The following is a 65,865-nucleotide window of genomic DNA, read 5'->3' as shown; positions in this document are numbered from 1 at the left end:
TTACCTAAAATATGGACTGTGAGGAAAATTTTCCTCATGTAACATACAACGTAAACATCTAGATGTCTCATGTCATATATATGTAATACAAATTATCAAACATGAAAATAAAATGATGAGTAATTAAGAAAAAATATCTTCTTACAAGAAACGAATAGAAATTAGGTAGATCATGGAGAAATTTGAGAACCACATTATACAAAACATGTCATAAAGGTATTGTGTGTTGGTTTGCATATGCACAACAAAAAAGCCACTACACATTCAGGTATCTAACAAGAATCATGAATTCTTACTAAGAAATATAGATTTTATGGATGTATTATGCGAATCTAGATAAAATGTTTACATTAAACATCTTTTACATTTTATCTGATGAATGGTTCAAAATGATGAATACATAAATACAATCCATGAAAACAACAAAGTTTTCCACTTAGTTGGTTTTCTCTTAAAATCAAGTGTATTATGACATAATAGATATTCTAAGATAACATTATTTATGGACAACAAAGTACATGATTGTCAGATTAATTGGTCCCTTTTACCTAAAATATGGACTTTGAGGAAAATTTTCCTCATGTAACATACAACGTAAACATCTAGATGTCTCATGTCATATATATGTAATACAAATTATCAAACATGAAAATTTTATTTACTAGAAACCATTGTTGAATAGCCACATGAGCAAGCAAGTATCTAGTACTTCACCAAAATGTCTCTAAAGTATAATATCCTTATGAAATGTACGAGCTTCATTGGAAGTAGGCATCTAAGAGCTTAAGGTTCTTTTCATATAGGAAGATCAAACTAATTGATCTTGCCTATTTTGAAACATGTAAATTTTGTCTTAGCTTGACTATCACAACTCTTGTTTTTTCCTTCAAACATTGTCTTCTTGAATTCAATAATACTCTTGTCTTGAGACTCGCCTTCAAACTTCCTTTTGTTGCCTTGATTTCCCATCTTTCTTTGTCTCTTTCTCCTATGATCTTTTCAACCTTCCATTATCTTTTCAACTTTCCTTGATTTTCTCATTGCAAGATCCAAGGTTGTGGGTTCTCAAATATTCAATCTGTAACTCCATAGAAACCTACTAACATCTCCCTACCTAATAAAAGAGTAGCAAATTTGTCACGTGTCAATCAACTAGAGCTTAAAATTAATTATTTGCCACTTGTCGATCTTTGGTTTTTTCTCATTAATTACATTTCCACTAATTCAATCTACCATTTTACACATATGAAACACGTCAGCAAAAAACTGATTTGTAATATATGTTGTCTAATTTATTACAATAATCCTTAATCAATAAATGTAATTTCAAACAACCACGCCATATTTATGCAATCCCTTCAAATATACTAAATCCCTGCATAACACCTATTCATTTTTACAATGTAATTGTTAAAATTTCAAATAAAACAATGTAAACAATTGTACAATATACTCAATATATATACGAATATTTACCTCATTTGCAGTGAATATTCACGAATTTAAAAAAGTCAAAAATAAATTGTACTAATCTACTAAATTGAGTGACTGAAAATCGGCTTGATCTAAATTAAGCATAATAATATCCTTTTGATTTCACATTTTCATTTAAAACAACGATTATAATTTTATATAAATACAAAAATATATATCTTAATTAATAATTTATTTACAATAATTGATTAGTAATTATAAGTTTTTTTTATAAATATTTAATTTATTTTATAACCGTGGTTCCCACGGGTTATAACCTAGTAGATTAATATTTATGGATTCATATGGTGCTAATATTTTAGCAAAGCTCAATAGTTTGTGAAACTTGGAATTGCACTCCACAGTGGTCATTTTTCCTTTTCCAAATCTAGAAAAAGTGATATCTTTGGGCCCCTTGGTGTTTTGATGCTGACGTTATAGTGTTGGACCAAGCCATAACTAAATTAATGTGTTCGATTGGTAGTCTGATGACGTCATCATAAAATGAGATTATCGGGAAACAGAATCTTATACAAGAGATTGATTTTAATACATGTCTCATGTTTATTCGATATTAGGAAGAACAAATGAATAATTGATCGCTTATCATAGGACCAACATAGTATGGTAGTGTCTTGAAAACACTATTTACTGGTTATCCGGAGTTATATGTGCAATTATAGTTAGTGATTTATCCATGTGGGAGACTGTTTGAGTAAGATGTCTAAGGTCCTCACTAAATTCGTATAATGTTGATGAATAAAAGTAAAATCTTTTTTAGGTTGCCCTCATAACCAAAAAATTGCTTAGATTGGTTTTTGAGAGTGATAAATGTTTTATTAATATATTATATGACTAATATATTAGTTAGAAATAATTATAATTAATTTAGAATTAATTATAATTAATTTTGGGTTAAGTAAAATTATTAAAAGTTGAAGGACTATAATTGTAATTATTCAAAAGTTGAACAGAGGACATGGTCAAGAACCCTCCTTTGTGGGACGGTTTTAAGGCTCCTTTTGGAGTCTTTTTGAAGCCTTCATGTAGATAATCAAGGAACTACATAATTTCCTTATTTGAAATAATGTTATTTTATGTTCAAAATAGGTTTTCTAGGTGTTTTCTAATCAGCTATAAATACAACCTCACACTTGGAATTTTCGGTCATGCTTTTCTAAGAGACCATAGCCGAAAATTTGATACCTCTCCTCTATCTCCTAAATCTTCTAGAGTTCTTTGTGTTGTGGGTGTGAACCATTAGAGGCTTGCATATAGTTGAAGCTAATTTTCAAGAGATTATTGGATTGGTCAAAGGGTTTGTTTACAATAACAAATCAGAGATATGTAATTATACTTGTGGATTTCGATTTCTATTAGGGTTAGACTTTTATTGTTCAATAGTATGTTGTTTCAATAGAGTTATGACATAGATCCATTTAGGTTACATGTATCCTTAAGAGTTTAAGGTATTTTTTTTCACATTATTACATGTAAAACCCATCATATTTAACATTTTTTAGGATCGTCAGGTACTAATAAGTGAAAAAGACCGGAGTAACTACAAACGACATTCTCTTGAAGACTCTTATGAAAATTACTACGTTATGCCATGTTGCAGATCGGCGATTAATCGTTTGGCGGCCTCGAACCGATTACGATTAGGGTGCTTAGCGGAAATTGGTCAAAATCTGTCAAACTCAGGCTTGGCAGGCCTTGGCGATCCCCGGCGGTCATAAGCTGGAAATATTTAAAAAATTCAAAAAAAATAATTTTCAAATATTACACCAAATTTTTTAAATTTTTAAAATTTTTAAGCTTTCAAATTTTAAAATATTGTACTAAAATTTTTAAAAAATTTTAAATTTTAAATTTTTAAATTTTAGATTTTCAAATAGTTAATTTTTTAGGAAATATTATTTTTTTAAAATAATTATATTAATAATTTAGGATCCTTGATTAATCGTCGATTAATCCCCGCCGAGTCTGATTAATCGTTTATCGTCAGTCGGCCGCTGAGCTACCGTCGGGGGATTTTGTATCATCCGGACTTTCAGATACATTAATGTGTGTTTAGCCTTGAGATTTATAGAGTGACTCGACGAGTTGTGAGTCCGACTCACCGAGTAAGGACGAGTTGCCAGCGTGGAATTAATGAGTGAACTCGACAAGTCAGAGAGCTGACTCGCCGATTAGGTGTTGGGCAAAGAAACCCTAATTTCTCGGGGGTTGGGGCCTATATAAGGGAACTTATAACCTTATTTGTGGCCCACTTTCACTGAGAGTAAACCCTAACGTCCTTTTGAGCTAGAGAGTGAGAAAGGAGCCAATTTTGGGGTCTTGTGGTACATTTCTTTTGAAGAGGATGGAAGGTGTCATCGAGGAACAAGAATGGGGCTAGTGGATCAATGCTATTTTGTCCAAGAGCTTCTGGAGAAGGTAAAAAGTTCCCACCTTTCTCCTTGTGGTGATTAGATCTCATGTTTTGATGAATAGGGCTTTCTATCACCTTTTTGCTGAGATATGAGTACATGGAGTCCCTTTCGAGGTCTAGACTTCAGATATGGACCTTGTGAGGTCCAGAGGGTCCAAAGGCTCAAGCTTTATTCAGTCACTTAAAGAGTTATTGTGTTTTGGTGCCTTGTTGGAGTATGTATTGGCATTATGAGCCTTATATGCCATGTTTGGACGTAAAGCTTACAGCTTTACGTGACAATCGACCCTTAGAATGGTCGATCTAGTGTTTGGAGTGATAGATCTGCCTTAAATCGTCTGAATGAGAAATTTGATCGAAGGGACTCGCCAATTCCATGGCCTGACTCGACGAGTCGGTGAGGGTTTGTCCCGATGGGTTTGATTGTGCGATAACTCGGCGAGTTGGGGGTCAACTCGACGAGTTGAGTCGGACTTTCTTGAGACTTTTGAGGAAACAAGGGGACTCGACGAGTCGCGATAGTGCACTCGACGAGTCAGTTCAACACCTGGACTGTTGACTCGAGTTTGACTTATGTTGACTTTAGGGTTTGGTCAACATAAGTATTGGAGACCATGGAGGGGTAAAATGGTCTTTTACCCAATTTGAGAGTTAAATAGAGAAGAATAACATTTGGTTATTGAGAGTCAAGAATCGAGTATTAATTAGAGATATTTACCCTATATGTTAGGCAGTAGCTAGCTCAAGATTCGAGTTCGAGGATAATTATTTACCGCTTGCAAGGTGAGTCTTCTCACTATACTTTACTAGAGTGGTATTAATGTGTGACCGGAGGGTCTTATGTGCTTATATTGAGTATCATGATATCCTGCCTTATGTTTTGTGAATCATGTTGTGCATTATGTCTTTGTGATTTATGTTATGTGGAGCTTTACAAACCGGACCAAAGGGTCCAACGAACCGTGGGACTAGAGGGTCCCACTAAGACACATTGACCGGAGGGTCTTACAGTATTATATCCACGAGTGGCTAATGAGTTGTGTGTGTGGTATTTTGGGGGACTCACTAAGCTTCGTGCTTAATTACCGTGTTATGTGTTATGTGTTTCAGGTTTTCTCAGAATCGCGGGAAGGCACCGACTTGATTGTACACACCAGTGAAAGAGTTATGCTTTTGAGGATCCTGGATTTTAACCAAACAATTATGCAGTTGTGAATTGTAAATTTAATAAATAAGATTTTTGTGAAATGTGTTATGAGAATTATGTGATTTTAAATGAGAAAATTTGTTTTGAAAATTTTCGGTGTTACAGATTTTTACAACCTTGATGTTATGTTTTTAAACCTGAGATGTTTTCTCCTTCCACAATGTTTTTAAAAATATTATTTTATAAAAGAGGTTGAATGTTTTTTGAAAACTTTAATAATATTTTTAAAAGGGTAATGACTGGTTTTACTTTTTACTTATATTAAAAAAATGGGTTGTTACAGTTTTGTATCAAAAGATTGTATGGTTCTGGTGTTTTAAAAATGAAAATTTTTACCGGTATTTTTTGGGACGTTACATATAAGTGACACTTAAAGCATAGTAAGTGCAACTTAACTTACAAAATTTTCTAGCGAGAAACTGGTAATTGCACAGGCAAAACTCTGAAACTGAAAGCTCTGTTTCTTTGGGCTCTCTGATGCTCCAGAGCTTCGCTGCTAACACTTAAGAATACCTAAAGTCAGGATTCAAGGTTCCAAGAATATTTGGGAGAGTTTTAGAAAGGAATTGGGGTGCAAATGACCAAAAACTCGGACGTATTTATAGGCTAGAAAAGGGAGCACACTGCAAACTAAGCCAGAGTCGCATCACGCCTCATCGACGCAACTCTTCCCATTTTTTCTACAATGTGTCGTCATTCTAGTGGTCCACATCGCTTAGTCTGCTAAAGGATGCGCTCGCCCGACAAGGCCACATGGCACCCTCCAGGCGGTGACACATCATTGCATTCGCAGGTAAAGTTTTCAATCTTCTAATATTCGTAACTTTTGCATACAACTTCTGTTTTCAATGTTATTTATATCCACACGTACGTATTTCCTAGTACTACAACTTTCATTTAGACTCTGTTGGCTAATTTTTATTTCATTTTAAATTCACTATCTATGAAGATTATACGGCAAAAGACCGTATAAAACTCATAACATCTTCATATGATCTTTGTTTTCGACGTTCTTTACATAAAAGGTTTCGTATTTATAAGAACTTTGAATTTCGTTTAGATTGTTTTGGATAACAACCAATCAATTTTCATTTCGATTTTTGTGTAGGACATTGTTATATCATGTCACACCGAAACTTTAAAAAATCATAACTTCCTCATACAAAGTCAGATTTTGGTGTTATTTATATTGAAAACTTTGTATTGACGAATACTGCGACTTTTGTTTATATCATTTATCCTTAATATGCTTTTATTTTTAATTGTTTTTTTTAGATTCTTCGTTATGTTTTTAACCATATTTTTATACAAACATCATGTTGTTATATTATTTTTTTCGTATAACAAAAATATAGTATTATATACATAGAACACGTTGTAAACACATAACATATAAGAAATTTTCTCATTTATTAATTTATTTATAATACAATTTACATTAATTTGATAATGTAGGCGAGGGTCTATCCGCGATTTGTCTAACGAAAAATGTGGACATTAGACTACATCCCGTCAAAAGTACAAATGTTTGTTAAACAAACAAACCTAGTTCATAACATTATACATTGAAAAATAAATTCATAACATCATACATCCAAACATAAATCCAAACAGAGCAAGTACTTCATAACATAACATCAAAGACATATCCTAGTCAATTTCCATTGGGTTTTGCACCACTATTTTCTTCCCTATCCTTACCTTCAACCCTCTTATCTAGTTCCATCTTCATAGTTCATTCATATTTTTTTCCATTTTACCTTTACCTTCTTTCCCTTTGTTTTCTTTCATCCCTAGCTCCATTGGTTTTGATCCACTTTTCCTTCATCGTTTGTAATGTCCCAAAAACCATAGTAAAATTTTTCATTTTTAAAAGACATGTCTATGGAATCCATAAAGTATTCAAAACATTGTTTCAAATCAAGACCATGAAAATCAAAGTATCAATCCCATCTCTCAAACATAAATCAACAGGATAATGTGTATGATCATGCATTCGCCTTTCCTTGATCCTCTAAAGTACCTGGAACATTTAATTCCACAACTGTAAGCAAAATTTTAGTAAGTTCCCACAAACTATTCCACACATACAATGCATGCACACATGAGCCTTTAGTCTGCCTGGACCGCCTTGCAAGGCCTACAGGATACTTGGACCGCTCTACCAAGCCTACAATCTAACTGGACCACCTCGTAAGTCCTACAATATAGTCGGACCACCCCCTTGGGCCTACAGTCTGACCGGACCTCCTAGGTATCTTGGCCTACAACACGAAGCAGGACCGCCTCAGCCCAACCACAATATATCGACATATGCAACAAAGAAACTATTAGATTAGGTGTCTAAGCTCATAACTATAATTGGTATGTACTTGACCCGATAGTAGCATGGTCCTGTTGGGTTGCCTTCACCATAACAACTTGACAGGATGAATTATGAGAAAAGAGGTTGATGAATGATTTATTAATATATTATAAGAATAAAATATTAATTGAGAAATCATATTATTTAATTAGTATTGATCAGAAATTAATTTGGAATTAATTTAGTGATCAAAAGAGACTGATTAAAAGAACGAGATGAAATTAGGGTTTTCAATTGAAAACCCTAGCAACCTTAACTATAAAAGGAACCCCAAGGCTCTTGAAATAGGCAATTGATTCCCTAGAAGAAACCATGGTTGAATTCTTGTAGCCTCCACCTCTCTCTCTTGTTCATCCATTGCTAAGTGATGTTTGCGACTCCATTAGAGGTGTCACACTTGAGGCACTAAGCTCTTGAATGTCAAGATCAAGGAAAGGATTACTTGTTACTACTAGCTAACAAGAAATGTATTCTTATATCTCTTGTTTAATTATTAAATCTGAAAATTGTATGCTAGATTAGGGTTATTGATTTGGAAAATTAATTTTCATGTATAACTTGATAAAAACCTAGATCCAAAGCAAATAGGGTTGCATGTGCACCATATGACTGTTATAATGCTCAAAACCCATCAGTGGTATCAGAGCTTAGGGTGTTTTTCTGTTATATTTGATGTTATTGTGTTTTGCCAAAGCTGGAACAAAATCGATTTTGGCTCTCTGACAGCAGAACTCGATGAATCGTAAGATTGACTCGACGAGTTGGACCAACTAAACGGGTCCATGCCCTGACTCGACGAGTTGGTTCATTTGATGGCAGTTTTTCGGCCTTCAGCCCAAAAATTAGATAATGATCATTACCTTAAATTGTTTTAACTATTTAAATTCGAATTTTATGATTTGGTAATGAATATCCTCATCTAATTAAAAGATAATCACTACTAGAAAAATAGCCTTTTACGACGCGCAAATTACGACACTCATTAATTTATGTTACGCAAACGAGAGTGACATTAAAAAACTGTCATCTCTTCAGAAAATTTAAGGATTTAGGTCACGCATTATTGTGTGCCTTTAAATTAGTGTCAAAAGAAAAAAAAAGTTAAAAATGCGGAGGGCGTTGTACCTTAAATGCGCGCCCTCTATATGTGTCGCTTTATAATTTTAATGAACGCGCGTTCCTTAGTTATAAGCAGGAAAAGAAAAGCCAAAAAATTAGAAAAGCCCGCTACCCTCCCTGCCCTAAGCATTTTCACGCATCTTTCATTCTCCTCACACTGTTGTGCAACTTCTCAATCAAAGATCGAAGGTTACGATTTCATCTCCATCTCTTGACTTCATCATCTCAATCAAGAAAAAGGGCTTCTGATTTCCATTCATCTACTTCATCATTGTTGTAATTTCACCTTCTTCATCTCTCTGTTGTTTTTGAGAATACTCGCCAACAGTTTTCTTGCACTATTCCTTGACCTGCTTCCTTCTAGATACGCTTCTTCAAATAACTCCAACAACAACAAACCCCAACCCTACACCCCTCATCCTCTTCCATGGCGTCGTCAATTACCGGAGATGTCATATACCACCATATCTCCGATGAATTCCAATTTTGCGGCTTTAATTTGTAAATATATCCCGCGTACGATCTTCGAAAAGATTCCGGTGGTAGATCTAACATGGTCAGCGTGTGTGTGCAGGTTGTGGAGTTCAGTAGCTTCTGATCGAGAGATTCAGGTTAGGGCTTTCAAGGCGCCGTGGAAACTGTAATGGTGTTCATTGTGGCAGAGGGATTAGGGTTTCTAGAGTGAGAGACGAAAGGGGAAATTGGTGTAAATGTCTGCAGAAGGAAGCATGTAATGTTGTTCTCTATTAACCGACGACTTAGGGTTTTAACTTTCACCACTGCTGCTGCTTCGCCACCTAAGCGAATCGACACTCATAACGCACCTTCCACTGCAACAAAGCACTAGGATGCTTTATGATTGGCCTCGCATCAAGGTTCCACAGAGCCCAAATCATTCGAACTAGAAACCTTTAGGTACTATCACTACAAGATCTCACCTCATCTCCCCTTGCCGGCAACATCAGGTCCGACGACCTTAGGATTACTTCTTCTATTGCTCTAATTTACAAGCCCTATGTCTTATTAAGGTGTGTTTCGGTTGATTTTTTTCCCTATGTTTTCATTCTTCTACCATAACCCTATCTTGCTAAATCCTTTTGTTTTCGCAGCTAAATTTTTGTAGACCAAGATTTTGTAGACAAGAAGCAGGTGGCAGATAAGCCCTAGACCAAGATTTTGTAGAAAATTTTGGTGTTGAATCAACAATTGTTTGTTAACAGGTTTTCCATTTTTAATCATTCATATGTTCTTCCCACCATTTTTATTAGGTTCTCAATTTACTTAACAAACTTTAGTTCAGTTCTTCTCAGGCACCCATGCCATTACATGTGCCCTGTTTGCTTTCTTGAGGCCTGGTGATAAGGCACTTAATCTACTCATTTAGAAAGCATAAAATTTATTCATTAATTTTTATTAGCTTTTGGCAGTTGGGTCATCACTGACCAGCTGTATAGTTTTACAATGACAAAAACAAGTATAGGTAAAACAAAACACCAGTTCTACAGTTTTACAATGACAAAATCAAATATGCCATTGGAATATTCTGAATCCATACACCTATGTGATCTAATTTCAGCAAAGTTGTATCTAATTAATAGAAAGGGTTTTTCCTATATGTTCCTATACAGATTAAGCATAACAATATGGAAAAAGACTAAAAAATATGTATGAAAGATGTATGTATGTATTTTTTTTTACTGTTTACATCATGACCAATCAGCAGAGGTGGTAGCAATAGCATAACATAACCAAATAAAATATTGATTCATGCCACTCCTTCCTAGATCACCTTTTTTTCTTTTTGTATTTAATAAAATAATATAATATATATTTAACTGATTATTGATATCATCATCTACTATGGTGAAAATGGTTGATGCAGTTTGATCGTCAAACCTTATCCATTGCAATGCGTTTCTTGATGGCCAAAACTCCAGAGCAAAGGGCAGTTGTTGATCTGGACACTCATTACACACAACTTAGGTTTCATTCTTTTATACCATATCATATGATGATGATGCTTATATTATCCATTATCCATTATCCAATCCTACATACAGTTTGAACCTCACCCCATGTATCTATGCAGGAATATCTTGAACAACATATTGGAGTTAAAACAAGAAGACAAGTATTATATCAGGGATATATGGAAGGGATATCAGCTACTGGGATGCAGTCAAATCATGGGTTTGATGGCCAGGTCAATGCCTGCTGCTTTTTTACTGGTGTATCCTTTATGGAAAGAGAATGAAAACAAATGGGATGAAGTTTTCAGTGTTATTTTTGTATATTACTAGCTTTGTTAAAGCAAAAAGGAGTTGGGCTCAAAGGGTTGGCTAAAAGTTCTACTGCAACTGAAGAAGTCCCACCTTTGCTTGAAGAAAATGGGAAAAATTGAGGTGTGGAGGATTAATGGCAATGCTAAAACCACGGTACCCAAAGAAGATATTGGTAAATTCTACAGTGGAGATTGCTACATTGTTCTTTACGCTTACCATTCTAATGAAAAGAAAGAAGATTACTATTTGTGTTGTTGGATTGGCAAAGATAGCATCGAGATAACATTGTTGCTCAATTGGCTACTACAATGTTCAATTCACTCAAGGGAAGACCAATTCAGGGTTGTGTATTTCAAGGGAAAGAGCCTCCACAGTTTGTCGCCATTTTTCAGCCTATGGTTGTGTTAAAGGTAGGTACTTGCGTCACATTTTTAGTTTTTTCAAATATTTTGCTGTGATATTAGATTCAGATGGAAAATGTTGTGTTATTAGGGTGGATTGAGCTCTGGATACAAGAACTCCATTGCAAATAAAGAATTGAATGATGAAACCTACACTTTAGATCGTGTAGCCCTAATTCAGATATCTGGCACTTCACCCCATAATAATAAAGTCGTTCAAGTATATGTCGTATGATTATAAGCCCCTTCTAAGTTATTCCTTAGAATTGTTAAAATTAGGGCTAATGAAATTTGTTTGTTTCAGGTGGCAACCTCATTGAATACGTATGAATGCTTTCTTCTTCAGTCTGGTTCTTCATTGTTCACCTGGCATGGAAACCAGAGTAGTGTTGAACAGCACAGCATAGCTGCAAAAATCGCCGAATTTTTGAAGGTATGGGATGCCCTGATTGGTTTAAAAATAATTTTTTAAATACCAAAAGAAATATTGATTGTATTTTAGAAATTGGTAAAGACTAATGACATCATGATTAATTAAACCTTTCAGGAGAGTTTAATATCTCATAGTAGAAAAATGAGAAATTCAAAGCCAAACCAAGTCTAATTGGATGAGTAGGTGCCAGGTCAGATGCAACAATAGCTGTTGCAACCTTCAAGAAATAGCATCGTACTTTCATTAATTTATTTATTATAGCATTTTATTTTTAAAGTAAAATGAATAAAAAGAAAGAAACTGAATGTAGAATGGTGTAATGGGAAGAAATGAAATAACCCATCGGTCAAAGTCAAGTCAAGTCATAGAAAGTTTGATCAGTCTAGTCTAGTCTACTCCTGCACAGTGTAATAGATGCAGCCTAAAAGTTGAATACCTGACAATGCTCTTTCCAAAGCCAAACACCTCTACCTCTAGTAAGTATTACTACAGATAGGTTGTTGTTTTTATTCTCAGGCTCAGGCTGTTGGACATCATCATCTAGCACTAGCAGCAAATTAAATTCAGAGACAGAAAGCACCAATTCTGGGATTGCAGAAACCAATTAAGGTATTATGTAAACAAGAAACAACACTTCAGAATAGTTATACTATACAGATTTATGGAAAAAGAGATATATCCAAACCAAACCTACTTGTTGAGATTAACTTTGTAGGGAAAGCAGGGTAGTAGACACTGAATCACTTTGTGTTATTTCAAGGAAATTAGTATGGTTTATTTAATTTTATTTTTTCTATTGTTTTTATTTAATATGTTAAGAGTTAATATATTATTAAACAAATCTTTTTCGAATGGATCTTCAGGAGCAATAAAAAATGTCCCGAGCTACATGGACACATGTTTGTTTGTTTAGAGTTATAGTGCTAATTTATGTACCTTTTATCTGAAATAATTACAATTTCTTTCAGACACGCATGGGTGACTATCTTAAAGATGTGGCATCCAGTCATATCCAAAAGATTACAGATACAACAGCTGAATCAGGACTTAAAGTTGCACTCTATCCTCGAGAAACAAGTTAGAATGTCAATTCACTTCATTTTCATTTTCATTTTGTTATTGATTTTCCCTTATTTGGATGAATGGGATCAAAATGAAAAGGATCACTCCATCTCCTTAGGTGGGGCTGTTAAGGATATGGAGTCTAGCTCTCTCCATCTTCTAGTTTTATGTGGTGCAAAGGTATGATCTAGTTTTATGTGGTGCAAAGATATGTGGAAGGATATCAGCAACTGGGATGCAACCAATGCACAACTGCTTATCCATATAATCAGCTGTTTGGAGCATTAGTCTTAAAGAATTATAAAAGGCAAGATGCAACATTACTTAGTTGGAATTTGATGTACATAGTACATTAGATGGAAATTTATATATTATAAGAAATAGAATTGTATGACATTAAATTTATGCAATGGATTCTATTTTTTGTATATGATATTTTATTTTCTATTCAGAAACATTAAATACAAATTTAATTTGAAAATAAGTAAATCTATAAATAATATTTTTTTTAAACATTTAAAATTATGATACGCAAAAATGTGTGTCATCTTCATTTATGACATGGCCTTTCTTGACAGGGTCTTTCTTGATACGCGTTGCGTGTCACTAACACGCGCGTCGTAAGGTTACGACACGCGAATGCATGTCGTCTTCCTTTATGACAGGGCCTTCCTTCATACGCATTGCGTGTCGTAAACACGCGTCGTAATTGCGCATCGTAAATGAGCGTCGTCTATAGACGACGCGCAAAAGCGTGTCGTCTCTCTTTATGATAGGGCCTTCCTTGACGCGCATTTGAGCGTCGTCTGAGCCTTTTACGACGCGTAATGAGCGTCGTAAAAGGCTGTTTTTCTAATAGTGAATGGTCAAAATTTAAGATAATGTGCAAAATTATGTGATTAGTTTTATTATTTGAAATTTAATCTAGAAGTTTTGAAAAGTTTCAAAATTTTCCCTCAAGTTTTGGAATTTAAAATTTGATTGAAAAGTTTTTATTTTGAAATATTAAATTCTAAAACTCTAGTGTTTTAAAAGTTTAAAATACAACCCTTATACTATTATAATATTAAAAGATTAATATGTATATATGTATAAAGATGAGTCAGTCTTACCGTTTGTAGGCCTCATTCACGAAGTTGATCTATAGGGGGGTATAAGGAAACAACCTATAAAATGGCGGTTGAATGGGTATCCACTCTCACCCACCACTTCCTTGATTAGTGGAGGGTCGTTAGCCGAACGGGTTGGATAGGACATTAATTCCTCATTAATAAGTATAATGAACGTTATTGTAACATCCCGTTTATTAATAAATAAATAGATAAAGATTAATAAATGAATAGTAGTCGTAAAATCCATAATATTTATCGGAGTGTTGGTTTCGGGGAGTCAAATGACATGATTTGGAGTTTCAGGGGTTAAAGTATAATTTTAGGACTTATTTTGTAAAGATTGTCAGTAGTCAAGGGGCGTTTGATATCATTTGGACTTATATTGAATAGACTCTTGGGGGCAGGGGCCGAAAGGTAAATTCTGGACCTAAGTTGAGAAGATTTTGTAGAGGAGGGGCCATTTGGTAGCTTTTGGATTAATTTGAAAGAAAAGGGAGAAGTTAAATTATTATTTCCTACTTGTTTACACACATTGCACAATATTTTTTTACCTACCTTAGACACAACGTGTCTTGCAGTCCTTTCAAATGCATCATTTCTTTTGTTGATTGTTGGTTTGGCTGACATTATTCTCTTTAATTGTGGAAAAAGTGGTATGTAGTCCATAGTTGGCTACATATTGCTACCATCCATCCCATGCAATGGATACTTATACGTGCTCCTGTAAAAGGTTTCGTAGTACATTGGATCCACATACGAAGCAACATTTCTATTCAAATATGAGATCGTTGCTACTGAATGTACACATCCATTGTCATTAAGTTACAGGTGCTACAAGTATAATTTTTCTTATTTAGATCCATAACACATGACTTTTCTAGGTTTTTTTTTCAAAATGGTTTAGACCACCTGGTAAAACATGCCATTACTTATTTAACAATGTACAAAAACTAGTATACACATTTACAATAAGGACATTGAAGTATAAAATCTACCTTTGTGCTTTTTGTAACTCATTGAGTAGGAGTATAATTGTTGGAAAAGGTTTATAGCCAGGCCATGAACTACCTTTGATAATCAAATTCAATAGTCTCTCCATAATATACAATCTAATTTCCTCCAACATTATGATGGTTGGATTTTTCCTTGCATTCCTGATCACACTATTAAAGGTCTCAGTTTATCCATTTCCAACAACATCACACATCCATCCCTTAACAAGGAATGTTCTACTCCATGATTTGGGGTTCTTATCTAAAAGGTATGCAAATGTTGCAAGATTAAGCAGTTGGATTTCCTTCATGGTTGTATTAAATATAGTTTCAATGGAGGCCTTTCTTGCCATCTAAAACAATTTCTTATAGTGTACACCAGTGAATAAAAATGAAACATATAGCTAGTATAAATGAAATTGGATAGTATATGACATACCATATATGACAACAATGTATACCAAAACCATTTGCCAATCCTAGGTCATCTTTAAGCTTTTCCAAAAACCATTTCTAATTTTCTTTATTTTCCACACACACACACACACAATGCCCTTGCAATTAGGAAAATATGATTATTATTATTCCTTCCTACAACACATATTAACTCTCCCCTACATAAACCCTTTAAGAAAAAACATCCGGATTTATTACTCTTCTACAACTCCCTCTCCAACCTTGTTTTATGTCCTCAAAAAGTATGTAAAACTTGCTAAAATAAGTCTTACCATCTAGCATATAATTGACATCCATTTTGATTGTTGACCTTGGATTTTATATTCTTATGTCCTTACCATAAGACCAAAGCTTTGCATAATGTTCCACAAGTATTCCTCCACACAGACAAATTGCATGTTTCTTTGCCCTCTTACACCGTCATATACTCACTTTTATACCAAATTTCTTTTTAACCTCAACCTAAGTAGCCTAACACTTAGTTTTTGTTTGTATAAGAATTGTGTAGTGTAATGGCTATCAATCCAAGCATGACTAACAACTAATCATGATTTGAAATTTATTGCACATTTATGCCCATCTATGTAACGCCTGTGTTTCTGGGCTAGGCATTAATGTTGATGTAATAGTCTAGGTTAACCTTTGTAACTCAATTTGAAATAATAAGAATGTATTATTTGAATGTTATGTGTTTTATGCTTAATTGCTTAATTGTGTGGCTTCAATGAATTAAGAATAAAAATATGAGTTAAAATGAAATGTTAGATAAGCCTGATATCGATACATGAAGACGTAGTGGTCGTGACGAGATTTCCGAATATATAAATGCTAAAATCCGAGTTATAACGAAGAAGTTATGACCTGTCGAAGTCTCGCGACAGAACCAGTACGGCACAACGCGACGTAAATATTGAATTTACGATAGAGCGATATCTAGCCTTAGAGATCTAAACGAAAGTCGTATAATATGTTAAACCGAGAGCGTGCATGAAAAGAACGTCTAAATCTGACTTATTATGGGGAAGTTACGATTTTCCAAAGTTTCGACTTAGCAGTATGCAGTCCGAAACTCGAATTTGATATCGAGTGATTTCTAGCCAAACTTTCTAAATAAGAATCAAAGATCTCGTCGATAGTAGTGCAACGGTAAAAAGGCAGACAAAACGGACGTCGGATGAAGAAGTTATGAGTTTATAACGGAGTTTTCCTATCCCGGCTTACTAAAAATAATATAATAAAAATAAATCAAAACTAGTCGACGAAGTCTAAAAGAAAGTTGTAGATCTTGTTTTTACCTACGCGTGGAAAAAAACAACGTCGAAAACGGAGTTCGTATGCCAAAGTTATGAATTTATGAAGTTCGGGGCGCGAACCCCAAAGCTATGTCAGAGTTCACGACGTGAATACATTGTTCACGACGTGAACTCAGTATTTATGACTTCTAGAGCCTAACAGACCCAACTTGCGATGACGCATGCAATGCCGATCAAATTCACGACGTGAAATAAGGGTTTACGATGTGAATTTCAAGAAATCGGCCCTATAAATAGAATTGAAGGGGCAGTCGGCCAAGGTTGCTAATTCACTCTTCTCTCACCCATGTTACCTCGATTTACGTGCAAATAAGTACCCTCAAATCCTCGGTATCATCCCGAGACCCGAAGCAAGTCCCGAAGCCCAAAGATCCCGATAAGAAAAGAGTTTCCGAGCCGATCCTCTGCTTGCGAGAAGCCCGGTGTGTGAAGATCTGCCAGTTTCACCGAAGAACACTACTTCTACAAGCCGTAGTGCTACCCGATCATCTTGTGATTAAGTGAGTGCATAGTCCCTTTCAAATACATGATTTTATACAAGTAATCGATTGAATGTATTGAGTATATGATTTATGTGGGTGTATTATTGTTACCTTCTAACACATAGATCTACATGATTCTCTATGAAATACGTGTTATGTGTATATGTATCATCTGTTATTTGGATTGAGTATTGAAAGAACATGCTATACACGTATTAAGTTATGTATAAAAATATGTAACGCCCGTAGATCAGGGCTAATCAATTAAGAGACGATAAGCGTCAAAAAAAGACTTTTTGATAGAAGATTATTTAGAATGAATAACCTTAACTAAGTTGTAGTATATGTCACAAGGTTTCCGTGCATATAAAGAACGCCAAAATCCGAGTTATAACGAAGAAGTTATGACCTGTCGAAGTTTCATGACAGAACCGACACGACGCTGAATGACGTAAAAAGTAAACTTACGTTAGATTGATATTTAGCCTTAGCGATCTAAAAAAAAGTTGTAGAGTTCGTTAAACCATGAGCGTGCATAGAAAGAACGTCTGAATCTGACTTCGTATGAGGAAGTTATGATTTTTCTAAGTTTCGACTTAGCGGTATGCAGCCCGAATACTCGATTTGAGATCGAGCCGTTTTTAGCCGAAACAATTTAAACGAGAACCGAAGATGTTGTTAATAGTAGTTCAATGGTAAAAAGACAGACGAAAACGGACGTCGGATGAAGAAATTATGAATTTATAACGGAGTTTTCCTGTCCCGATCTACTAAAAATAAATAATAAAAAAATAAAGTCGAAATTAGACAACGGAGTCTAAATGAAAGTTGTAGAGCATAATCTCACCTACGCGTGGATATAAAGATCATCGAAAACGGAACTCGTATGCAAAATTTATGAATTTTTGAATATCGTGGCACACATACCAAAGCTTATTCGAAGCGTACGCCCAACGTAACAAAGATTACGCCCAGGGTACTGAGTACGCCCAGCATACTTGGAAATTACGCCCAGCGTAATCCCAGACCCAGCAGCCTATAAATAGAAACTGAGATCAGCCATTTTCTTTGCTCATTTTCTTTCTTCTCTCTAGTTCTTGCCTCGATTTGCGTGCCAATTATATCCCTAAGCCCCGGTATCATTCTCGAACCTCGAAGCAAGTTCCGAAGCCCCGAGGATCCCGAGAAATGAGATTCCCGAGCCGAAGCTCTGCCCGCGAGAAGCCCGTTTTTTGTGAAGATCTTCCGGATCTACCGAACAATACTACTTCTACAAGTTGTAGTGTTGTCCGATCATCTTCTGATCAAGTGAGTGTATAGTTACTTTCTTCTACCGCATTGACATGAAGTATTTGCTATGAAATACGTGTTATGTGTTTATACGTTGTTTGTTTACTTGAGATAGATGTTGAACAAATGTTTTATACAGGTTTTTAAATAATTTAAATTATATATATGTAATTTATATCTACAAATATGTTGGGTAGAACATGGGTAGATGAAATAGTTGGTGTGTGATGAAAGATGAGTTTGGGGATGATACGAAAGATGATATAGATCGTGAGATGAGGGTGACAGGTAAAAAAAATGAGTGAACCCTTTACCCAAACGATGACCCCCGTCATTCAGCAGAGTAGGGATGACAACCACGGACTATTCTAGACAGTCCAGTGGAACACTAGCAAGCTCGCAACTTGTAGGTGTCGTGGACTTGATGTTCACCGGTGTACTCTAAAAACCCTAGAAACTATAGATTTAGTGCCTCATAATAAAATGATGGTAGCTATGGATTTAGTACATTGTAGATGAACCATGGTAGCTATGGATTTAGTACTGTGTAAATGAACGATGGTAACTATGGATTTAGTATTATGTAAATGAACCTTGGTAGCTATGGATTCAGTACTATGTAGATTAACCTCAGGCAGCAATGGACTTTGTGCCAATTCCTTAGGTCAATCCTTAGGAACGAATGAAGGAAGGATAGTTGATTCTTAGGGTAAAACCTTAAGAAATAAAGAAGATAATGGGGATGGGTAATTGGGTTGATTATTTGATGATTGAATATAATAATTATATTATTGTGGGTTGAAAACCCTATATGCTCACCAGGCTCCCAAGCCTGACCCACTCAGTTTTCTTTGTAGCACAGGTATCAATACGAAGACATATTTCACTGAGAGATTAAAGGAGATGTAAATCATTAGTGTAAATAAATGTAAGTTCTATTTATGCTTATGTGTCTGTATCGGAACATGACATCCCGAGATTTTGTTATATAATGAAAATACTTTTCTTTAATAAATGCTTTGATAAAATTCTTATCATATTTTGTTTTGGGGACAAATTCCGCAACAATTTTCTTTAAACGATTACTCTGATTTTAAAAACAAAGCATAAACAAATCGATCTTTTCTGGCCGTGAAAATGGAGATGTCACAACATGTATATTTTATCTACTAATATGTTGGGTAGAACATGGGTAGATAGTTGGTGTGTGATGAAATAAATTGATGAGAGGCCTCGTTGTTGTTGTTAATCTAGTCATCTAGCAGAGTATGGATGACGACCACAGACTCTTGTAGACAGTCTCGTGGAACGCTGACAGGTTCATAACCTGTAGGTGTTGTGGGCTTGATGTTCACCGGTGTACTCTATCCCCCTCATGGTTGCCTTTAGGACATTTATTGTTGAGGAAACCCCTTTGCAGTAATGTCCATCCCGATGAAAATCGTAGATTAGGTCCCTTGAGATAGATGTTGTTTTAGGGACGTAAAGTGAGGATAACGGGAATGAGTAATCGGGTTATTGTTGATTGTTGATTTAAATATAATTATTTATTGTGGATTGAAAACCCTATATGCTCATCAGACTCTCAAGTCTGACCCACTCAGTTTATTTGTATTACAGGTAGTGGCGCGGGGACATAAGATTGATGAATCATCAAGTTATTTTGTTTATAAGCCTGTACATGTATATAACTGTTGTATGGCTTGTAATATGTCGTTTATGCTTTTTGGTCTGTATCGGAACATGACATCCCAAGTTTTAATTATATAATGAAATTACATTTCTTTATGAAATGCTTTGGTGAATATTATTTTATCATATTTTGTTTTTGGGAACAAATTCCGAAACACTTTTAAATCAAAAGGATTTACTCTGAAATTATTTTAGAAGTATAAATGAAACCGGTCTTTTCTGGCCGAGATTTTGGGGATGTCACAATCTATGAGGGACTTTAATCTGAAAAGAGTGTTCTTTACTCATCCATGAAGCCCACGATCTAAACTTGCACTGACCAGAACAACATTTAACAAAAAGTCTCCTACTATCATTTTTTTGTAACATAACTGGTAACCATTAGCAACATCATAATTACACATCATATGTTTTAACTATTTAGGACTTTTAAATCTCATACCTAGCACACGCTTTTTCTTTTTCTAGTGAGCATCTTCATTATAAGTTGTTTGGTCATCAAGTATTGCCTCATTGTCATCCATCTGAACATATGGATCTTCATGAGGCAAACTATCATTAAGTTAATCCTAAAGATTCACATCAACATGATCAATGTAAACATGAAGGATACAACTACAAGCATACCCTATTTCAATGAAATTCATAGTCTATATTAGTAGCTATTATAACATGGTACCTAGTAAAAACTCATTGGAAGTGAAGATCGTGTTTCATGTAAACGGCCATAGCAAGAATCTAGTTGATCAATTTTGAAGAGAAACAAGAAAATGCAGAACATGAAAGGGACATGGATATATTTTCTTGTTCTTATTCAACTTCTAAAAAAACATCACATTAAGTCCATTATTGTAACATTACATGGCAATTGAGGTGATATGTTATTAATTGATATGATATATTAAACATGTTGATTAGGAAGGGGTTCATGGTGACCCTTTCAATTTTCTCAAAGTGACCTTTTAAACCCTAAAAACATGATTTCCTATCCTTATAAAAAAAAATACACCTATTTGATAAGTCCTAGCCAAATCTAACACCAGTAAATATTTTGAGTTTTGGTAAATATATTTAATAAATATATATTTTTTTTAAAAACACTTAGTTGATAAAAAAAAAAAATCAAGAATTTCAACTATATGCTACAAAAAACCTGACTATGTATATTATATATTGTTGTTTTGTTTAATTTAAATGAATTTATATAAATGTATCTCTCCTCGATCCGATCCGAATAACGACATGTGAAAAGAACATATAAACAGCAGGCAGCAGCTTTTTCAATCCACCCTGCCCCACTCTCACCTCACCTCACCCACCTCACCCTACGACTAACGTATCTACTAACATGGAAGTACAAATTCAGATTCATTTATTCCGCCATTAATGTACGCAGAAAATCGACACACACCAGAGGAACGAGAAGGAAACTGTAAGACTTGGTCTCCTTTAAGAACACAGCTATTCTTCTTCTTCCACAATTCTTGGTATGTAATGTATCTCTACATTTCAATCTCTCATCGTGTTGTAGTGTTTACATTTATTAGCTTTACCCTTTTCTGCAACCCCACTCAATCAAATAATGACATGTGTTGAGAGGTCAATTGCAATTTTTAAAGTGGTATGGATCTCCACTTTTTGCTACCTTTTTAAGCTACCCCATTTACTTGATCATTAATCAAAAAGTTTTCACTCGACCCAGTTTCTCTTGCATGTTTGCATTTTGATTTTTGTCCCTGGAAATCTGAAATTAAAGTAAATATTGGTTTAGATCATATACGTAATACGATCATGCTCTTGAATGCGATTGTCGATTGATGATTGAGTTTTTGTCAATTTTTCTGCCCCCATTTAAGTGGTATTTACTTCAATCAGCTTTACCCTTTTCTGAATCTTCACTCAATCAAATCACAACATCTGCGAGTTTCAATGTCCCTTTTGCTCTCTTTATAATCTTCCATTTTCTTTTTCTTTCCTAGACTTATTGCACTCAGTTCTTTAGATTTTTTACCTTTTTAAAGGTACCCCATTTGCTCAATCGTTATACAAAACTTGCATGTTTGAATTTCAGTTTTTTGCCATCGTCGTCATATAGGTAACAACCGATATTTGAAACCAATTCAAGTGTAATGATCTCATGAAGATCTAATGTGAATTGCAATATTGAATCCCCTGTAGAGTAAGATTTTGAATTTCTTCTTCTATATATCGCAATTGATAACAATTTTTTTTTTTTTTCAGAGAGGAAGAATTCATTTGCAAATGTTCAACTTCACCAAGTCAAGAGCTCGGTCTAACAGACCCAGTTCTTTAGGAGGTAACTTCACAATCACAATCTCAGTCACTAGTTATCTCATTAGATTTAATGTTTTATAATCCATTTATTATATCTTTAATCTTTGCATTATTAGGTATGAATGTTCTTCCTTGACTTTTTCTCCCTAATTGCAAACAGTTGACTTGATAATATCAAGTTGATATTAATAAAAGTTTAAGTGCATAAAGTCCAGACAGGCAGGCCAGCCGGCCTGATGAATATTCTTTTGTCTTGATTACTTTATAAGTTTATACCACGAAACTTTAAAAGGTTGAAGTTATTTCCTTTTTGTTGTTTTTTTAGGCATGGATTTTGTGGATCCAGTGAAGAAAAGTGGTCTTGTAAGAAAGATTATATTTGCTACAAGTCTTGTAGCTTTATGCATCACAATAATCAAGTTTTCCCCATCTCTCAGCAGCCCTAGCCCAGTAAGTAAAAAAAAAAAAAAAAAACTTTTTGTTCAGTTATCTTTTTGTTTTTGATCCACACGTTTATTGCTTCTACTTTGTGTTAATGTAATAAGTTCAATCCATTTAGTAGTATCCTAATAAACAAAATGAAAGCAAGATGCTATAAATATAATAAACAAAAAAAAATGAAAGTACATTGCTATTACATAAGTCCACCATAGTTTGATTATCTAACTTTTTTTGTTATGTTTCTTGTGTTGAAGTTCTCTAGTCATGAAGCAGGGATTACTCACGTGTTAGTAACAGGAGGTGCTGGTTATATTGGTTCACATGCTGCACTACGCCTTCTAAAAGATTCTCATCGTGTCACTATAGTGGTACTTTTGTAATTTTTGGCTAATTCTTTGTTTAACTACAAAAATCTTTAATGGGGAAATGACTTAATCTGGTCAGCTATGTATGAGTGTTTCTTTTTGGCTATTACAAAAAGAACGACATAACAGAGAAAGTCAGGGTCCCGATTAAGTCCTAACTTTTTACAAAACGTTCCTTTATTTAATTCTTACAAATTTTCCCTTATGGGTGTTTCTGTTTCTAGGACAATCTTTCGCGTGGAAACCTAGGAGCAATCAAAGTTCTACAAAACCTGTTTCCGGAACCTGGAAGACTTCAATTCATTTATGCTGACTTGGGGGATCCAAAAGCTGTATCCTTTGAAACATAGGATAAAAAAAAAAAAAAAAAAAAAACATCTTTTTTTACAAACAACCATACATGAATACTATAATATCTTGTTTCCTTGATAAAACATTTTAGGTAAACAAAATCTTCTCAGAAAATGCATTTGATGCAGTTATGCACTTTGCAGCGGTTGCATATGTTGGGGAGAGTACCCTTGATCCCCTAAAGTAAGTATATTAGGATAACGAGCCTTTCCCTATTGAGTTCTAACTTTTTACGAATTTGCCCTTGTTTATTTTTTTTTAAATCTAAATTTTTATCAGGTATTATCACAACATTACATCAAATACCCTTTTGGTATTGGAGGCTATGGCAGCACATAATGTGAATACTTTGATATACTCTAGTACATGTGCAACATACGGGGAACCTGATAAGATGCCCATTACAGAAGAAACCCCTCAGGTACTAAATGACCATTTTACCCTTACAAAATTGAGGCATATGGTATCTTTGTTAACATCTTGCTTTTCTGTTGCATATTTCAGCACCCGATTAACCCTTATGGAACAGCCAAGAAAATGGCGGAAGATATCATCCTTGATTTCCATAAAAACTCTGACATGGCAGTCATGATTCTAAGGTTAGTTTCTCAAATAATTTTATAAAAATATCATTTATCCATATAGAAACCCTAGAATTTTGTCAAATCACGCATTTTCTTATTTTTTGTTCAATAATTTCTAGATACTTCAATGTGATTGGATCTGATCCAGAGGGAAGATTAGGAGAAGCGCCAAAACCAGAGTTACGTGAACATGGAAGAATATCGGCCGCATGCTTTGATGCAGCACGTGGAATTACCGATGGCCTCAAGGTTCGAGGAACCGATTACAAAACAGCAGATGGGACATGTATACGCGACTACATTGATGTGACCGATTTAGTTGATGCTCATGTAAAAGCACTTGCGAAAGCACAACCAGGGGAAGTTGGAATCTACAATGTTGGAACAGGTCATGGTAGATCTGTTAAGGAGTTTGTTGAAGCTTGTAAAAGGGCAACTGGTGTATCGGTCAAAGTTGACTATTTGCCACGTCGTCCTGGTGACTATGCGGAAGTGTTTAGTGACCCTTCAAAGATACTCCGGGAGCTTAATTGGACTGCAAAGTATACGGATCTTGAAAAAAGTTTACGGGTCGCGTGGAGATGGCAGAAGTTGCATCATAATGGATATGGGAATCATTAAAGATGTCGCCAAAGGTTTAATTTCTTTATTTCTTATAGAAAAAAGATGAGTTAATACACATTTGGTTTGTTGATTTTTATATTGGGGAAAGGGGTGGTTTATATTTTGTTTTGGTAATTGTTGTTTTGTTGAATAGGGTTGAAGGTTTAGGAGAGCAACCCATTAGTCATATGGATTTATTTGAGAGTGGTTAGGGGAGATATGTCAATATTCAATAACACATGTTGCTTGTAATTTCATTGTTATTTTGCTATATAAGAAAATTCAGCTTTATGGATGTTATGGACCCCTAAACTTTGAAAAATGATGTCAGAGAAGTCATTATCCGAAACTAGAAGTCGTCACCTGGTGACTATGATTATATGGCCATCAATTTAGCTTTTATTACACAAAAATCCTCATCGTCCAAGGAAATCTACAGTTTTTGGTCTCCGATATATTAAAATGACTTGAATTATGCAACTTTTATAGAAGCTGCATTAAATAATGGTGGTCAAATATCCATGTATATTGATCATTGGCTTTAGACGAATGGTTGAAGAAAATAAGAACGAAATGATGAATCCAGATAAACACGAATTAGGTGTTCAAAGTGAAGGACATAATGATGATTTATCATATAATTGGGATGTTAATCGTAAACTAAAAGATGAAATTAATAGTATGAACAAGACAAGTCATGATGAATTCTTGAGTAAGTTGTCTTAATGAACAAACCAATAAAGTTAAAGATGAAAAAGAAGCATGATTATGATAGACAATTACATAGGTTGATGTGCAGGTTGCATTGGAGCATGAAGTACAAGATGATGAAATGGTATTACATGTTGCACGCTTTTATCCCCAAACTTTATACAATACCAACTATAACCGGTATATAAATTTAAATATCACTGTACCAAATATATTCGAAAGTTTACCAGGTACAAAACGGTAATGGTATATACCAAAAACACAAACTAATGTAAAGTTGAAGATAAAGTATGCAACTATAGAAACGTGAGAAAAAGGATTTTGGGAGTTACAAAAATATTTTCATATTTGCAGTATTTCCTAATTTATGACCTTCATTATAAAAAATTTATGCATATATTAATCAACTATACCCACATGTCTTTAATGTTTGGATGCTATAATAAACAACCCAATACAAGAGTACCTTTTTACTTCTTTAATTTGATCCTTCAGTTAAATCCAATACATTTTCCGAAAAACGGGATATCAACAAATGGAAATACCAAGTCGGAGCTGCGAAAGTTATGAGTTTTCATACGGGGTATTAACATATTCAAAATTAAAACAAAACACAAAAATTATGATGAAGTAAAAGAGAATTTTCAAGAACTCCGAAAATTTTAGACCCAAACTCATGGAAAACAGATTATGAACTAGAAATCAAAATCCAAACAATTCAAGAACCCAAGAAATAAACTATCGCAAACCATAAAACATACATAGTAGTAGTGCATACCCTTAATGGTGTCATGAAAGTATAATGCAGTTACAAACCATTATTTATCACACAAAAAAAAAACACTCTTTGTCAACATTATAAACCATGTTTAGATTAGGAGTGATCCTGCACCATGTTGTTCACATGATAATTCCCATCCTTGTCCTTGTGCACATTCGCCTTAAATTTCTCTTCCTTATCACTCCTTTTCACCTTCAACACCAGATCATATTTCGCAGTTCCATCAACAGTCTGCCACATTGTTTTAATTTTAAACATGTTAGATCTATTTTCAATGACAAGGGCATTTACGTTTTTTGCACAGACAAGATTGAGATCGAGTTCCCGTTCAGTCAAGTCAAGTCAAAGTCAAATACAGTACAAGTACAACTTGTTCTGTCATGTCATGATCAGAATCTGACAACATAAAAAGAAAAGATCAAATAAATTACCTCTGCTTTTACGTGAACGACTTCTTGAAGTTCGTAAGGAAATAACGAGTTAGACCTTTGTTGCAGTGTCTTGAGGGCATGATTTGCAGCATCCTGGAAATCTCCATGAATAGTCATCGACTCATCATCTGCTTTCAAGATTTTGGTTAATAAATAGATAAAGATAAGAAAAATCTTGAAAATAGGATGCTATAAGAAACATATCGATGGAAGTAAGTTGCTATTTCTTTTTGTACACAGACACAAATATGTTACCTTTTTGGACATCAAGATTAGGTGAAGTGGAGGTGGCATCACCAATATGTGTGAATTCTTGAAGTTCCTTAAAGTTCAACCATGGCTTCACCCAGATTTTGGCTAGATATAATTTCTTCTCACCCACATCAACAACCTCCAAAGTAAGATGATGCAAAGTCCCAGAAACCACTTGCTCTTGCACCTTTACCACCCTTGCCAACTCCAACATTTTATTCTGAAAAAAGAAAGGGTTAAATGCAAGAAATAGCAATGTACTTTTACTGGTTTTTTTATTATAGCATCATACTTTTGTTTCTATAGCAATGTCATTTAAATACAATACAATGTTCATTGCTATAATAGGGTAAGACCAAGATATCTCTTTGAATCCATAAGAAATACAAATTAATCAAAAAGTACTCATTGATTTTGCTTAGATTTTGAAATATTTCACCTTACCTTCCTCAAAGCGCTAGTTTTGCAATTGTATTCTGTTCTGATTCTGAATATCTTACAATCTTCCTCAAAATATAAACCAACTCAAACCCTAATCAAAATTTATTTGCACGATCATGTCATGTAACCTTCCTCAAATCCCTAGTTATTCCTAAATCATCATTTTTGCCTAAATAATTCAATTGTTTACAGCCTTTTCCCTATTTTGCTAAAATTATCTTACAACCTTCTTGCCTCTGTTAAATCTGGTTGAAGGCTGGGGCTTTTCTATAAAATTGGTCTCGGTTTCATGTTTGATTTTAATTTCAAGATGTCGACTATTCAGCAGTAGCCTAGGGTCTTTGCAATGGATGTTTATCGATCCAACTCCAATTTTGCCCTAAAAATGAACACGAACTCAAAAACTGATAAGCAAATATTTCAATGAACGTACAACCTTCCTCAAAACCCTAGTTTATTAGTCGTAAGAAGCGATTTAATAAAATAGAACACAGAGCCATGGTGTAAAACTAATATTAACTATTAACAGATAGAGATCAAACAAAAACACAAACACAAACCTCTTTTTTGTTATGCTCATCGACGGCAAAACGAGCGAGACCATCGATCTCGGCGCTGTTGGAAGCAGGTGAATCCTTTATACCCCCAAGAGTTGCCATTGGATTCGACTCGAGAAAAACTTCTTCGCTGCTACAAAAACTGGATTGTTTGCTTGCTGATGATGGATTCAACAACGATGATGCTATCAGTAATAGCAGAAAATAGTTATAGCGTTGGATTTGCATTTGTTCTCTTTATCTTTTTTGATTTTGTTGGCTCCCTCATGATTCGGGGCAGTGATGGTGACATGTATCTAGGGAGGGTTTGTCGACGACACGTGGTGGCCATGTAAAGCATAGGTGTAAATCTCAAGGGAAACACGTATTCGTAACGCTCCACACGAATAAATTAACGGATCCATTATCCTTTTACATAGGTCCGACTTAATTTAACCGGTCGATAAATATCGGTAGTTCTTCGATGGGTATCTACATCGGATAAAAAGCAAATCAATCTTGTTCATGTTATTCAAAAATTACAATCCGATTATTATCCAATTTTCCGATTAATATAAAATAAGTATACTAATACATATTTATATATCTTTGTATTATTCATAAATTGCATCAAATACTTCTGAAGCTTCTTTCTCGTCCTGCATCTGAAATAATTTAAATTAGTGATTTTTCGATCAAATGATATTTATATATCTTTGTATTTAATCTACTTTAATTTTAGCAAGTTTCTTTGATTTTTTGTGTTAGATCCTGTAGTTATTTAGCATTTTGGAGTCCAAAATGTTATACTTTTAATGTTTATTTTATTTTTAAGAAAACGTTACATATGTTTCTATGTGTGCTATATTTCATAGGGTTAACCTAAAAGTTATTTTGAAGCATAATGTATGTGTCCTGAAAAATTAGATTCTCTATGTGTTCTTTGGGTTTTGGATTTTGGACATGTTTTTATTATTACATACTTACTTATCTTGCTTAAGAAATTGTAATGAGTTCTTAATATAGATTTAGGTGTTTTATAGCATTATATTGGTAAAAACGTGTATTCACACTAGTGGTGTATTATAGCATTTCAACCATGTTCTTACTGTTTAGGACATAATCCTTGTATTTCAAATTTCATAACGGCCCATTTTATTCAACTTAGTGTTTCTTTTATTTTATTGATACAAGACAATAATAGTCGACGCAAAAAGAATCTAAAAAATGTCGTTTATCAAGAATGAATTAAAAGTCATCATATCAATGTTGCATTTTTAAATTATCCTGGTCCTATACCTTGGTGCTCATGATAGTAACTTGAATTGAACGACTTTGGCAACTTAGAATGCTTACTTTAGAACCATAATAAACATTTGGTAACCATCCAAGATGGTTGTAAAATAAGGACCGCATCCACTTATAAATAAGAACAATTAAAGTTTATTCAAGATGGGATATGTATGGCCCATGCTTATGCATGCACCTCAAGTGCTTAGGTTGCACCAATAATGCCTTGGACGGACACTTACTCTCTCGGTGTCTCATGTATTGTATCCCTTAGGTGCATGTTCCATATAACTCCCTATAAAGTGTTGTTTTCATCAAGACATTGATCATATCGTGCATTAAGCTCCATGTTATGCAACCCTGATAATATCAAGTTGAGAATTTTCTTGTGGCGTAAATAGGTCATGTTAATGCATATACACCAATTGAAAAGATTTAATAACATAAACTAACAACTTTTTGACATAAGCTTGAAATTGTAAAAACTTGGTAAACACGTTAGATTTGTATCTAGGAGGAAAAAACTATAGAAAATGAGAATAATACTTAATGAATTGCATAATATTTCAAACAACTAAGACTATATAAGAGTGTATAATGGTCAAACAAAAAAGGAACTACGTAACTAGAAACATTAAAAGGAAGTCATGCATATTTACATAACTAACAAATTAAAACCTCAAACAAGACTTCTCTTTGTTACATGAAATAGTATTGCAAGACAGTAAATACTAGAAACCTAGTCACATAGAAAATCAAGATGCCAAAGTGACAAACTGGAAAGAAACGAGAGCTTGAGTCGTTGTAGAGATCACGTAGTATAAATCACCGATGCTATCGTATCAAATGAGTGTTTGATATACCAAATTCGTCAAATCTAATGGAGAACTTGAAATTAACAATAAATTGACGAACATATTTAAGATTTGTGATTATGTTGGGGGTGATGATCATGTTATAAATGTACAAGGGACGATACATGTTAGGGTAAGGTAATTTAGTGTGCCATGTTTTTGTTATATGAATAGAGAAGCAGTCTCCAACTAATATAGAAACAAAGATGAAATTATTACAATAATTTTGAGAATATTTGGGCCATCCTAAGGATTGGATGTAGCACCAGTGTCCATTTATCATCTTAAACCACGGAGATCATTTAAATAGGTAGTATTGAACATTTAAGTCAAGTTAGTTACCTAATCAAAACATCGTTGTAATACCATTATCGATCCATATCCAAGGTAGAGGGGGTCACTTGAACCGATCACAAAGGATTACAACCTTTGAAGAGGTCCAAAAACCTAGGCTGTTGGGTTTTGTATGCATCAAATACACTCTAAACTAGGCAGCGGAAGAATCGAAACCATGATATACCTAAGTGTACACGCATCCTATGGATCTATGGCTTCATGCTAATTACATCAATCCTGGAAAACATAAAAGTAATGAATAAAACATACCTCTTATGTAGCCCTTGATCTCCATGCTCGAGATCTTGATGCTCCATGAAATTGCTTGGATGAGAGGACCCAAACCAGAATCTCTCTAATGGTATCACACCCAATGACACCAAAGAGTGGAATAAAAATAATTAGGAGAAGAGTCAATTTCCCAAAACCAAAAGGGGTTACAAATCGTCTCCAAGAGGGGGAGAGCTTTCCAGTTGACTGCGGAGGAGGTCCGCGCAACACTTGATATTGTTGCTGGTACGTATCTCCTTATTTATATTGTTTTGAGATTTGTTTATGCTTACATTGTGTTGTATATAGGTACTTTTCTTATGAGTTTTATGCATACTTTGGTGTTATTTGACTCAGGTGTGAGTCGATCTTTTGTATCTCTATCCTTTAGTCGTCACATTAGTGTCAGACGCGAGGTGTTGAGTCGACCACTGAGGGTTTCTATAGTCGATGAGCATGCAGTTTTTGCCACCGATGTATTATAGGGATATGTGTTGGAGATTTTCGATGTTGAGTTCCTTATAGATTTGGTGTTGATAGCGATAGGTGATGTATGTGTCATAGTGGGCATGGACTGGTTGAGCCGGTTTGGAGTTGTGATTGACTGTGAGCGTCAAATGGTGACCATACGAGACCCTAGTGTGGGAGTGCTTACTGTATACGACGAGGGGACCAGATCTGGATCAGATTTCTATTATGCCTCCAGGGCGAAACAAAGTTTACAGCAAGGATGTATGGGCTATCTAACATATGTGATGGATACAAGAGTTGCCATTGAGAGGCTGAGTTCTATTTCCAATGTTCCGTTTGTGTGTGAGTTCCCCGATGTTTTCCCCGAGGAGTTGCCAGGTGAGCCTCCCGAGAGGCAAGTGGAGTTCCGAATTGATTTGATTCTGGGTGCGGCGCCTATTGCCAAGGCACCTTATCGCCTTGCGTGCGCCCGAAATGCAGAAGTTATCCTCGTAGCTCCAGGAGCTACTGGGAAAGGGTTTTATTAGACCCAGTAGCTCGCTGTGGGGAGCACCAATCCTTTTTGTCAAGAAGAAGGATGGTTCACACCGGATGTGTATCGACTACTAAGAGTTGAACAAACTGACGGTCAATAATCGTAATCCACTACCGATGATCGACGATTTATTCGATCAGTTGCAGGGGGTGTCTTGGTTTTCCAATATTTATTTGAGATCTGGGTATCATCAGATGAGAGTTTGTGAGGAGGATCCAGAAAATGACCTTTAGGACTCGTTATAGGCACTACGAGTTTGTGGTGATGCCTTTCGGACTCACCAAAGCACCGACAACGTTCATGGATCTCATGAATCGGGTGTGCCACAAAACACGATACTCCATTCATCCAGGTTCAGATAAGATGTATATGGATCTTAAGAAACTCTATTGGTGGCCGAACATGAAAGTCGTGATTGCTACCTATGTGGGCAAGTGCCTAACTTGTGCCAAAGTCAATGTAGAATGCCAGAAGCCCTCAGATTTATTGCAACAACCAGAGATACCTGAGTGGAAGTGGGAGCGGATTACAAGTCCGCCCACTTCCTACTGATTAAGGAAACAAACAAGATGGAGAATTTGACCAGAACTTACATCAAAGAGATTGTACGACTGCACAGTGTGCCAATCTCTATTATCTCTGATAGAGACAGTAGATTCAGTTCAAGATTTTGGCAGTCGCTACAGAAATCTCTAGGAACTAGGTTGGATATAAGTACAACCTACCATCCACAAACCAACGGGCAGAGTGAGAGAACTATATAAACCCTAGAAGATATGTTGGGAGCCTGTGTGATTCACTTCGGTAAAGCATGAGATACCCATTTTCCACTTGTCAAGTATTCATACAGCAATATCTACCACTCTAGCATCAAGGTTGCCTTGTTCGAAGCCCTTTATGGCCGCAAGTGCAAATCCCCTTCGTGTTGGGTTGAAGTAGGCGACACACAACTAGCTACACGGCAAACTCCTGACAGCACTTTCACTGGCCTGGAAATCATTCAGGGAACCACATAAAATATCGTCCAAATCGGAGAATGACTGAAAGCCGCTAGAGACAGACAAAAGAGTTATGCAGACAAGAGACGAAAACCCTTGCAATTCCATGTGGGTGACCGTGTTCCGTTGAAGGTGTCACCTTGGAAGGGCATGATACGCTTTGGAAAGCATGGAAAACTAAATCCAAGGTACATAGGGTCTTTCGAGATCCTCGCTAGAATCGCCCCAGTAGCTTACAAACTCTGCCTACCACAAGAATTTAACAACGTACACCTTATCTTCCACGTGTCAAATCTAAAGAAGTGTCCATCCGACGAAACTCTTGTGATTCCACTCAACGAGGTCGAGATAAATGAGAGTCTTAGCTTTGTAGAAAAACCAGTAGAAATTATGGATAGGGAGGTCAAACGAACGAAACAAAGTCGTATACCAATAGTGAAGGTTCGCTGGAATGCCAAGCGGGGAGCTGAATTCACTTGGGAGCGAGAATATCAAATGAAACAAAAGTACCCGCATCTTTTCCCTAGTCCATGATGTACTCTCTATATAGAAAGAAATTTCGGGATGAAATTCCCTCTAACGAGGGGATAATGTAACAACCCGTTATTTTCAAGTCGATAAAAGTTAAACGCTATAAATAAAATTCGAGTTTTGTATATTTCGTTAAGTTCATAAGGGTTAGAATATGATTTAAAAATATATAAATGATGTTTTTATATAAGTTTTATAAGGTTTGGAATAAAATGCACTTAAAAATCAAACTTTTCATTGGAACCGCGAACCTTCGCACCGAAACCCCTTCTCGGCCGAAAACCTTCTGACAGCAAACTCCTCGGACCGAAAACTACCTTCTGACCAAAAACCCCCTCGATATATATGTTTTCACTTGTCACACCCCCAAACCAAGAATGACGGAAACATCTGGGGGTGGAGGACTTCATGTAAAGTATCACAACAACGAGTATAATAGTGCTCAAAGTAAATACAACCATTATAAGTATAATCGATAAAGTTACATGATGTCACAAGTTTACATGTTTCAAAATCAATTACAATATAATGACGAAAACGTTTTTCCTGACACCGAAGCGTCCCATCCTCAAAAGCTGGTAGTTACCTATTTTACTGATTTCCTGAGAATACAAGTAGTTTTAAAAAAGTGTCAACAATTAAGTTGGTGAGTTTATAAGCTTTTGGATGTAGAGTTTGAAAACCTTTGTTTGTAAATGATATGTATAACCAAGAAAAACCCAATATTTTCCTTATAACATGCATTGTAGTCTTAAATCCCAAGACCGTATGCATTGTAGTCTTAAATCCCAAGACCGTGGGTATGCATGTTATTTCGTACTTGTAACAGTGTATGTAGATTTAAATAAATAAATCCCTTTAACATAGAAATCCCCATAAACTATATTGTTATCTCCCTATGTGAGTCGCTATAACCATACTATGACAAAGAAGACCTGGTGCGATGTTCTTTAAGCATCGGAAAACGAAATGACATTTGTCACCCCGACCAGGCGGTCGGGCTGTTGCAAGCAGCATGGGTGTGGGTTGTCAATCCCAATATATATATATATATATATATATATATATATATATATATATATATAGTTATCACGATCTCCCTACAAGAGACTCTGGTTATAATTTACAATAATTTTAACCCGCACTCTAAGAGTACAATGAAGAATATCTCACAATTTATGATAACTAGTTTACGTGTAGTGTGAGTGTAAAAACTTTTCCATGGTGGAATTGAATCCCCTTTTTGTGTAGTATATTTGTAATATGAACTTCATAAACTATACCTAATATCGTTTATCATGTAGTAAATGAAACCCGTTTGTATTGAGTGAAAAACCCTTTTCTCTGTAAGTAGTAGTTTAGCAACACATAGCTATACTTATTATGATTCATCTTATATTATTTGTAACGACAAAGGACCTTTACAATTTAGTGAGTAATCTCTGTTATCTAGATGTAACTCAATAGTAAACACATGAATATTATGAAGTCACCAAGGATAAACACTTTGCTCAACATGTTATAAAGTGTTATAAAAGTTGTAAGTTGTTTAACTAGTTTTTAACTTTCCTACACTGTTTTATAAAAATCACAGAAAAATCATATGAAGTCAAAAATTAAATCTGTAAACTCTGAGTGTTTAAAAAATGTGTCTAGTATGTTCATAATTTTTATTATGATTTTTAGTGATCTCTAACTTGTGTGAAAACGCTCAACTTCACAGATTGGTCTGAAGTTGTAGTTACAGTGATAAGCAGTTTTGTAAAAATCACCATAAATTAAAGAAAAATCGTATGAACATGTTAAACTAGTCATTTTAAAGGTATAAACCTGAACTATTTTCATATTAAACAGTTTTTACAGATTTTGAGTTTAAGTTGGTCAAAACAGTTCGTGAGTGAGCCTTAACTTTCTTGTTGAAAGCTGGTGCTTGAGCTTATTTAAGTTTTTGGTGTTTTAACTTGTATTCTTTCCAAGTCAAGAACACTTGGGAGGTGCTTGAAGATTTGAAGATCCTAGGTACAAATATGATGATATTTGTGTAAGAGATTCATAATTTGAGTGTAGGAGTGTAGAGTATTTATGCATAGGTTGAAGATACTTACCAAAAATGGAGGAGAATGCCCAAGAATAGCCTTAAAATCTTGAGTTTAGAGAGAGAGTGAGAGAGAAAATGGGTTTGCTTTTTGGTGAGAATAATGAATATTTTGGAAGGAGAGATGAGGATTTTCCAACCTTTGAGATGGTAATATGTTGGAGAAGAGTGTGAGAAGAGAATAAGTTGACTAGATAGAGATGAATAGTGATTGGGGGTTGTCATAGGGTGGGTATGGGAGGTAGCTTGTATCATTACTTTATGGGGAAGTCAACACTCAATACCAATATCTTGCACAAAATATATCATTCTTAGATAAACCCCCCCCCCCAAATGTGATTAAAATATGTATATATAAGGTCTTATATGTCAAAATATAAGTTTGGGTGAAAATATTTCGTTAAAATCATGACAAACGAGCTTAAAACGCGAAACTACTCGAAAACCAGGATCAAGAGGCGAACCTGCGAAGTTTTGAGGGTCAAAACCAAGAATTCGGTCCAAGAAGCTTGAAAACCGAAGGTATGTGGGCCAATAGTGGAAGTAAACGAAAGTGGTCTTTGGACCGAAGGGTGATTCAGGGCTGAAGGTTGATCCGTACTGAAAGTGAGTTCGGTTCTTAAGAGAGGGTTCGGTCCTAAAAGTAGGTTTCGGTCCTTATAGCAGGTGTAACGACCCAACTTTACAAAGAAAAATTTTCATTTTTACGTTAATTAGAACCAATCTCATAAACCATAGTTTCCCAACATATGTTTTCAAAATAACATTCATTACATCATTGTTTTCCTTTTTAAACATCAGAGGGTCCCAAATACATTAAAAAAGAGAGATAGAGTGTGCACCATGTCATCATGCCTTGCCCTTGCCTTGGGATCAGAAGTACCTGAAACAAATCAACAACCTGTAAGCGAAATGCTTAGTGAGTTTCCCATAGCATACTACACACATTCACATATATATCATGTTAGCTGATAAAGCTATAACATGCCATAGAAACCATGCAATATAATCCAACAAGAATGTCATGGGCTACCCCACATGGTCTTTACCTAGGACTGCCATGGGCTACTCCACATGGTCTTACATCCAATTCCATGGGCTACCCCACATGGTCTTTACCTAGGAATGCCATAGGATACCCCACATGGTCTTATATCCAATGCCACGGGCTCCTCCCGGGGTCTTCCATACAAACATAATATCAGATAACATATCAATTCATAAACGAATAACACACACATAACATGATCACATAATGGGCCGGCCTTGGTGCCGTAGACCCATAAGTATGTCTCACCTCCAACTGCTGAATACAATAGATGCTCTCTTAACAGTTCGAAACCACTAGTGCTGAATAATAACAATATTAACCCAAGATTAGAGTTTGATCATGGCCAAACTGAAAACTCAACCCAAAGTCCTTTCCTAATGGCCCAAGAGTCTTCCTTGGCTAATGGGCCCCAAGGTCCATCTTCAAAATTTGTTAATGGGCCACATGGCCCATCAAGGTCCAACTATAATACTTCCGGCCCAAGACTGATCAGTTGACCCATTAACTCGAATTATGGCCAGGCCTAAAGATAGATTAAGGCCCAAAAGTCTTATGGGCCCAAAACAAGTCCAAGTCCATCAGGGGTGCGTACGTCATGCGTACCACCATGGTACGCACAACGTACCGGGCTTCTGCACATTATGCGCGACGTTCTCTATGCTACACCCAACGTAGGAACAAATTAAGAACTCTTTCCATTAAGTGCTTATTACTTGATGGATCAACGTCCCAAAATCAGATCTGAGCACATCTTAACGACCTAGGTCATAAAGTTGGCAACTTTATGACCTTGCATGATATGAAGGACCTCAAAACCTCATTTCTCACTCTATGACCTTAAGTAAGAGCTCTCAAATCATGCATGGAGTCTTAGCACCCACCAAGCTCGTAATTTTATGCACTTAGCATGCATACAAAGCTCAGATCTGGACATCTCAATCTCTGGAGTTGCTTCACATCCAAGAGAAGGTCTAGATCCAACTAAAGGGGACAAAATGGAAACCCTAACTAGATCTAAAGAACAAGATGGAAAGGTCATGACTTTATACCTCTAGAAGCCTCCTAAGGTGAATTAAGTGCAAAATCTTGAAACTCCAAGCCACTCCAAGCTTGCTTAGGATCTCCTTCTTCTTGAATGAACTTTACAAAGACCACAAAACCCACTCCTTTGGCTCAAACTCTTTCTCACAAAGATTCTCAGGTGATGAGGGACGAAAATGAGGCTCTAAGGGCGAATAAGGTCGGGTCCAAAGGCTTAAAGGTGTTTAAATAGGGGGAAAGACCGCACATTAGGGTTTTGCGTCCCTGGCGCGTTCACCCTGCGTAACTCAAGGTACGCCCCGCATACCCTGATTCCTCCACGACCACAAGCATGCAGTACGCTAAGCGTACTCTTAAGTATGCCCATCATACTTAAGGGACCAATTATGCAAAATTATCATTCCTTAGGGTTTTCAAGGCATACCAGAATTTTAAATGTTACAACAGGTTTCGGTCCTCATAGTTGGTTTCGGTCATTATAGCTGGTTTTGGTCCTTATAGCAGGTTTCAGTTCTAAGAGTGGTTTCGGCCCTTCATGGCTGGTTTCGAGAAATCTTCCCGTTTCGAGCGGTTTTTGACTAAATTAAGGGTAGGGATGCCCCAGGTGATTATAAAAAGTTGAAAGAGATTTTGAGGGAGATTTGGGAGAGAGAGAGAGAGAGATATCTAGAGAGACTTTGCTTGCGACCTTTGTGAGTGTTTAGCCTTGAAATGTGAGGTTCGTAAGCCCCGTTAAACCTTGTTTTGAGTGTTATATGCCCCCGTAGGGCATGTAATTGTATTTTATCGAGTAGTTACATCATTTACCTTGATTAGGGTTTAGATTTTATGAACACGTGAAAACTCAAAGTGATACCTTACATTAAGATAGTGTGTTGTACAATAGTAACCATAATATAAACCCTATTATACAAGGGTTAATTGAGTTGACTGGTTTGACTTGTTGATTTTATTTGGTTTTAACTTGACCAGAAAGTGACGGTTGTCACATCACTCGATAACATAGTGATTTCTCACTTTTCCAGCTGAAAACACACTCATTTTGCTCTCAAGTATCATCCAAGAACATTCATATATTCAAGCAAAATCCTTCAAATCTTCATAAATTTTCACCAAAAACACTAAGAACAATCTTCAAATCTTCAAGCTGACTGAGAACCATTAGGACCGAGAACCACTAGGCGGAAATCCTTCCTGATCAAGAACACCTTAAGACCGCGACCTTGGTTCTCGGTTGAGGTTTCAAGACCGAAATCAAGGGATTTCGGTGAAGGCTAGACCGAAAACACCTATTAACACTCCAAAATATTTTTTGGTAATTTTTGTAAGTAATCCTTACATAAAATAAGTATTGTTGAACACTTTAATTATTTATTTTGCTAATTTAAATACGATTACGTGTTTAAATATTATTAGGATACCGTTATTTCCACGTACGCTAACATGAGGATCGTCACTATAGTTTCGCTATCCAAACACGAATACACCCTAGAGGTGAGTTCATACCCTTACGATTTCACTACTTTTGAATGTTTTAGGGGGCGGGGGGATACAAGTAAAACGCAATAATTATTGTGTTAATATTCAAATGATTTCAAACCGATTTATCGTTGCAGTTATCAAAATATATTTACATATATATATATATATATATATATATATATATATATATATATATATTATTAACCCTTTTGTAGCATGTCGAGCACAAAAGTATTTTCCACGAATCTCATACTATAACTAGAAATGCTTCAACTATTTACAAAGCATACATTTAAACTATAATTGATATTGTTTGTGAATCACTACACTATTTTACAAGCTCGTGAACACTATACAGAAATAAGTATATAAACTATAATATATATAGTTTATAGAAAGCTACACTATTTCACTAATTCAAGGATACACTACTAAATAATTATTTAAGTATAGTTATTTTACATTACAAGTACATTACTACAAGGTAATACATACAGTTTCAAGTACAAGAGAACACTATAACACTACATGTAAACTAGTTTATACATAATTGTGAGGCACTACTTCATTGTATCCATCAGGATACGGGTTCAAGTCCTAAAAATTATAACTAGAGTCTATTGGAGGGAGAGCATGAATTTGTGTATAGATCTACAAGGGTCTGATAATCCCGCACCTGAACTGCTAGCTACAGTTAGGCCAACAGGCCTGGGGTGACAAATGTCATAACATTCTGACGCCTGAAGAACGTCGTAGATGCCACTAGTCATTTTAGCATGGTTATATGAAACTCACAATAGTATCAACTAAAACATTTTTTTTACGAGATTTACACTACTTCAAAGGTTTTATTTTAAATAATAAAACTACAGTACACTATTTTATACTACAACTGGTGGATTCCAGACATTCATACAAGAAGGTTTTCATACCAACACTACTACAATACACTACTTTTCTATTACATAGTATACTAGTACGATATACAATTTCAAGAACATTCATGATATAGGTTTATTTGTTAATAAAACTATGGATTACTATTTCATAGTACGGTAACAAACATACACTTTGGTCTTAAAGGCATAACACTACATTTCATTTATTAAAGAAAATATTGGATTTTTTGGAAGTACATTATAACATTTTTAAAGAACAGAGACAAGTTTTCCATCTCAAAAATATACTTATAAACTCAACAACCTAAATGTTGATAAACTTTCAAAATCACTTGTATTCTCAAGGAACCTGTAAACAGCTACACTCACAGGTTTTGAGAAGACGTAACTTATAGATTCGTGTCTTTTATACTTTTGCTACACACTTTTTGATGTCATACAAACTATGTTATGAACATATGTAAAAACTACACTTTATCAATGTAATGGTTGTGTTTGCTTTGATTACTATTATGCAATTGTTGTGATACTGTACATGTCGTCCTCTGCCCCCAAATGTTTCTGCCCTTCCAGTTTGGGGGTGTGACACCATCACAGTTCATGCTTTTGCTTAATTTTTACTAAATCTTTACTAAGCTAATAAGCATTAAGTAATTATGATTACTACTATTATTTTGTTTTGCGTGTGATCATAAACCCCATGTTGCAAGACAGTATATTCAAACTGAAAATACTGAAACTATTTGGTAATGCTTTTGATTTATCTTTACCAAGCTAATAAGCGTCAGGTAAACATAATTCCTAGTATTAACAAATAGTCGGGTTTGTTTGCTCTTATCAACTCAAGTTGTCCAGAACTAACAAGGCACTTCATCGTCTCTTGGGTCGCCTTACTTTAGTTCCTCCGCCACTGCTTAAAAAATGCATGTAACATTAGTAACAAACTCATTAGTCTAAAATGAGAAGTCAAAATGCATAGTGAAGTCTAATGATTTCGAATTTATAACCTGTTCAACATATATAAATTCTAATTATTGTCAACCAACAGAGCTTGAATCATAGAATCAAGTACTTTTTGAATGCATGCTCCCTGTAGCAATTTACTTTACTCTAGCTACCAATACTAACAATACTATGAAATTAAGCTTGTGATTTGGAGTCTTGGCCTAAACAAAGGGCATATATTGAAAGGGAATTATGAAACTAATACATGGGTTTCAACAATTCGAGATTCTTTTTGCATAAGTGTTGATGCCGTTGCCAAAAAGAATGAGATATAATGAAGGGGAATATTACATGAAGCTTATTAATGATTGCAAGAAGAAAATGACGAGATGCAAGAAGAAAGATGGCGATAGGTGAACAATCATGAGGAGGACGACTTCAGGAAGAAGACGGTAGTTGATAAAACCTAGTGTAAAAGATCTTGTGATTTAGAATGGAAGGGTATAATGGACCATTTAGTTATTTTTTTAGTTTTAGTGGTTTAAGATTATAAAAATATTTATTAAATAATAAAAATTGTTAAAAAAACTGATTTGGCAAATTTGACATTTTAAAACATTAAGAATGACAAATATGATATTTATAGTTTAGGTCGAGCAAATACGAAATTTAGATATTTAATAAGGATATATACGAAATTCTCCTTATTTTAATAGTAAGTGTTTGTTGACTGACCATAGCGAGTTTCTTGGTATTTCGATAGGAAAAAAGGGGGGGGGGGTAGTTTAGTCATGTAAAATAATAATTGCTAGGTAATATTTGTTGATTTGTAATCACAGACTCTCCAGAAATGTCCTCTTTCATGTATAAATAAGGGCTTTCTTTTGAATGAATAAATCAGAGTTGTGATGTGTAAGATTTGAGTACTCTCAAAATCCTCTTATTGAAATTTATATTTCTGAATAACATAGTTCATTCATCACGAAGACCGTATCCAAAACCATCCATTAAAAATCTAATATTTGGGTGAGTCACACCGTATCATCATTTATTTATATATTTTCTTTTATTTAGACTATCCGTTATACCCACCACATATCACATATGTGGTGGGTGCTACATCAGCACCACATTCTCTACCACTAACTATGAGATACTTACCATTAAACACATCACTCCATCTCATTTTTTTTTTTAATTTAAATTTAATTCAAAAATACATTAAAACACAATAAAACATATTTTTTTAAATTAGTTTTTTATTCAATAAAACTTATTTTTTTTTTAAAATTAGTTTTTATTCAATAAAACATATTTTTTTATTCAACAAAACATATATATATTTTTAAATTAGTTTTTAATGTAAATTTAATTCACAAACACAATAAAACATATATTTTTTTAAAATTAGTTTTTTATTCAATGAAACAAAGATTACATTAATTTAAAACACACAACATAAAATAAAATAAAATAATAATAAAAAAATAAAAATGCAACCACAAAGAACTTAAACTAGTTTTAAACCGTTATTTTTAATGATTAAATTTTGAGGACTCTCTTAATTTTCGCCAAGCTTTGACGTGTTTAAACGACGTGTGTTTTGTGTCTTCATATTGGTGCATGGTCATAACAAACGGGTCGGCTTCGTCCACGTTGTTTATAACAAAGTTATAAATCTCATTGAATTCAAGGCATTTTACCCTCATGTCGTGAAACTTAGAACATATTTCATCAATATTACGACTTTGACAACCCATTAAATCATGAAAAATGTTTCCAACTATTACCAAAAAATTAGGAGATATTTCTGGGTCTTCTGAAACAGCTACCCATGCTAATGCTAAGTTATCTTCTTTATTTTCTAACCAATTCATCCTTTTAGGAGCCATTGGCTTTGAGTTTATGAGGCAAAAGAAGGTGTGATGGTGAGAAGAAGAAAAAAAAATTGTGAGTAAAATGAATGAATAAGTGTCGTATTTATAGAAGTGGTTTAATGTTGTTTGAATAGTAAAATTAAAAAAAAAGGTTTTAACCCTAAATATGACCGTTACTGTGGCACCCAATCACAATTTCCGTTTGCATTCGTTGTCCTGACCACGACTCCTCACGACCACGAACCACCACTAGCCATCGAGATGGTATGCACGGTCGTGGTTCATGACCAGCTAGACAACAAACCCGTCCGTTGCAACCATACCGGACAGCCTTATAGGAAGGGTCTACCTTTGGCAATCGAACTAAGTGGTCACTTTCGAACCACATCGCACCCCATTCTTCGCAAATCCTTATTTGCTTTGGACGAGAATTGGATTTAAATATTTTTTCTTAAATGCTTATCAAAACCAAGTCATCCTCCACAACACTAGATCATCCATATGTTTTTTAATAACCATACGACATAATGTAGTTTATTTTTAAAACACTAAGCAAACTACCATACCAATTTAGTTTATGCTACATAGATATAAATAGATTATCTGAATATAAAGATTCTCGGAAAATTCCAATTCGGCAAATTTACGGATCCAAAACCCACCAAAAATATCATCGGTATGTACAATAGAACCAATTTGTAAGCAAGCAACAACACATGGCCTAGCTGGATAAACACCATAGCTGTTACTTTCAAAGTTTGAGCCCTAATTTAATAACCCCCCTTTCTGTAGCAACTTTGAAATTAAATTGGAAGATAACTACTCCCATTTTTTAAACATTATCATAATTACGTACACACCCTCTTGCCTCCTGGTGCCATTGTTTAAAAGATTCTCTCAATTCAAGAAAGCAATGAGTAGGTTTAACCCAAAAAGGACCCCACGTTTCGAGTTTTTCAACAAGCCTAAAAGAAGGGTCTTTGGGCAGAGAGATATTTGATTGTGTGTATTAGCAGTAAGCGACCACCATGTGCGCACTCTCTTTGACCCCTTAATTAAAGCTGGTATTTTAGGTTTAAATTTTGGAATCTTGTGGTGGGTTTTATGTCAGAGCAGCAATAATGGCTTCAAGTGGGTAGTTGTTCTTGTATTTGTGGAGGGGTTGACCTAAATTTATTGTCTTGATTTGGGTTTTCATATAGTTTTCTCAAGTGGGTTAGACTTCATTTCGCTTCGTTTTCGTTTCGTAATGTGGTTTCTTCCGATTGATTGATGCTAGATTTGGGGTCAGGGTTTGTGAAGTTGAGTTCTGTTAAGTTGCTCGATCTTTTAGGGTTCTTGGAGTTTGATTTGTGTTCCGTTTACTTGTCAAAGTGCATTGGTGAAACAGTGGGCTTTATTGTTGTCGGTGATTGAAGGTTTTCAGTGTGCAGAGGGTTTGATTTTGTATCTCAGCAGCAAAAATGGCTTGTATGAAGTTGGGATCTAAAGCAGATGCATTCCAGAGACAAGGCCAAGCTTGGTATATTCTTTATTCTTTGTAAAATTTTCTTATTCTTTCTGATCTATTGTGTATATATTTATATATGTATATGCATATATGTATCTGTCATATGTATCTTTTCTTTAGGCGAATTTGACCATAGAAATTTTTTACCTGAAGCTGATACATTACTATGTTATGTGACTTAATCTCTGGAGATATGTCATATTTGTTAGAAAATGGTACTTAGATGATGTTTCTTGTTGACTTAATATTGTAAGCTATTTCTTTCAAATGTTATGAATTTTGAGGTTCATGTTTTGTGAAATCTGAACTGTGGATGGTTGATCTTCATCTCCTTTGTTGAACTTTAAAGCCAAATTTTGTATTGTGAACTTTTGAAATTGTGTTTATTGAAATTTAAAGAACTCGAATCTGAATATTATTGTAGGTTTTGCACAACTGGTCTCCCAAGTGATATTGTGGTTGAAGTAGAGGACATGTCCTTCCATCTCCATAAGGTAAACTTTAATAACCATTTGTTCTTAATTAATTGTGATACTTTGACTTTGACTGTCAAACGAACAACTTATAGTCCTAACATCGATCTACACGTAATTGATTATAGTAGGAAAAATCTGCATCTACATCAAAAAAATACATGAAGTGCTAGATTTATGAAAAGAGTTGATGTTAAAAATGTAAATTGAATATAATGAATTGATAAATTTGGCAAGTCAATGTTTGACCTTCAGAGTCAAAGGATCTCGACTAAAAAAAATACAAATCAAGTTGTTCATAAGTGCATACTTAATCTCAAACTTTTTAATGTATATCAAATAAAGCTTTGATCTTTTTGATGTATATCGAATAAAGCTTTGATCTTTTTGATGTATATTGAATAAAGCTTTGACCTTTTTGATGTATATCGAATAAACCTTTGATCTTTTTGATGTATATCGAATAAACCTTTGATCTTATTGATCTATATCGAATAATGCTTTGATCTTTTTGGTGTTATATCGAATAAAGCTTTGATCTTTTTGATGTATATCGAATAAACCTTTGATCTTTTTGATCTATATCGAATAAAGCTTTGATCTTTTTGGTGTTATATCGAATAAAGCTTTGATCTTTTTGATGTATATCGAATAAACCTTTGATCTTTTTGATGTATATCGAATAAGGCTTTGATCTTTTTGATGTATATCGAATAAGGCTTTGATCTTTTTGATGTATATCGAATAAAGCTTTGATCTTTTGATATATATTGAATAAAGCATTGATCTTTTTGATGTATATCGAATAAATCTTCAAACTTTTTGATGTGTTTCATTTTTTTTTTTACAGTTCCCTTTGCTCTCAAGAAGTGGGGTTATGGAAAGGTTAATAGCGGAAGCTTCCGAACAAGAAGACAAAATATGCACCATAACCCTCCCCAACATCCCCGGTGGGGCCAAAACATTCGAACTCGTTGCCAAATTTTGTTACGGTGTAAAACACGAAATCACCGCCTCAAATGTCGTCCACCTCCGGTGTGCCGCCGAACACCTCGAAATGACCGAAGAATACGGCGAAGACAATCTAATTTCACAAACCGAAACATTCTTCAATCAAACCGTTTTAAAAAATTGGAAAGATTCCCTAAAATCCCTCCAATCCATTCCCGATCTCCCACACGCCGAAGAACTCAACATCACAAAACGATGCATTGACTCGTTGGCGGTCAAAGCAAGCACGGACCCGAATCTATTCGGTTGGCCCGTGGTGGACCACCGTGGGCCCTTGCAGAGCCCCGGTGGTAGCGTGTTATGGAACGGGATTAGCACCGGGGCCCGCCCGAAAAACGTGAGCTCCGATTGGTGGTACGACGATGCTTCATCTTTAAGTTTACCACTTTACAAACGGTTAATTTTGGCTATGGAAGCCCGTGGAATTAAACAAGAAATCATCGCGGGGTCTCTTGAATATTACGCGAAAAAGTACTTACCCGGGTTGACTCGCCGGAAAAGTGCTCCGGCGAGCCACCAGGCGGACCCACCACCGGAGGAAGATCAGAAGATTTTACTCGAAGAAATCGACCGTTTACTTCCAGTCCAAAAAGGGCTCGTGTCAACTACCTTTTTATTCGGGCTTTTACGGACCGGGTTGATTTTACGGGCGAGCCCGGGTTGTATATCGAATTTGGAAAAAAGAATCGGGCTGCAACTTGATCAGGCGACACTTGAGGATTTATTGATGCCAAATTTTTCTTATTCGATGGAGACTTTGTATAATATTGATTGTGTGCAACGGATGCTTGAGCATTTTATGGCTATGGATCAAGCAATGGGTGGTGCGTCTCCTTGTTCAATTGAAGATGATGAACAGTTGTTGGGTTCACCTTCTTTGACCCCGGTTACAATGGTGGCTAAGCTTATTGATGGCTATTTGGCTGAAGTTGCACCCGATGTTAATTTGAAGCTCCCAAAATTTCAGTCTCTTGCGGGTGCGGTTCCCGAGTATGCTAGACCGTTGGATGATGGATTGTATCGCGCAATTGATATTTATTTGAAGGTACTAAAAAGTTACTGTTTGGGTAATGTGTTGTCTGGATAAACAATGTTTAAAAAATATTTAAGAAAATGACAGCACACGTAGGGAAATGGAAATGGAGATATAAATGAGGGTAAATTTTTAAAAAGTTAGGACTTACCCGGGAACACCCATCTTTGCTTTTTCTGTTAAGTCGTTCTTTCTGTATCAAGTAAAAATGAAACACCTTTTATAAGGACTTAATCCTGTACTCTATATATCGGTGTTTCTTTTTTACTTAATACAGAAAGAACGACTTAATAGAGGGAGATGGGTGTTTCCGGTTAAGTCCAAGCTTTTTACAAATTTGCCCTCATTTATTTCTCCGTAAATATGTTTTCTGAATGGTATTTCGAAGGGTATAATGGTCCAATCTTATTGATTTTATTTTTTTCCGAATGCAGTCTCACCCATGGTTAGCAGATTCGGATAGAGAACAACTCTGTAGACTCATGGATTGCCAGAAACTATCATTAGAAGCTTGCACACATGCTGCACAGAATGAAAGATTGCCATTAAGAATCATAGTCCAAGTTCTTTTCTTCGAGCAGTTGCAGCTCCGGACATCAATCGCCGGATGTTTCTTGGTGTCTGACAATCTGGCGGATGGGTCACGGCAGTTAAGAAGCGGGGTGGTTTCCGCCCAGGAGGGTGGCGGTGGTGGCTGGAACACGGCGGTGAGGGAGAATCAAGTTCTGAAAGTTGGTATGGATAGTATGAGGATGAGGGTGTCTGAGCTTGAAAAAGAGTGTTCGAATATGAAGCAGGAGATTGAGAAACTGGGCAGAGGTAAGGGCGGCGGTGGCGGCGGCGGTGGTGGTGGTGGCGGCAGTGCGTGGGGTAACATGTCGAAGAAGTTTGGGTTTAAACTTAAGTCTCAGATGTGTAGTGCACAAGAGGGGAGTGTGAGCAAGCAGAATAATGGAAGTGGGAAGATTGAAAAGGGTAGAGAGAAGCAACATAAGCATAAGAAAGATTTGTCTTGGGCAGGGTAAAATTGGAAAAAAAAATGTTGAAATTGGAGAAAAAAGATATTTGTTTGGCAATTTTACTATCGAGTAGAATGATGATGTGACGTTGGTGTCTGAAATGTTGGTTTTTGGTTGCAAGGTAAGAACTAAGAAGGGTGGGTAAATGGTGATCATAATATTTTTGATATAATGGTCAAATAAGTAAATTTAACAATACAATTAGTATAATTGCTAAGCAAATATCTTTTTTTTTTTTTTTTTTTTTTTTTTACTTGTGAGCTCTTTGTATGTTTTATTAGCTCTCTTGTTGATTATGTTTAGTTTGAGTTATAAATGTTATGTGGTCATAGACTCATAGTAACTTGTAAGAAGACTTGTGTGTAGAGCAAAAGTTATTTGTTTGGGATCTTTATTATCAAGGAAAATGGAAATATGTATTTGGTCATTTTGTTGATATATATTTTATTCTGTAATATTTTGATTGGTTTGTTTTAACTTTTAACTTGAAGAAAATAATAACTAAAAATATTTAAAAAATTATTTTCATTTCATTTTCAGTATATATTTATGTTTCTCTTACTAAAAATGCTAGAAAAAAACTCATTTTCATATCATTCTCAATACACATTTATATTTCTCTATTAAAAAAAACAATAAAAAATTTCATTTTCATTTCATTCTCCGACATATTTATAGCTCTTTGGACACTAAATAATGTAATCATTTTTTTTCGAATTTGATTTTTTTTGGAAGAAAAAGTAAATAATTATATTTTGTATTTTGTGAGCATGAACCGTTTATGTCAGTGTTTATATAAATAAGGGCCAAAGTTGACAAGTATTGAAAAATGAAGGTCCTCAGGAACTCTGATAAACCATTTTGCACATCTTTGAACCGTTTTATGAACTGCTGAACTAACATCTTGCTCGCGTTCTCTCGATCTGTTGATATCTCCGATCTCCGATCTAGATCCGATTAACAATGGCGATGGCACCCGATGTGTTGTTCAATTTGAGAAACAACTTCTACTTGGGAGCATATCAAGCCGCCATCAACAACAGCGATATCCCCAACCTCACGGAAGAGGATTTAATCGAACGAGATTGCCTTGTGTATAGATCCTACATTGCCCTTGGAAGCTACCAAGTATGTGATTTCGTCGTTATCTATCAATTATTTTTCTCAGTTGTTTGATTTCATCTGTTGTAATTGAATTGATCTTCGATAGCTTGTGATTAATGAAGTCGATTCATCTGCGGCGACGCCTCTGCAAGCCGTGAAATTACTCGCTTTGTATCTTTCCAGCCCCGATAACAAGGTAAAAATTGTTGATCTCGTAGTCATGTCGATAGCTATTAACTTGTATGCAATATGGACATCATCATTGTCTACAAAAATGAAAGACATTGCTTCTTCTGGTCCATGGAAATTGCAATAATTTCCCTTTTGAGGTTTCAGTAACATTGCAACCTTGTTGAAAGTTCTATTTCGAAGTGAAGGACACCATCACTGTGAAACAAAGGAGAATTCTTGTGTCCCGTATATATTGCAATAATTTTCGTTTTTGAGATTCCATACAGCTTGGTAAATCCTTTGTTGAGAGTTCGAATCTTGAAGTCACTATTTCCCTGAATCATTGCTAAAATCATATTGGTTTTAGTCTATAGATGATTCCTTGGTTTTGTATTTACTGCATGACATATACTCAACATATCTGACAAACAGTTCAAAGTTTTGTGCACAGCTTAGTCAAAACTTTCAATTTTATTGGCAAGAAGTAACATGAATTATTGGTGTCATCTTAGTTACTTGAGAGTCTTGTGCTATTCATGAATTGTTCTTCAGTGATTTACATTTGTCGAATATCATTGATCAGTTCTATATCTGTCAATTAGGTTAATTTTTCTTTCATAAACTGCAACATGCACAATTGAAAGTAGATGAATTCTTAATGAATAAAAGCGTGTATGCTGTATGCCATGAGTATACATACACCTCTGTTGTCATTTCATGGATAAAATGGGCCATTTCTCTAACTAGTATTATTATGTGGTTTTGGAATCTTATAGGAAAGCATCATTTCAAGTATAAAGGAGTGGTTGGCTGATGATGCCATTGGGAACAATCCAATACTCAGGCTTATTGCTGGCATCATATTCATGCATGAACAGGATTACAACGAGGCTCTCAAACACACAAATGCTGGAGGGACTATGGAACTGTTGAGTTTTACTTTTTCTCTCTCTCTTTATGTTATTTGTTATTAATTTTATTTCTTTACTAATCCCCATAAAAGGTACACATACACTCAATACTCTACATTCTAATCTTACATCAGTATCTCCATAACTACAAACAATCATATATTTTTGGTTATAAACAGATCTTGATTTAACAGGGATTATTGTTCTTTTATTCTGTTCCTAATGCATTATGTCCCTTTCAGATATGCCTTGAATGTCCACATATTCCTCAAGATGCACAGATCAGATTATGCTGAGAAGCAATTAAGAGTTATGCAACAGATTGATGAGGATCACACATTGACTCAGCTTGCAACTGCGTGGCTTAATTTAGCTGTGGTATGCGTTTTTTCAACCTAATTGACTTATTGGGGACATGACTTAATCTGGTAACCTATATATGAAGAACAAAGAAACAGCTCTTAAAAGTAAGTAAAATTACACTGTTTTTTTTACTAAGTGTACTATTTTATGAAATAGGGTGGTTCAAAGATACAAGAAGCATATCTCATATTCCAAGACTTCTCTGAGAAGTACCAAATGACTAGTCTGATCCTTAATGGGAAGGCTGTGTGTTCCATGCAAATGGCCAATTTTGATGAAGCTGAATCATTTTTACTAGAAGCACTCAACAAGGTAAATTTCCAATTTCCAAACAAGGCCATGTTTTTCAATACATGACAAAACAAAACAGGTTGTACTATGCACTGACACTGACACTGACACTGACACTGACACTGATATCAACGGGACAAAAGTTGAATAAGTTAATTGTAATGTTTTCATATAGGATGCAAAGGATCTAGAAACACTGGCTAATCTGGTTGTATGCAGTCTTCATCTTGGGAAACCTTCTTCACGGTTTTTAAGGTTTGCAGTCATTTTCTTAAATATTTTTTAAATATCATTTATCCAGACAGTACTCATTTAGGAACTGAGTTTTGTGTGTGTGTGTGTTTTTTTTGGTTGCAGTCAGTTAAAACTGTTGGATCCAGAACACATGCTACTCAAACGGGGTTTAACTGCAGAGGAGAATTTCAACAGAGCAGTACAAACGGTTGCTTAAAGATGTTGATTTTTGAAAAGGAAGTCAATTTTGAATACTTGTGTGTTTGAATGTATGTTACTAAAAATTTAGAAAATAATTGATTTTTGTTTTTTCTAATAAAGGAAAAAGTAATAGTTTTGTCGTGGAGTAGTTGGTCAAAGGGTGTCTCACATGGGGTTAATTTAAATAAATGGGATTTAACTTTAAGAGAAGTATTAATCAAGTGATCTCACGTGGGAGGATGCTTCTACATGGTACTAATAACAATTAAATCTTTGACTTCCGTAAATATGGATTTTTGGATCATCCAAAAATAAGATACATAAGAAAAAAAAGGCTTGTAGGAGAATAGTGATGTAATATACGAAAAGAACAAACTCGACTGAGCAATGAATCACTATGGCTTGCATTTTAAAACAGTTTTTCTTAAAACAAATATGTCCTCTAATGCTTGTTTCCCATGACACAATAACCAAGAATATGTCCTCTAATGCCCATGACACAATAGCCAAGAATGCTTCTTGGAAACAAACAACCGTAGCTAAGTTTAGATTTTACCTTGGTGAAAGCTTCAATTCCATTAGCAAGGGAGAGAAGAGAGAAAGCATTAAACATGCGTTTTGTTATGGAAAATTCTTTGATTATTTTTTTAAAAAAAAATAAGAAAAGTAAATTTTGGAAACATGTTTGTTTAATGATTTTTTGAATTTTTTTTTTTGTAAAAACGAGAATTTTTTGTTTTTCAAAATTACACGTAACTTAATTATTGTTTTATGTATTTTTACATTTCCAAAAGTTTCTAAAAAATAAACACACCATACCTTCAGATCTACATTATCCCTAACCTACCTTACCGATCATATCTACATAGCCATGTTACAAGTCCACAACCCTATCCACTCATCTACCCACCTTGCTTCTACCACTCGTATCCTATCATCAACTATGTATAGTTGGAGGATGCAATGCCGGAAGTCTACGTTTAAAATATAATAAGTGACAATTATTTATAATTAAAATGATCGAAAATGATAATTGTTCGGCGTACGTGTTACAAGCGATAAAATAATGTTTTTGATAGAAGATTATTTAGGATAAATAATTTTAACAAAAGTTGTAGTAGTTGCGATGATGATTCTGCGAGTATAAAGAACGCTCAAATCTGATTTCATATGAAGAAGTTATGATTTTTCGAAGTTTCGATGCAACATTGTACAACATAGAAATCGAAATTAAAATCGGTTAATTGGTAGCTAAAACAATGTAAACAAGATTGAAGATCTCGTAAATACGAATCCGTCGATATAGAGATAGTTGAGAACGAAGTTCGTATGAAAAAGTTATGAATTTTGCACGGTCTTTTGTAGTGTAATCTTCATAGACTGTAAAATGTAAAAGAATAAGAATTAGCTAACAGAGTCTAAAAGAAAGTTGTAGTACTCGGAAATACTTATAAATAATATTAAAAACGGAGTTCGTATGTGAAAGATTTGAATTTTTTTTTGAAGATTCACGATTTCACATGTTATAGACGACTCAACACCACTCACCATGCACCACATGTCACGTCCGGAAGAGATGCTTGCCGCCTACGCCAAGGCCCGACGCACCTGGGTCAGGGGCGTGACCCACCCTCCATTCTAGGAGACTATAAATAACTAGTGAATGTTGTGACCCGCCCGATTTTCTTGAGTTTCCAGCTACTTTTTCGAGGTTCTGAAGCATCAGATATCCTAACGCGAAGGAGTGTTTGGAGTCAAAGTTCTACCAATGCAATTTCTGGTTTTCGCTAGAATCTCTATAAGTTAAGATGAACTTACTATGCTTCAATTACAACTTATATTTATATTCATAATCATTATTATGAACTTATAAATAAGATTTATCAGTGATTCAAAGTCAAAATACTAATTGATCTACTTATGGGAGTGATATCTAGGCTTAGATCAATTGAGGCGTTTAAAATGAATTTTCAAAACAGTATACTTTGTATACCAAATGGAGCCTACCTTTATGATCTTACCTGATTGTTCCTTATTCGATAAAACTCGAAGTATTCCTTGGGATTGTTGAGGAATATGGAAATAGTTAATATAAATTTATAAAATACGTACGAATGAATATTGAAGCATAGTAATATTCATATTGAGGTTGTTCAAAAGGGATAAGCTGAAGTATTAGTCGAGCAACTTGCTTTCCCGAATATCTCCAACCTCAATCAGGTGAGTGCATAGCTACTTTAATGAACATGATTTAAATACAAGTACTTATTAAAAGTATTAAATATTTGTTGAAAGTTTATATGCTTATTGACTGGAATATGTGTTAGATGTATATTTGATGACATATGTTGTGCGGACCAGATATGGTTATATATGTGTTAAGATATATATATATATATATATAGACACACACACACACACACACACACACACATGATAATAATAAAAGTGTTATTTTTACTGAGAAGATTAATAATAAATACCTAATCCTTTTTGTTAAATATATACACTAAATTAGGATAGTTTTGACTAAACAGAGTTGGTATTGGATGTTGATTACAGAGACTGTAGTCTGGTCTAGTTTCTAAACTAAAACGTACAAAGCATGTTTAGATCCAATTAAGTTGGATAATATTAGTCATAATGTATATCACGAGAGTATCACAAAGATTGCAATAGTAATGAATAATGAACTGGTCTAGTTACAAATTAAGGTTTGTTAAGGACATTTAGTTTGAGTTAGGTTGAAAGAGTGTTAGTTATATCCTGTATTGTAAATATACTACATAGGCAGGTAATTTGTGTTGATCTTGTCTAAATAACAGACTAAGACCCAAATAGACGCTTAGTTCAATTAAGTTAGATATTGGGTAGCATCATATTAAAAGTATGTGTGTGAAATTAGAATGAAGAGTAAAACTTTGTTCACTTGTGATACGGCGGGGTATGGGTGCATAAAAGAGTGCTATATTAGTATTCCCCCTCTTCTTCTTTTTAGATGAGCTTTATGGGTTATTGTTTCGATTTACAAAGTGACTAGATGAGCTTTGTAGACTACCAGATAGGGTGTGTGTGTATCACACCACTGTTAGGTATGTATAAGTCATCTTCTAGTAAGCCAAAAATGGTGTGTCTGAGGGTAGAACTATGTTCAATAATACTTATGAACAAACCATTGCTAGGCATGTCTAATTCATCTAGCGGAGTATAGATAACCACTCCTGACTTAACTGTCTTGTGGTCTTAATGAACAGTGGTTCATTCGAGTACTCAATTCCTCTCATTTGTTGTCTTTATTGATCCTTGCTTGATGTTAGGGAATCCCTAAAGCAGTATAGTCAATTTATTGTTTATAATGATCCATATGAATAAATCTCGTAAGATTGGTGTATAGTATCAATATGGGAGAATCGACGAGATGGGGTATATTGTTTATAGATATGATATATCTGTATTGTGGATAACAGTTGGTTTTGCAGGTTTGTTGATTATAGATAATTATCGTAATAACATCATGGGATTGGAAACCCTATGTATTTCACTAAGTTTCCCAATCCGACCCACTTGTTTTATATGCATCACATATAGCGGTGCTAAGACCGTTGAAGTCTTGAATAGGATACGGTATGGTTAAAGAGAAGACCTCTAATTGTGTTTAGGACCGTTAGGTCTTTATGAGGTAGCATATGTTGTGTATCAATTATGACATCCTTAGAGTTTTGATATTTTGAAACAATCATTTGTATTCAAAATGTTGTAATTGTAACATCCATAAAATCATGCCAAATTTAAACTTTTTAAAACATTTTAAAACCATTAAACATTACAAAAGATGTTTTCAAAATAGTAGCCATAATGTGAGGAGCTGTACGATCACGCCTTTGCCTTCCTGCGATCATCTGATGTACCTGAAACAAAAACTGAAACTGTAAGCCCAAAGCTTAGTGAGTTCCCCCAAAATACCGATACACAACAAATAAAACATATACAAATAACAACATGTACTGGGTCCACAACTTTACAGACTGGATTACCCTTGGGCCCATAGTGTGAGTCTGATTTTCCTTCTGGGCCCACAACTCACATCTGGCTTGTCACTAAGCCCACAGTACGAGTCTGGTATGCCCTACCCGACCCTCAGTTCATATCTGGAATGCTCCTAAGCCCACAGTAAGAGTCTGTCATGTCCTACCCGACCCTTAGCTTGTATCTGGAATGCTCCTGAGTCCTCAGTATGAGTCTGGCATGCCCTGCCCGACCCTCAGCTCATATCTGGAATGTAACAGCCCGGAATTTTCAGGTATTTATTATTGGCTTATTTTTGGAAATTTTGAGTGGACTCGGCGAGTTGGAGCTCAAACTCGCCGAGTAGGATCGCGGTTTTGGGCACGGGTTCGCATCCGGACTCGGTGAGTCCAAGAGTGGACTCGGCGAGTCCACGCTGTGTGATGAAACCCTAATTCTCGGGGTTTGAGACCTATTTAAAGGGCCATATGGCCATCATTTGTGCTCACCAACCCATAGAGAGAAACCCTAGAGTGCTTGAACGTTTTGAGAGAATAAGGAAGCCATTCTTGACCTTTGTGGTGTTATTTAGCAAGGAGAAAGAGGTCATAACCAAGAGGAAGCATAGGAGGTTGCTATACTGTGGATTTGAAGCTCAGATCTTCGAGCTTGAGGTATTATTTCAGCTCATCTTCTGTTTTGTGAAGTATATTTGGATTTAGGGTTTCTTGTGGCCTTTATTGGGTTGATTTGATGCCAAATAGTCCCTTTCTAATGTTGAGGCTTTGGATCTGGATCCATAGAGGTCCAGAGAGCCTCACTCATCAAGCTTTATGAAGATTAATGGAGATTATGACCCTGAGTTGTGGTATTTGGGACTAAATCATCATATATGGCCATATAGATATTGTATGTACATCAAGATAGTGACTTTACGTGCCAAATAAGCTTGGAAGGACTGGATCTATGAGTTAATGGACTGGATCTGACCTTATGAGCGAGTTTGAGTCATTGCATGGCATGGACTCGCCGAGTCTGAAGAACAGACTCGACGAGTAGCATGAATATTGCCCAGCACCACTCAGCGAGTGGTCTTGCCGAGTTGAGGGTTTGACTCAGTGAGTCAGGGAGAGTCAGAGTGGGTTGACAGGTGGACTGAGTCAAGCTGAACTCGCCGAGTTGTTCTTGAGACTCAGCGAGTTGAGTCGTGGTGGCCCCACAACTCATGCCAGGTGGAACTCGTCGAGTTAGGAGAATACTCGACATATCAAGAGAGGATCCCAAGGAAATCAGTGTATACGCTTAGACTCGCCGAGTCACTATAGTGCACTCGCCGAGTCCGGTCAAAGTTGACCGTTGACCAGTGTTGACCTGTGTTGACTTGTTAAGGGATAGTCAACCTTAGTTGGGAAAGTGTTAATTTGGGATGTATTGTGTTATAGGAGGACTATAGCTCGGGAGATCGAGCACTAGTGATTTCAGGGATTTACGGATTACCGAGACACGCAAGGTGAGTCTTCTCACTATACTTTACCTTGAGTAGGTAACTAGAGTTATGTGATACAGTGCTTGTATGCTATATTTGTGTTAGGTGTTGCGCTGCATTATTCTTTGTGATTTATGCTATGCATGTTTACAGAGTTAGAACTTGAGGGTTCACAGAGTTTGGGTGCACGGACCCACATAGTTATAGCCTCGAGTGGCTAATATGTGTTATATGTGGTATTTTGGGGAACTCATTAAGCTTTGTGCTTACAGTGTTTGATGTTATTTGTTTCAGGTACTAGTGACGATCGCGGGAAGGCGCCGGCTTGATCAGTACACACGCATGGGATTTATGATTTGGAGATCTTGGGATTTTGTATTACTTGGATTGAATGATTAAATATGGTTGTTTTCTGAATATTAAATGAATTATGTTTTATGAAAATTTGAAAAATTTGTTTTGAAATTTACAGTGTTACATGGAATACTCTAAGGTTTGATGGCTACCGCATGGAGCAGTACAACCTTAACCCATCCCACATAATATGTCGACATATAACATGACTAATGCACATATAGATAATCAGGAAATAACACAGGTAGTCCTACAGATTTACCAAACTGGCATAGTAACTAGCATGCATAACTAACTTATACTCAACATAATACCAACTGCTAGGATATCAGATCCAATGGGCCGACATTGGTACCTTCGACCCCTTAGTATAGTGAGGATAACTCACCTCACAAATTTCAAACTAAAGTGATAAGCTCAAACTCTCGAATCACAGCCACGAACTCCACCACCTATATTTACCATAAGACAATTTCCATAAATTTCCAATTTACCAAAATATCCCCAGAAGTCAACTAGTTAACCCTTGGTCAAAGTCAAGGTCAATAGTCCATGTTGATCCAACTCGTAGAGTGCAGATTACTGACTCGCTGAGTTGTTCCAGAACTCGAGAAGTAGTGAAAACCCCCAGTTAAATTGTCGAGTTTCCAGATAACTCGTCGAGTCCATGCGTGTCCAAAAGTCGAAAAGACCCTAACTGACTCGTCGAGTCATCTTGCTGACTCGCTGAGTTTATGCAGAAACCCTTAAGGCTAATCTTTATCGGACTCACCAAGTTGACCATGCAACTCGTCGAGTCCCTTCTATCCTTTCTCCATTCAGATGATTTTAAGCCACCCAAAGCTTTATATTGCATATATAAGCTCTTAAGGCACACTTCCTACATAAACTTGCAAACTTTACGTACATGCAAAGTGATAATGGACCAAATCAAGCTAAAGAAGAGGTTCTAGGTAAGGGAAAGGCATTATCTTGCTAAAGGCTGAAGCTTTTGATGATAAGGACCAAGATGAGCCTAGACATGAAGTTGCAACTTCAGATCATGGTCCAACACTTGAAATGAAACACCAATCAAGCTAAAATGGCCTTAGTCTCAAATATAGAAAGATCTAGCTAGAAAGGGATCAATGTAACGACTTGTTACCTTCAAATGATGCTAAACTAGAGTAGAATTTAGATCCACAACTATTCCTTGCCTCAAACTTCTTGATCTTCAAGCTCCTTGCACCAAGATCTTCTTCCAAGCTTATCAACACACAATATGGAGAGAAAACATGATTTAGGGTTTCTGAGCTCAAAGGGGGCTGTAAGGGAGGCTAATGACCCTTTAAATAGGGTGAAAAACCCCCCGAAAATTAGGGTTTCATCCTCCAGCTCCACCTTGTCGAGTAGTGTCCTCCGACTCGTCGAGTTGGTCACTTAAGTTATATGGCCCAATCAGTTCCTACTCGACGAGTCAGGGCATCCAACTCGTTGAGTCGAACTTTTGAAATGAAAATATAAGACTCTAAAGTTTATACCTGAGAGTCGGGGTGTTATAATTCCCCTCACTTGAACTAGACTTTGTCCTCGAAGTCTGCTGCGGTAAACAACTCTGGATAATGCTCCTGTATCTCAGCCTCCGACTCCTAAGTCCACTCAGACCCTCTTCGGTGCTCCCATTGTACCTTCACCAAAGGCACCTCTTTGTCTCGTAGAACCTTCACTTTCCTCTCCAGTACGACCATTAGCCTCTTTATGTAATTCAGGCGCTCGTCGACCTGTATGTCCTCCAAGGACACTACTGTTGCCTCATCTAATACACAATTTCACAACTGTGACACATGGAAAGTGCTGTGGATCAGACTAAGCTTCTCTGGTAGCTCTAGTCTATATGCTACCTTGCCAACCCTGGCAATGATCCTGAACGGTCCGATGTATAGGGGACCCAATCTCCCCTCTTCCTGAAGTGGATCACACCCTTCCGGGGCGAGACCTTCAGGAGCACCATGTCGCCGACTTGAAACCCCAACTCAGAGCGGCGTCCATCGGCATAACTCTTCTGCCGACTCTGTGCGGTCTGTAACCACTGTCTGATTTGCTGAATCCTCTCGGTAGTCTGCAGGACCACCTCGATCTGACCCATCACCCTGTGGCTGACCTCCCCCCAACAGATTGGGGTGCAGAATCTCCGTCCATACAACAAATCATATGGTGGGGCACCAATACTGGAATGAAAGTTGTTGTTGTATGAGAACTCTTCCATGGGTAGGTAGGAGTCCCATCTCCCACTGAAATCAATAACGCAGGCTCTCAACATATCCTCGAGAGTCTGTATGGTCCGCTTACTGTGGCCATCAGTCTCCAGATGGTAAGCTGTACTGAAGTGTAGACGAGTACCCGGTTCCTCGTGGAACTTCTTCCAGAAACGGAGGTGAATCGAACGTCACGATCTGAAACAATAGAGACCGATACCCCATGGCGAGCAACGATCTCGCAGATATATAAGTCATCCAGCTTCTCGGCCGATGAGCCCTCTCGTATCGCTAAGAAGTGGGCGCTCTTGGTCAATCGATCCACGATGACCCAAATAGCGTCAAATCCCCTCGCCTTCCTCGTAAGCTTGGTGATGAAATCCATTGTGATATGTTCCCACTTCCACATGGGTATCTCCAGGGCTGTAGCTGACCATGTGGCCTCTGGTGCTCGACCTTGACCATCCGGCAGGTAAAGCACCTCTCAACATATCGTGCGATCTCCCTATTCATGCTTGGCCACCAATAACTCAAACGCAAATCCTGGTACATCTTGGTGGCCCCCGGGTGAATAGAGAAACGAGACTTATGAGACTCATCCAATACAATATGTCTGACCCCACCAGACATCAGAACACAGACTCGACCATAGTGGGTCAATAACCCTCGACTATCCAGCAAAAACCGGGTGTTCTCACCCTTAATCTTCTCAAGCTTCCAGTTTTCCTGACGCATACCCTCAGCTTGAGCTTCTTTGATCAAAATCACGAGTGGATAATCCAACGATATCCTCTTATGTATCACTGGTGTGGAAGACCCAACTGAATTACAACTCAGATCATCCGCAACCACGTTCACTTGACCTGGGTGGTAAAGGATTTCACAGTCGTAGTAATTGTTGGGTTATGAGCATTCTAACACTCTTAAGTTTACATGCAACCCTAAATACCTTGGATCTATGTTTTCTCTATTATACATGCAAATATGAACATCCAAGGTATTATCCTAATCTAACATACAAAACAATGGATATAACAAGATAGAATACATACCTTTAAGTTAGTGCTTGTCTTCATGAAGCTTGAGTGCCTAGTGCCCCAAGTGTGACACCTCAAATGGTTCACAATCATCAAAACACTTAGAATAACTTAGAGAGAATTCTACACTTCATGAAATCGGCTAGCCCTTTGTTACTCTCACTAGTGGCCGATTTTCCTCAAGAATAAGATGCTTATATAGTTATACAATTAGGGTAAACCCTAATTGTCATGACTTTCCATTTCCTTGGATCCATGGGTTCAAATACACCATGGAGCATCCATGGAGCGTCATATGGGTTTTGGCCCAACTAGATAATCCATGGAGCATTAGCCCACTATACAAGTATGGATGATTTACACAATCAACCCACATATTTAATTAGTCTTCTTTTGATCACTCAATTAATGCTAGATTAATTCTTGATCAATACTAATTAAATAATCTCATTATTCTTATTATTAATATACTAGAACTTATAATATATTAATAACCATAAGTGTTTTATTTCTCTCATTTAGTCTATCCAAGTGCATGATGGTATGCAACCCAAATGGACCATGCCGGGTCGGGTCAAGTCTTACCAATTATAGTTATGGACTTAGACATTAATCCAACAGTCTCCCACTTGGATAAGTCTAAAACTATTATTGCGTATGACTTCAGGAACCAACTGGCAATCGTAGCTCTCAAAAGCTTCTGTCGAACTCTGACCTTGTAGATGAACTCTGATCTTTGTCAATGACTTGTCCATTAGATAAGGGATCATATATTCCTCCATTCTAGATATCATATGGACTAAGACATGGATTATAATCATTCTCTCTGTCCATTTGTTGTTTCCCGATTTCCGATTTATGACGACTGACTAATTGAACAAATCAAATCAGTCCTGGCCCGGCCGAGCACTTCCATTTGTCATCATCAAATCATCGAGGGGCCCACAGATATGGCTTTTATCCCGAAGGTAAAAGGAATGGATAAACTTCGACTCATATGGCTTGTTCTACTACTTGTTGAATCATACACAAAGACACGTTTAATAACATCGAGTTACCAATGCATTTTCGTGCAATCAATGTACAACCAACTCATAGTAACAACTCATATCTCTAGGTTTGAAGAATATAAGATATTATCGTCTCATGATCACTCGTGATAAAATCCATGAAGTGATTCCAATGAGCGCGGGTTGAATCCAATACTCAGAACTTATGAGCACTCATGAGTGTTGCAGCCATTTGTCCAACACCTTAGACCTCTACAAGCCAACCCATGACAGTCTTAATTCATATCCACTTCCAACATATGACCGACTGTGGATGGTTTGAATAACTTAGTCATTCCGGAAGAATAACCTAGTTTATTCGGGAAGTCAAAACATGCAAAATGAAACACAATAATAATTGAATCCAATATGGTCTCAGAACTTATGAATATAAATAAAACACTTTTTATTTATCACCATATGATTACACATTATTCATTGTATACTGTTTCAGCTATCAACATTATTCTTGAATTTAAAACAATAGTTGTCCCATGCTCCAAGCATGTACACTATGTTTTTCTAAACACTAGTCAAGCCATACACCAAGTATGCATACTATGTTTGTCTATGATCTTTACTTTGTGAACTAGATCAATTGAACATAACTTCAATGATTCTCCTTTCACACTCCCAAATCCTTACTGCAAATGCAAGAATTCCAAATTCATGCCATTTACTGAAATCTGTTAGATTCTAAACTTATATGCATTGATCCTCTTGTAATGATTATGCACAAAGTCAGAAAGACTTGGCAACAATCATTACAGAGCATTCCAAAGGAGATCAACTCCTTGGAACCATCCTTCTTGCATTAAGTTTCCTTAATCTTACATAGATTGAAAATTCTAACTTTGAAACATTTCCAGATTCCATTTCGACTATCACTTCTGAACAAGAGTTGCCTCCTTACAGATTATGTCAATATGGTCCTTCCAAAATTATCACTACACTTCCAACTGTCCTTGAGCAACCAATCTTCGGTAAACATTAGATTGTCCTCGACAATTGTTTAATCCTTTTAGTCAAATCCAATTCTAAACCTTTTCCCTTCTTAATGCCCCAGGCATTTGGAAACTTTTAGAACGGATAACTATAGCACATGTAATCGATCCTATATCTGAAGCATATGGGACACGATTCATGATGTCTCACATGTAATCGATCCTATATCTGAAGCATATGGGACACGATTCATGATGTCTCACATAAAGACTAAACCATTCTTTTGCTATAACATTTCCATTTCTATTTGCCAAGTTCTCATAATTCAGATTATGAAAAGGGATGCCGTAATCATAATCGAATTTAAGAACGCAAATAATGGACCCATATACATAATTTCCTTATGTTGAGCCATTCCAACATGAAATTCATATATATCCTTGACTAAATGATTAAAACCTCACGATCTAAGCTTATAGATTTGAGATGAAGTATAATTTCCTCTCCCTTAATTATAGCAAAACAACTTTTTCCCAATTGAAACCTTTTGTTTTCTATAATTAACATTGCTAACTTGCAATCTTTATCATAATTATCATGCTCCCACTAACATGATGATTATTAGCATAACACTTATGCTCCCACTAGCTTTGACATGTACTCAGAAATCAGTTGGACTTCTAGAAATCAATACTTTATTGACTTTCTTACCAAAGTTCAGATTTCTGATACTGGATTGTTTTGATAAAACTTTATCAAAATCATACACCTTCCCTTAGATAGCACACTTGTGTGTTTAAACAATTATGAAGAGGGATGCCGTAATCATAATGGTTAGACCTTTTTGCCACTTCTCACAAGTCCAGGTTAGTGTGCCGGTAAACCACACACGCTCCACTAACGACTTTGAGAATGCAAATATCACAATTGCTATCTAACTAAAATCTACTTAGTGAAATTGTTTCCTCACCATCATTTTCATGAATCGGAGAGAAACCTTATGACACTTAGATTTAATGGTGTATGTGTTCTTATCCATGTGAATTGTCAAAACCATAGTCACAAGACAAGGATAATGACAAATCCAAACTCATATTGACTGAACTCAATCTTAACTTCTTGCTATCTGGCAGCTCAAGGGCCTACCATTGCTTCCAAGTTGTTGTGCAACACATTGAGAACTCTAAGAACTCATATGCAAAGCCAAATTTAACTAGAATGGGCACAGAATATGTCAACACGATAGGTTATAAACCTCAAGTCGTGTGCTAGTGAAGAACTTCAGGTTTTATTCTTGATTAGTTCTTGAGACTTTCAAGACCTTTAAGACTCCCACTGTCCTCTTGACATATAACACTCTCTTGTCAAATATTCAAGGGATAGTGTGGATTCTTTATCAAGACAAACGCTTCACACAATTGGCCTGAGTTGGTCTTTGTTTTATCCAAAACATCACAACTTACCAATTTCAAATGTACAAGAGTAGAAAACTTTTACTCTTACATTTGACAAGTGTTTTAAACCTTCTTTGAGACATGTCACTCAAGTCACAATCTTGGAGTATGACTCTAAGACTTGTATTGGAACGAAGTATGACTCATCTTCTTGATTTAACCATTTCAACATTTCAAGATCCCTTCTTCTTAGTCATAAGAATGCACTAAGACTTCCTTAGAGAACTAATTTTGATATGGTTTCTTAATCATTAAGATGATCACAAAACTGATACTAAAGTACTCTCCCATCTTTTTAGATTTGAGAAACTTTTATCCTTCTGCCTAATTTGATTCTTCTTATCCGCTCTGCCATGCATTGAAACCTTTTCCAATGTCTCAGAGTTACACTTAAGCTTATAAGTATAATCATATTTACTGAGCTTTAGTAAACTATGTCGAATAGTCTTATCAATCTTTTGTGATGGACTTGACCAGTGCACAAGAATGTGTACTCGATCCCTTAGTCCATTACTTTACTCACACATCCATGTGAATAAGTAATTAGTCTTAATTTTTCCAATACTTGAAAGTTCTCATTCATCATGTTATACAACTTGCATGATTCCAAGTTCCGGTCCAACTGAAACTTGGGTGATGAGAATCTTTCCTTATTTGGTAAATTTAGACATTACCACAAATGAAGGAATCAATTTCATATTTCCACTCTTGCTATTAATGGAATCATATAAGCAACAATTTTTCCTGAAATGCCATTGTAAGGATATTTTAAAATAAATAAAATCAAAAATTTTCTTTTATTTTAAAACTATGCGGAAAAACTTATCCTTATAATCCATATGAAAACTTGTTGTTATCTATTCCTAAGCAATACCTCATAACTCCTAAGAAGTAGCTCAAGAATCAAATCTTCAAACTATGCGATAGAAATCCATCTACGCGATCTGATTCAACATATTCTTTCTTTAAGTTTCTTCACTTTTCTTTGATTCTTAAAACATCAACATGTGACCCAGTCACATCATGTAATAAGAATCTCAGAATAGAAACTTAACAAAGTTAGAGTAGTGGACTTTACCTGAAGTAGAGTCAACCTTATTGACTTTAACATCCTTAGGTAAATTTGGCAGCTTCGCAAATAATGACCCTTTCTTTGGCAATATAAACATATGGACCCTTTGATAATGGTACACGGGACTATCACAGACTTAGCTTTTCTCTTTACCATTTGTTCAACCGAGTTGACTATGGCCGATCCCTTTCCATTGGGAAGAGAATGCTTTTTCTGTATTTCCAGTGTCACCATTGTCAATGTCCATAAAGTTTCAGGAAGTTGATCTTAACAATAGATAAGATCATTAAGGGTCTTGTCATAGTCTATTTCATAGGTGTCCCTAAGGAACTCACTATGTGACTTAGAAAGTGATTGAACCACCAACTTTCTCAAGACTTTGACACCCAACTCTCCCGGCTTGTCAATATGTGACTACATCTCCAAGATGTGACCACACCAAGACCTTTACTTTCCAATAGGGCTCGAGTGACTTTAAACTTTTAAAGAACTTGTGGGGTAGGGAGAATAATTTGGAGGAGGTGATAGAAGTATGATTTCCATGGGACATCATCTTCATTTAGGAAAGCTTGTTTCAAGAGATTTAGGAAGATCATAAATGTCTAAACCAGACATCTTTTTGGGAGATATTCAAGATAGTTGATTTTAAAGTCCTTAATATGATACCCAATATGAAATATTAAGGCTAGGACCCAACAGACTATTTTATAACTTAGAAGAGGTATGCCGTAATCCAAGCTATAAAACAATTTGAAGGTAGGTGAATGACGATTCACCAATTTCCACCAAGATAAACGAAATGTATTATTAGGTTTTAATTGGTTTTGAAACTCCTAGATCTTTTGAGATTCATTGAACTGTTCAATGGCATGTTTCAATCTCGAGTGTGCCCTTCAGGTTTTGTGACTGGGATGCCGAGGATCACAAAACAAGGTGCGAAGTAATCATTCAAATTACTTGGTACCCTTAATAAATTACCCCTCAATCGATGTGCCGGTTAACCACACACGCTCCATCGATACTATGATAAACATTAAGTTACCCTTTGCCTACCTTGTTAAATACGAGTTAGTGTGCCGGTTAACCACACACGCTCCACTAACCGACTTAAACAAAGTGCAAAGTGTAATTTCATGGATTAGCACCTTCTTCACATTTTCCTAAGTAACTAAGATTGGGAATTATTAAGAGTTTAGTTACTTAGTATTTATCATTAATACTTTTAATGAAGGGAGAATTATAGTCCTGTCAAACCCGTTCGGCTAACGACCCTCCACCAGTCAAGCAAGCGGTGGGTGAGAGTGGACACCCATTAAGTTGCCATTTTAT

At 35.7% G+C, this 65,865-nt stretch overlaps 4 protein-coding genes across 7 annotated transcripts; 3 read left to right on the top strand and 1 right to left on the bottom strand.

The window, feature by feature from the left end:
- Positions 1-21,413: 21,413 nt before the first annotated feature.
- LOC145005248 (putative UDP-arabinose 4-epimerase 2) lies at positions 21,414-25,047 on the top strand. 4 transcript variants are annotated; one of them, XM_078964311.1, is made up of 9 exons: positions 21,414-21,600; positions 22,355-22,430; positions 22,734-22,858; positions 23,104-23,217; positions 23,439-23,546; positions 23,657-23,748; positions 23,845-23,986; positions 24,070-24,164; positions 24,269-25,047. In XM_078964311.1, the coding sequence occupies exons 2-9, from the start codon at positions 22,376-22,378 to the stop codon at positions 24,768-24,770; spliced, it is 1,233 nt and encodes a 410-aa protein (XP_078820437.1). In that variant the 5' UTR covers positions 21,414-21,600; positions 22,355-22,375; the 3' UTR covers positions 24,771-25,047. The 4 variants fall into 4 exon arrangements, with proteins under 4 accessions (XP_078820437.1, XP_078820438.1, XP_078820436.1 ...); XM_078964312.1 differs by lacking the exon at positions 21,414-21,600 and adding an exon at positions 21,807-21,971; XM_078964310.1 differs by lacking the exon at positions 21,414-21,600 and adding an exon at positions 22,059-22,208.
- Positions 25,048-26,180: 1,133 nt separating this feature from the next.
- On the bottom strand, positions 26,181-28,213 carry LOC145005118 (cysteine proteinase inhibitor 6-like). The gene is made up of 4 exons (XM_078964167.1): positions 27,929-28,213; positions 26,931-27,147; positions 26,676-26,803; positions 26,181-26,475 (listed from the first exon to the last, which is right to left on the bottom strand). The coding sequence occupies exons 1-4, from the start codon at positions 28,151-28,153 to the stop codon at positions 26,338-26,340; spliced, it is 708 nt and encodes a 235-aa protein (XP_078820293.1). The 5' UTR covers positions 28,154-28,213; the 3' UTR covers positions 26,181-26,337.
- A 15,125-nt stretch (positions 28,214-43,338) lies between these two features.
- LOC145004447 (Phototropic-responsive NPH3 family protein) lies at positions 43,339-48,052 on the top strand. The gene is made up of 4 exons (XM_078963369.1): positions 43,339-44,101; positions 44,514-44,583; positions 45,413-46,618; positions 47,041-48,052. The coding sequence occupies exons 1-4, from the start codon at positions 44,043-44,045 to the stop codon at positions 47,629-47,631; spliced, it is 1,926 nt and encodes a 641-aa protein (XP_078819495.1). The 5' UTR covers positions 43,339-44,042; the 3' UTR covers positions 47,632-48,052.
- A 444-nt stretch (positions 48,053-48,496) lies between these two features.
- Positions 48,497-51,041, top strand: LOC145003789 (coatomer subunit epsilon-1-like). Its single transcript, XM_078962703.1, has 7 exons — positions 48,497-48,753; positions 48,836-48,925; positions 49,677-49,828; positions 50,054-50,189; positions 50,331-50,486; positions 50,641-50,720; positions 50,823-51,041. Exons 1-7 carry the CDS (start codon positions 48,589-48,591, stop codon positions 50,914-50,916), a joined length of 873 nt encoding a protein of 290 aa, XP_078818829.1. The 5' UTR covers positions 48,497-48,588; the 3' UTR covers positions 50,917-51,041.
- The last annotated feature ends 14,824 nt before the right edge of the window (positions 51,042-65,865 follow it).

The sequence above is a fragment of the Lactuca saligna genome, chromosome 7 (assembly GCF_052625555.1).
Source record: "Lactuca saligna cultivar CGN05327 chromosome 7, ASM5262555v1, whole genome shotgun sequence".
In the NCBI taxonomy this organism is placed as follows: Eukaryota; Viridiplantae; Streptophyta; class Magnoliopsida; order Asterales; family Asteraceae; genus Lactuca; species Lactuca saligna.
The sequence above is the reverse complement of the archived record's forward strand: the minus strand, read 5'-3'. Positions and strand labels throughout refer to the sequence as shown.

Excerpts from the sequence above, each read along its gene's own strand:
- LOC145005248 (XM_078964311.1), top strand. The coding sequence starts at position 22,376 with ATGTTCAACTTCACCAAGTCAAGAGCTCGGTCTAACAGACCCAGTTCT. Across the intron at positions 23,987-24,069 it reads TTACAGAAGAAACCCCTCAG|CACCCGATTAACCCTTATGG; the intron begins GTACTAAATGAC and ends TGCATATTTCAG. Across the intron at positions 24,165-24,268 it reads ATGGCAGTCATGATTCTAAG|ATACTTCAATGTGATTGGAT; the intron begins GTTAGTTTCTCA and ends AATAATTTCTAG.
- LOC145005118 (XM_078964167.1), bottom strand. The coding sequence starts at position 28,153 with ATGCAAATCCAACGCTATAACTATTTTCTGCTATTACTGATAGCATCA. Across the intron at positions 27,148-27,928 it reads ATGAGCATAACAAAAAAGAG|AATAAAATGTTGGAGTTGGC; the intron begins GTTTGTGTTTGT and ends TTCTTTTTTCAG. Across the intron at positions 26,476-26,675 it reads TCGTTCACGTAAAAGCAGAG|ACTGTTGATGGAACTGCGAA; the intron begins GTAATTTATTTG and ends ACAATGTGGCAG.
- LOC145004447 (XM_078963369.1), top strand. The coding sequence starts at position 44,043 with ATGGCTTGTATGAAGTTGGGATCTAAAGCAGATGCATTCCAGAGACAA. Across the intron at positions 44,102-44,513 it reads CAGAGACAAGGCCAAGCTTG|GTTTTGCACAACTGGTCTCC; the intron begins GTATATTCTTTA and ends ATATTATTGTAG. Across the intron at positions 46,619-47,040 it reads CAATTGATATTTATTTGAAG|TCTCACCCATGGTTAGCAGA; the intron begins GTACTAAAAAGT and ends TTCCGAATGCAG.
- LOC145003789 (XM_078962703.1), top strand. The coding sequence starts at position 48,589 with ATGGCGATGGCACCCGATGTGTTGTTCAATTTGAGAAACAACTTCTAC. Across the intron at positions 48,926-49,676 it reads TTTCCAGCCCCGATAACAAG|GAAAGCATCATTTCAAGTAT; the intron begins GTAAAAATTGTT and ends GGAATCTTATAG. Across the intron at positions 50,190-50,330 it reads CGTGGCTTAATTTAGCTGTG|GGTGGTTCAAAGATACAAGA; the intron begins GTATGCGTTTTT and ends TTTATGAAATAG.